This window comes from Chamaea fasciata, unplaced genomic scaffold (assembly GCF_029207755.1).
Source record: "Chamaea fasciata isolate MVZ Bird 193981 ecotype frontalis unplaced genomic scaffold, bChaFas1.0.hap1 SCAF_3, whole genome shotgun sequence".
In the NCBI taxonomy this organism is placed as follows: domain Eukaryota; kingdom Metazoa; phylum Chordata; class Aves; order Passeriformes; family Sylviidae; genus Chamaea; species Chamaea fasciata.
The window spans coordinates 30,220,625-30,276,305 of record NW_027094088.1 but is presented as its reverse complement, the minus strand read 5'-3'; the positions used below and the strand labels follow the sequence as shown (position 1 = coordinate 30,276,305).

Genomic DNA, 55,681 nt, shown 5'->3' with positions numbered 1-55,681 from the left:
CAATCAGCTCAATTTTATTTAATACACTGTGCTCACAAAATGTGTGAAATGTTTTCTAGATTAAATGGGAGTGTAATCCTGACCTTTGAAAAAGTGTAAAATTTAGATAGTTCATTCTCACTCTTGGCATATTTTACTGCTAAGACATATTTAGCACAATCTTAAAGTTGAAACTCTTATCAGAGCTAACATAGAATGGAAAGTAAAAGTCAGTAAGAATATCCCTAAATTAAACTGCATCAGTCTTTCCCACAGTTCCTGTGATATGTTCCAAACGGATGGGAGTCAGATGGTAATCATTGCTTGCAGTTTTCTAACTTGAGCATGATCCAAGATAGACAGTGAACACCTCTGAAATAGCTTATACTGTCACCTCAAAGACTTCAGGAAGATGTTAGGTTTGCTGTCGTTCTGTAGGACTTACATGGCAAAATCTGAAAAGTGTCTTCTCACATCAGGTTTTTTCAACCCTTGGCAATTTGAGAAGGTGTTGGGCAACAGCAGAGACTTCAGAATAATCTTCTGTGAACTCAGGAAGATGGTACTATACTGTGTCATTCTCAAGTCACATTTGAATTTCTTTTCAGGAATAGCACTAGAAACTTTTTTGAAAAATGGATGTTTTTGGTATTTATGGTGGGGAGCAGGGAGCATCCTACTGAGTGGATTTTAGACAATTTTTTGAATCAAATTCTATCTGTCAGTAACTCGCAGAAATTTATTAATAGTTCTCAAAGGATCATGTATTGCACTCTCGGTCTGTGAAAAATACAGACTGGATCAGTTTCCTACTTGCAGTTTCCTCTTCCACAACTCGCCGGATCTTGTGAAATGTCCCAGCAAATTCAGGCTGGAGCAATACTAGAACAGCTATTGAAAGTGTTGGATACACAAAACCAGAGGAATGGACAGCAGGGACTCTACCAAAAGGAAGTTTGAGAACACATAAATATATTTCAAACAATAGTTCTGAACCTGGTGAAATTCGTGCAGAGGCATTTTACTTTGTGACTAACTATTTAAATCAATGAGGCTCTTCACAGCATGTAAAACTTGACACATCCACAAGGCTTTGCAGGATGAGGGCCAAATTTCTTTTTTTTTTTTTTAAGAGTGTGACTTGCTTGGAGATATTCCAGAGGGAAAAATAAAAAACATGTGGAGCTCTCTATAAAATTTTTGGCACCATTCTGCTTATTAAATAGACATGAATTGACTCAAACAAAATAAGGTCTAGACATTTATATCAAGTATGTGGAAGTTTGTGCCTATTCCTAAGTTTAAAAAAAAAAAAAAAGGGATAATGCTTCTAGATTCGTATGTTGGGTTAAATTCTTGTAAATATTCATTTAGAGTTTTATAAGCTTCCCTCTCTTCTATTGTTCTCCTATCAGGCTAAGTTTGCTCTGTGAGCCAGTAAATTGCTCTAAGTTTCAAGCTGACAGCATGGAAAACAATTTCTATTATTTACTTTTTTATCTTAGATGTGGCAAAACATAAAACTTCCTATCTTACCTCAAATTAATTCCATGCTGAGACAATAATTTATTGTTCAATTTGCAGCTTGTGTATTGAAGAGCAATATATTCATTTCAGGAACAGAGTCTAATTTTAGATCCCTATTGAAGGTGTGATGAAAAGGCGGATTCTGGGAGTGTCAGTAGGACTTTTCAAGAGCAAGCTCAATATAGTTCTTGAACAATGTAATGATTGTGAGATGAAAGAACTCATAGAATAGACTTTACTGATTTAAATGGGACATGTTACATACCTTAAATTATTTACTCTCTAGTTGGTATCATGGGCATGGCCTCCAACTACTTCAGATAAATGAGTCAACATCATAGCTCTTCAAGAAAACAGAAATAGTCATTTGGCCCACTGGGTGCTGGACTGCTGGTGTGGAGCTGCTGCCAGCACTTTAAGTAAGAGGTCTGGAGAGACACGTGGAACATCTGGCAACAGCAGCTACTTTTTTTTTAATCACACAGGCCACAGGTCACATTGTACCATAGCTCACAAAATCACTGTCACATTTAGCACAGCATGTTTACTTGACCTCAAGGTGTCTTGAGGTCAGATTCCAAAACTTCTGCAGATGTAGACAGGAACCCAGCAGGAACTTCACAAGCCTCCAAATGCTTGCTTCCGATTGGTTTCTCACTAGGACTGTCTTAGTAGGAATACTTTAAAAACAGTTCAAAAAATACAGCATTAGGTGTCTTGAGGCACACTGCTTCAGGCTGCAGATGGCCAGATGCTGCCTTTTAGGTAACTGGTTTTCAACTATAGTAAGGGCAGCTGTCCCATATCCATACCAAAATCCTTTAGTCCCCCCAGTCTGGGAATGTAGGAAACCTGGATAGGTTAACAGGGAGAATTGCTGCATGAACCAGGTATGTTCATGCACAGAATGTCTTGTAAGTCTTTTTCATCTCCTAGGGTGTGACAATCCCTGTGAGTTTTTCAACAGATATAGCACCCCATATACACAGGGAAAAAATAATTTCTTCACCAACTGGGCTGGGCTTGATGCTTCAAAATCATCTTTGTAACAAGGATTCCTTCCCTTCTATAGGCATACTTTCCAGAGCAATTTCTGCATTCCTATTTTTAAAAGTTGCACATTTTGAAGATATGGGAACACATGCTCTTTGCAAGATAATCTCCATCTCCTTCCATACTGTCACACTGCTCAAAGCCAATTTTAATGCATTGCTGCAAAGTCTGTTACAGAAATGTATATAATGTATACGATGACTTGCCTGAGAAAAAGTGGGGAATGTTGCCGAGAAAGGTAATTGTATTTTCAAGGTTTCAGCGTGTTTAGAGGTAGAAGTATTGAATCCAGAGCAATATTCTTGGAAACTATATAGCAAATATAAGGATCAGAAGAGTAGCACTAGATGGCACTACAGTAATTTTCACTCAAAAAGCATAGGCCAAACCCAGGGAATAATGCACTCTGAATGGGAAGCTCAGATTTACCATCCAAATTTTCCTTGTCTGGTCTGGGGAGATTCTGAGTAATATGAGGTGTAACAGTCTTTCCAAGGATTAAAATATAGAGCCTTCAGTTGGTTGATAAATTATATAATATAGACGATGAAGAGTGGAAAGCTATCTGAATGTTTTAGTCTCACAAAGTGAGACCACAAGGTACCTGAAAACCTGTTACATTCTACTGAATCCAAGGTAAGCATACCCAGATTCAGTACATTGAAAAGCACACCAGAAGCGTTAAGTGTCAATCAGACAGTTCATTGTCTGTCTGCAGGTACAAGCTGCCTGTTTATAATTACAGTGGTTTGTGCTAAAAAGTGAAAATTTGACTTCTGGACCAAAATTACCTGGTTTTCAGCCTAACCTCATAACTTGTATTTCCTGTCACACAAAGTTAAATGCTGGCTGTTGCCTATTTCTTTTAATGTTTCCCACAGGTGGTAGCTAACATCAAAGCTTAATACATATCTTGTTCTTATAACAGTCAATATAGCTTGTTATCTCTAACACACTGATTGGAGAGCTTACTTTTAGAATTTTGCAGATACAGTCTTTACACAGGAACAACTGAGTGATTCTGTAGCTTACATTATCAAATACATATAGGAGAAAATAAAGCCTGTCAAGAAAATCATACTCATTCTTGTAGGCTGAACCACTTTAAACTAAATTCATGTGTTTGTGATATTGAAAAAAAACATGGTCTATCTCAGATTTGAGTTCTAAAACATTGTAGAACCAGACTTATAAAGCTTGAAATTCCTTTAAAAGAAACATCCAAGTGCAGAATATTCACTGCAACAGCACTACAAGTTATTTTTACAATATAATTATTTTTCTGTTATACATTTCTGTGAGTTATATTTTGCCTTCTGTTATGCTCCAGGTTCAGATCCTCAAGGGTAATTATTATCTATTTCACTAGAATCAGTGGGAGTTAGATATTTCAAAGATAGAAAACTCTGACATTTAAATTTTTAAGACAAGTTCAACATGAGTATTTGAGTTTCTTCAAGTAAATCTAGTTCTAGTCATACAGCCACATATAATTTAGAGATATTGCCAGTTAAAAGGCCATTTACTTGTCAGTCACAAACAAAGAAAACTACTAGTACATTCCTTTACAACAAGAATGGTCTTTATCAATGGAAATGGCCTGACTGGAGACAATACAATCACTTAGGTCAATAAGCACTGGAATCAGTAATATTTGACCACAAGTTGGGCTCCCACCCAGCCAGTATGTGCAGGTGGACCCCAATGAGCTTTCATCCCAAAGAGGGTGGAGAAGGATCATAAGAGCATAAAAATCTAGCATTGCTCCCTTGCTTCAAACTGCCAACACTTAAATAGCATCATTTAATAATAAATGAGATGCCCCTTGTACTGGAATTGGACTGTTTGTCCATGCAAGGCTAAACCTGTGGTGAAGATGAGAGACATATGATGTCCAAAAATACTTTAAACTCCCTCTTTTAGTCATGAGCCACTGCTCTTTGAAATGATCCCTGTGTGGTTCTGAGCACATCCTGAGAAAATGTTCTGGTTGTCCTACTTCTTCTAATGTGTTCTCTAATAAGGGCTCCTTTTAATCTGTTCTTTAAATCTTCTTTAATCTGGTTGTGGTTTCACACTTTGAGATGTTCCCTTGAGGCCTCCTCTCACCTCAGAAGAGGCTTGAAAACAACCATAACTTGCTGCTTGCTTTCTCAGACGTGTCTATGTCTACATTTCTGGAGTCCACGTTGGTCCTGATAGACATTGCAGACTCCATCCTAGATGCCAAAATGGTCTGTGCAGCTGGCAATGAAGCACGGCACTCTTAGAATTACTTGGTGAGGGTCTGATGAGACGTGCAGTTTGTTGTTGCCATTTCACGGTGACTTAGCCAAAGCCAATCCCAACAATGCATTTGATGTCCAAAATGGCACCTGGAAAAGATCCCCAACGATGTGGTATGCCTGTGGGAACAACAACAGTGCCCCCAAAGCTCACTGTTTTCTTTGTCACCCCACTAAACCGGGTGACACAGAGGCTAAAGAGCAAGGCCAGCCCCAGTGGAGGTGTATCACTGCCCAGCTGTGCAGGCTTGGGGAGAGGATGTGCTTGACAGGTGCTCGGTGCATTGCTAACAACATTGGCAAACCACTCTGGGTCTTGGGGGGGGGGGGGGAGCACCTAAACTAAACCTATGCTCTCTTTGTGTCAATGGCGAAGTAGGCAGGCTAACAAATATATTCTGTTCTAACCTAGGACACAAAGCTTAGAAAACTAATTTAGAAGGTTATTAGCTACTATTTAGTTAGCTGAACATGTGATAAAAGTTTCCCCTCATTTAAAAAATAAGTCAAACAATCATGAAATATTTTCAAAATATAGCACATTTAAACAATCCAATTCCCTTCTAGGTTAAAAATTCACATCGAAAACTTTCCTGACTTCTTCAATTTGTCTGTTGTCCTGAATTTTGTCCCTCTTCGTTTCCTAGCAAACCTAGCATGTTTCACTCCTCCTCAGACAGCCTGGGCTCCCTGGGGATCACCATAGTGCTGCTGGCCTTATTGAGGTGCTTGGGAGTGCTTGGCTGCCGTCAGAAATCACATTAGTAGCCACTAACACCAACCATTACTGATTATCATCAGATAATAGATTTTTATGAAAGTAAAGTATCTAAATCCTAAATCCTATACTGCTCATCTTCAGTGCTTTGAAAACATGGAACAAGTTCAAAACTTCTTTGCTGCAAGTGTGGAAATCTCCAGGTGGAGTGAAGCCACCAATCAGAATGTCTCCCAAACCACCTTGCGGTAGGCACTGCCACAGAAGACTGCAGCCTGCACAGATATTCTTGGGGACTGTCCAGCTGCTTTGATTTATACTCAAATTATGCTGACAATCAAGTGACCTGGAGAACAAAGAGATTTTTTTAAGCAATTCTGTAGGTTGTTCAGTAAAAAACGTTGGTAGTGCAATGCAACCCTGTTGATGCTGGTGTTAGGTGTCATATACAATTTTGCTTCACCTCTGTCTAACTAATGGTGATTTCTGCAGATTAAAAGTGCTCTTGTAAGTGCTGGAAACCAGTCTTCCATGTTGAATCATGGAAGGCACGGTCTGCCAATCCTGCAATCCAGTGGACAGTCAGAGGGACAAAGCACTGAAAATAAAAGCCTGGCATGCATCTGGGTGGCATTAACTAGGCTTCAACCCAACCTCTTCCTACTGTTGCTGTAGCCCGAAAAATTGTGCAAATGCATTGCTGCTGAAGGAAGGAAAATGAAACATGTCCGGAGAACAGAACCACCAGCTCACATTAGTATTCTGCCCTGCTGAAATAAACCAGGTCCTTCAGACTAAATAGGAACAAATGAAGGTCTCCTCGGGAATACAGCTGCTTGAATAGGAATGGCTCTAATCTCAGCAGTACCACAAACCCCCTTTGAGAAAAGGAATTTTGGGACTCTAAATTTTAAACTGTTCCTCATTTTCCATGAAACAGCACTGTGCCTCAAGCACTCTAATAACATTCCTGGCTTGCTCTGCCGTAACAATCTGTAAAAACTCATCCAGGTAGACAATTTGGAGTTTAATATCAAATTGCTTTGGAGAACATTCATGGTTGGAAGTGCATAATGATATGTTTTATAATTGGTGTAAAAAAAAAAAAAAAAAAGAAAAAAAAAGAGAAAAACTAGAAGAGAAGTGGTTTGCTTTCATCCACTGGGGAGCCCTGCTTTGTTATTACATTCTGTGCAATGATAATTAATTATTCCACAACCAGCACTAAAAAAAAGTTCCCTGGCTAAAATTTTCAAAAGTAACTAATGATTTGAGGTTTCTTTGCTTTTATGTATTCAGTTTGAAATACCTCAGAGATGAACCTGGTTTTCAGAAAATGGTAAGCAATGATTTTCTGCAAATGGTTGAGCTCCCTCTCAAAACCTTCAGACCCTGTCATTTTAAGGCCATGGTAGATACTGTTTACTGGTAACAAAAGTATGCCGATTCATGACTTAGTAACAGAGCACCAGATTAGATCACATATAAATCCATTTCAAAGAAAATATTTTAAAATTATACCTTCCTTGCACCTGCAAGAACAGACTTCTTGACTCTTGGGATGATTGGAAGTTACTTAATGAACAAACAAACAAGCAAAAGAGGGTAGGCCAGGGACCGGTTCTAGCAGTTGCTTTGTATTACTCAGTAAAAGAAAGACAAAGAATCCATACTACAGTCTTGGGTGGTGCTTGGACATGTCAGAGTACTTTTGAATGTCACTGCATGTAATGTGCCTGTCTGAAGCTGTTCTGGAGCCTGGCAGTCCTTTTACTGGCAGGAGGAGTCCCTATTAACACCTATGCAAAGTGGGGAACCTGCAACCAAATCAGAAATTTGATGTTTCAGCCTTGATGTCGATGCTTTTTCAAAGTACAGAACAATGGAGAAAGGAGCATCACAGATGTTCTTATTTCATGCACCCAAATGACTCAGCTTCCAAAAAAATCAGAAAGGCTTGTAGGTCTTTTCCCCAGCTCAGCTGCAGTGGAGCAGCCAGAGGAAAGCAAAGGACTGAAGGAGAAAACAAGTAACTAACCCCTTCTGAGCTCTTCTTCCACCACAGTGATTACACTGGGGTATCCTTATTTCATGCCCCTCTGTTTCTAGTCATGTTCAGTTAGCCCAGATTAAAAATACTTGGACCTATCTCATCCAGCTTGGTCCAGTCACTTTACCAGCCTTGCCTTTTCTTTGAAGGGCAGTCCCAGGCAAGGCCAGGTGTGCTGGATGTCCAGGTCAACATTTCAAAAATATATTATTCTTCTGAGGTTCCTGCATTTTTAAGTGCAACCTTGTGAACAACCATGTTGCAGCTGATTTTACATGCAAGCAAAGCTGCCAGGGGTCAGCAAAGGCAAAGCAAGGCAGCACTACATAGGTGAAGGCGCCCAGCAGGAGCTGGCTGGTCTGCTGATGAGGGTTCCTCCATTCTTAATTCTGAAGCCATGCCATGTTGGGATTATTTTTGTTAGATTAGACACCAGACAAGACCCTGCATTTGCTCTACTATTCCCAGGAATGTCCACTTCTGCTTTGCAGAGATCTCTGTCCCTATTGTAAGTCCCTCTTACCAAATCTTATAGTTTATCTAGTACATGCTCATCAGCCTTTTGCTTCAAGGTATCCTTTGCTGACAGGATTTATCCACAGACACCAAGATTTCCTCAGCAGGATAATTAAAGTGCTTATTGTTTCACTCCTACTCTCTTTCCTTGCTATTATATTAGATTTTCCATCACTAATTATTCTTCTCTGCCTGGCTGAAGGAGAGAGTAGTGTTCATCTCACTCTGAATGGAAAAAAGACTGGAAGTAAGGAGGCAGCATCAAGTACTCATACTTCTGATGACTGCTCTGATTCCCATGGGCAATCCTCTGGTTATGTGCCACCATGGCCTAGAAAAAGCTCCCTAGCACAAGAAATTCCTACCACTGTAGCTGCACCTCAGTTCCACAGACACGCAGATTTCTGGGCACAGATGCTGGGTCTGCAGAGAAGGCTGCTTGCCACATCAGCCAGAATTAAAAGATGTTCTTTTGCCTTGCTGAACTCCAATTCAGTTTTACAAACCCTGACACTGAAGTTTGCTAAGTGGCTGATGCTGTTAGGAGCGAGGGGAGAACATGTACATTGACAAACTTCATCAAACTTGTTAAGTTCCATCTGGAATTAAAAAGTTTTACTTAAGGTCTATGCCTGCATGTGCTTTCTCAGAATTGCTCTAGGCTGCAGAGAGGATAAACTCTGGAGAAGGGAGTGGGAGAGAGTGCTCGGGGCCAGAGCTGCAAAAGTTGCCAGGGTCAGACAATTTGCAACACAGAAGCAGGATCAGCCAGGGGCACACGGAGAAGCAATGATCCGGCAGATCTGGGCTAAGGAAACATGTGCCAGCTCGGGGCTGGTGAAGCAACCATGGTGGCCCATAGCACAGAAAGTGGGCAGTGTCACCCAGGAGTGGCAGACTGAGGGCACTGTGCACAGCATGCCCTGCAGCGCTGCATTGTTGGCAGCACACACCCCAGGCTGGCGGCATGCCTAGGAAATAAACACTGAAAGATGAAAGCAAGCCAATGTGGGAGGTAGCAGCCGGCTCAGTTTCCAGCTTCTGATCACCTTCTTCCAAGTGGTGTTTCCTCACAGCATCCTCTTGTCCTTCTACAATGCACAGATCATTACCCTCCATCAGGAAAATTATTTGCCTTATGAAAGAAGGGGTTGCCCAGAAATTTCCCTAGGGAATTGCTTTTCTTTCAAGGCTGTGTGCACACCTTGAGAAAGGAGGTGATCCGATTTCTTCCAATAGGGTCATTGCAGCCTCATAGTTTGGAGCACCCACAACAGTCCATGGCTTTCTCATATCCTTCCCAGTCTTACGACAGAGCTCTTCAAATGTCTAACACATCAGTGCAGAAAAACCACAGCAAGTTCCATCATGCTTTGAGGGCTCAGAGCTGGTCCCTTACATCAATGCTTCCTCACAAAACCAAAGTGTGTCCTGCAGCTATGTGGGTCAGATTGGTGAAGCCCGGGCATGAAAACCACCAGCTGCACAGTCTCCATCCTGCTGAGCTCTGGCCACAGCCTAGCTCTACTGGTATTAGGAATTTTTCTTCTTGTTTATATCAAGTAGCAGCCTATTTCCTTTCTTTTCCTCCATCCTATCATCAGATCTTCAAAATTAAACAGAGCAGTTGATTATTTCCCTCCACCTAGTTATAAGTTCTTTGCCCTAGTAGCAGGCCAGAATGGCAGGTGTTTTCATTAGACAAAAACTGTTGGCTGAACCTTAATCCTGATAAAAATGGTAACATCAAGAGGACCAGCTGCTCTACAAACATAAAGAGATAAAGCAAATCTGAGGGTTTATGTTACAAAAACTTTGTACTTCTGATAAATTTTAGGTATCTAGTGGAAAAATATTTACTTCACACTGGAAATGAAAATGCTACAGTTTGCTACAGAATTAATTAAAAAGTGAAACAGCCTAGAAGTTGAGGTTAAAACTGACTTACGGAACTTTTATACAAGTGGAGTCAGTGTTAGATAACTGCAGAAAAGACTGTTGTGGTTTAACTGCTGGCTTCCTCCTCTTTATTGCCTTCCCGTCAGGTATTTATACACATCAGTAAGATCCTTTTCTAAGCCTTCTCTTCTCCAGCCAAAACAGCCTCATCTCCTCCAGCCCCTCTTTGCAGGAGAGGCGCTCCAATCCCCTAATACCTTAGCGACCCTCGTTGAACTCTGCAGTAACTTTGTATCTCTCTTATACTGGGGAGCTTAGCAGGTTCAGCCTCACCAGCGCTGAGGAGAGGAGCAGAATCAACATCCTCAACCTGCTGGCAACATGGAGCCCTTGATACTGTTACCTTTCCCTGCATTAAGGGCATGTTGCTGGCTCCTGTTCAACTTGGCGCCCACCAGGACCCTCAAGTCCTTTTCACAAAGCTGCTGGGACAGCCCCCTGCATGTATAGCTACCTGGGGCTGCTGTTCCCCTGGTGCAGGACTCTGCATTTCCCCATGCTGAACTGTTAACCAGATCCTGGTGATGCTAGCTTTATATTTATTTTGCCTGTTGTTGCTATGTCTTAGCACATTCTTTCTTACACTGTTTACATAGGACTGCCAAGTGGCAATTTAGCTGCATTTGTGAGTGGTACACATGAATCCTTCATGAGTGCTACCCTGCTCCAGAAATGTAAATTCACACATTGGCCTCATCAGTATCATTTTGAATGCAACTAACATCAATTATGTATGTTTCATTATATTTTTCATCCTCTTCCAAGGTGCAGAATTGCTTATACAGTGTATTATTTCATCTTTGGGGTTTTTTGCTGGTAATGTGTATACTAGGCTGTGTTCTGTATGCTGAAGTATTTTAAGCTGTCTTTTCTTCAAGCTGATCCAAGGTGGTTACCTCAGACTCTCCTCACAGGGCAAGTGCTGCACCTTCCCCTAGACCACTTGGTGGCTTCCACTGAAGTTGTTTTAGTTTGTTGATATCCTCCTTGCATTTGGGACCCCAAACCAGACACGCTATTCCACGTGTAACTGAGCAGTAATAATCACTCTCTTTGGCTTTCTGGCTATGCTTCCAGTGGTGTGACCTGGGATGTTCTCGGCCACCTTTGCTGCCAGGACACACTGCTGGCTCATGGCCAACGAGACCCCACATCCTTTCCTGCAAAGCTGCTCCACAGCCTGTCAGTCTCCACCCTGTACTGCTGCAGAGGCCTGTTCCTTCCCAAGTGCTGGACTTGACAAATTTCCTTGTATTTGTCCTTGCTGTTTTATAGACATCCTGTCAGGTCATTCCCCCAACCTGTCTAGATCCATTTAGATATCAGCTCTGTCTTTCAGCACTCACTGTTCCTGCTTCAGCACCACCTGCAAGCTTTCTTGAGGACACAGTCCGTTCTCCTTCTCAAAAGTTTCTGAGAAAGATGTCAAAGAGAACCGGCTCCTGCCATTCTCTGCTTGCTGCTGCCTTCCAGTAGAGTAGACCCATGGACCCTTCCCTCCGAGCATGACATCTATGCATCTTTTCTCATCTAAGTGTCCACCCTCTGGCCCAGTGTGTCTGCCAGATACAGGAAGATGCGATGTGTTCTGTTACTTGGAATACCAGCTCTCTTTTTGCGCTGGTGCAGCAGCGAGAGGTTCCTTTCCCCGACGTGATCTGATGTTACTTCAGCTGCACTTAGGCCAAGCCATGGATTTGCTCCCCATTATACGGAGGGAGGGAGGGAGAGGAAACTGTTTCGAATGGGGCATTACTCCCAAAAATACCGACGTGTCTCCAAGGGTCTCCACGGGTAAGCTTTTGCTGCCCCCTTCAGCGTGCAAGGAGCCGCCTGACTCCTGAAGGCGCAGTGCTGGGGCGGTCCCTGCCTGCGCAGCATCCGGCCGCCTCGGGAGCCGGACTGGGAGAAGCCAGCTTCCCACCGCCGTTCCGGCTCTGACGCCGGCTGTCACAGGGAATTCCGGCTCCCGGCGGGCGGGGGCTCCGCTGGGCCGCCCCTTCCCCGCCGCCTGCTGCCGCCCGCCCCCGCACGTGACTCCGCCCGGACCCAAGATGGCCGCCGGCCGGCGAGCCCATTCCCGGCGCGGGCACCGCGCCCGACTCCAAGATGGTGGTCAATGGAGGCCACCGGAGACAGCCTAGCGGGTCAGCGCCAGCGCCGCGGCCCGGTTGGCTGGGCGACGCCCCGCCCCCGCCGGCCCGCCGCTCCCATTGGCGCCGCGGGGGGCCAGGCCGGCTCTCATTGGCCGGCGAGGTGTCGCTCCCGGTGTCTCCGCTCCGGGGCCCGGGGAACTATTTTACATTGGGCGGAGGGAGGGAGGGGGCTCGGTCCGGTCGCTCCGGGAGCGGCACCGGCGGCGGGCCCGGGCCGGGGATGCTGCGGGCGCTGCCCCCGCCGGGACGGCGCTGAGGCGCCGCTGCCCCCGCCGGGACGGCGCAGCGGTAGGTGCTGCCTCCGGTCGGGGCGCGGGCGCGGTGAGCGGGCGGGACCCGCCTGCGCCGTTCGCCCCCCGGCGGCCACGGGCGGCCGCGGCCCCGCTGCCGCCCGCCGAGGCCGCGGCTCCGTGCGGGAGGGAGGCGGGAGCTGCCGCCCTGTCCCGGCCCTAGGGAGCCGGGGGAGGGCACGGCGAGGACTCGGCTGTACCCGCGGCCGGGAGAAGGGCGCCTGGGGCGGGGGAGGCGGGAGCGGTGCGGGGCGGCGGTTCCGTGCGGTCCCGGCCGCCCCGCTGAGGGTTCGCAGCCGAGCCCCGGGCGCGGGGAGCGAACCCGCCCCGGCCGGCCGGGGGTGCTCGGTGTCGGCACCCGGGGTGACCGTGGGGCCGGTGCGGGAGCAGCGGGGTGGTCGGCGATCTCCTGTGACCGGGTGTGCACGCGCGGTTTGTCCGTAGGGAATCGCCCCGGCTGAATTCGCAGTAAAGAGCCCTCAGGGCGCCCAGGCTCCTGTTAACCCCTTCTGCAGAGGGGGCTGCGTTAAGCGTCAGGCCGTCGTCCCTCGCGAGCGCTCATAAAAGTTTGCAAGTGGTCTTTATAAGCGTCTGACTCGAAGTTGTGAATGGTCTCCTGGAATTGTAGGAGCAGTAAATCGTGTTATTTCTGCTGTTGTTAACTTTGTACTTCGGTTCTTGCCCTGAATTACAGTAGTTTAATCCCATGGAGTATATTTCTGTCTCTGAATATTTATTTCATCAAGGTTGTGTATCATCTGGTGATGTGGTCTTATGAGCCCAGCATGTACAACAGTCTGTTTCCATTCCCATTGAATACTTACAGAATGCTCCCCTCTTTTATTTTTTCCCTCTCCTGTAAAGCTTGTTGAAGTTTTCTGCACTGTTTCTGATTGTAAGCGATAAATGTTATGCCGTTCATCATACGGTGCTATATCCCATTCTGTGATGTGTGATCCCTGGCCATACCACACAAACCAAAGGTGTTTTTTCACTGTAGCTAATTCCAGTATGGGAATGAGTTTGGGAATGTTACATCCATAGAAATCTTGAGGTGTGATCCATGCAACTCAAGACCTCGTGTCATGCAAGTTTGTGCCATTAAAGGCTTTTCACTGAAGATTTCATGCAGCTCTCAGCCTGAGCATAACCCCCGTTACCTTGAATATCCCCAGCTGATGAGTTTGCTGCAGTGAGACATTTGAAAGGAGGCAAGTTTCCAAGTTAGCAACCTCCTACTTCATTCAGTTGTCAGTCTGTAAACCAAGATACTCAAATGGACCTTGTATTGAAGCGATAGTCTTAGCCATAGAGTTTCTGTGAGAGCAGATTCAATTCTTTACAGTTTTGTACATGACTAAGTATGGCAGGGTGAATTAGCTATACTTCTTGGGCAAATTATTTGTCAGTCCAGAGCAAACCACAGAAAGAGAGAAAACAAACCAATTTTGTGACCTGGTGGACTGAGCTGGTGAAATGTGTTCTGATTTTCTAGTTGGTCTAAATGTCCTGCCTCTTCTCTGCGTTTCAGGATTGCATTAACAGTACAAATCAGGCAGTGAATTCAGACAGTTGGGTAGCAGTAGCTTGACATGACTTCATGTGTATGAGAGCATCGGAAAAATGGCTGGGTTAGTCCTTGGAGGAATATCTAGAATTTCTCTTCTGTTGCTCTTTTAATGATGACAGGTGCATCTAAGAAAGAGGGAGCAAATGGAAGGGACTAGAAATCAACTGTGTTCTAGTAGAAGGTGGTGGTTTTTTTTTTTTAATCTTCTTTGGAACCTGTGAAACCTGTCACTCTGCGGCAAGGTTCTAGAGAGATGACTGACTGTTCTTCAAATTGGATGTTTCTGTGATGGACTTAGAACCCAAGATCGTACAACATGTATTTTTGGGGCTCATTCATTATGTTTAGAGATGGATTTTAGTCTAATCAAACAATAGTGATGGTTTTTGTTAATAGTTTTAAAGCTTAGTTAAAAGTTGTAAACCTTGTCCTGTGATAGCTTCCTGCAGAATAGCTCCGTTTTTGGTAGATACTTCAGATTACTCCGTGTAGCTTCTATACAGTAGTTTTATCTGTTCTTAAAATGTAGTTAAAGTGGTGATACTGTATTTACTGCTGCAAATAGTGAAAACAAATGTAAAATCTAAACGGGATAACTTTTTTTTTACTAAATCGTACGTTCCTGACTTCTTAGATGAAAGAACTTTTGGTGGAAAGGCTCCATGATAAACTCCTAAAATACTGATTTTTATTGCAAAGTATTGGAATAGATTGGCTAGTTAAGTAATTCTTGAATAGCTGTCTACTTTAGACTGATATCCTTGCCTTGTTTCTCCAAGAGCTGTGCTTTGTACTTTCAACCTTAGGGGGAAATTAGCACTTAGTTTTACCTTGTGCTATTTGTGCCTAGAGGCTTCAGGGAGGCACAAGGTTTGGTTGTGTTGAGCAACATGCAGTGCCTAACCTCCATCTGATCATGGCCTGCACTGTTCTGACAAGCCCTCTGTCTTCCAAAGATATCCACCTGGTTTTAAAAAACATGTTCTGATTTATGGGGTTTGAGGTCTGAAGGATGATCAGCTTTTCTGATATTGTTGACCTATGCATTACTTTGAAACAAGCATGCAATTGCTCCATTAAATAAGAAATGCCTTGGAGTGATATGTATTTGTGTGGTTTGGTTGTTGGACAGCTTATTTTAATCTCTGAGCTATATCTAGTTAAAATGTTGTATTTAAAATTTAGTAAATGTATGCTATACCTTCTGGAGCCCTTATACTTTGTCAGCTTGATAAATTAACTTTGACACACTGAATATTTTTCACCAGCTAACATAGCTGTTAGTTAAGTTAAATAAAGGAGAAGAGCCCACATGCTCTTTCCATGCATACAGCTGGACATTTCTGTTAAATTTTTCAACAAAAATGAAATTTTGATTGGTTGTTAAAGCTTCATGAATACACTAATTGGTGAATCATCTAATGTGCAGTTTAGTTTCAGGAAATATGAAATGGCTCACTAACTTCGTAGTTACAAGATTATGCAGACCTTCTGAAAATCTCAGTAAGAAAATGTGTGCAGTGGTGGTGGTTGATATTTTTGGCTGTGAGAGAGGTTGGCTAAAACTCAATGCAGTTATGCATAGTCTGCACTAGTTTATATGGTAGGAACTCACTTGAAGAATTATCTGGAAGGAAGAAAGAATAATTTTACAGGTTTGTCTGCTCTCGAGACCTTATCCAGATTTTGCTGAAGGAGTTTGCATTCAGGAACCTCTTCTGGCTCTGTAACGGGTCCTAAATGGAGCTGCTTTTCACCCTGTGTTTTTACAGTGCCGTGGTTGTTGAATTCTTCAGCCTTAATGTTGGACAGCTGCAAAACATTTAAAGCCTATCTTTGAAAGATTGGGATAAGAAGGAGGGGGAGATGGAGGCTGGCCCAGATAAGTAATACTTCTTGAGGACTCTGAAGTACTTTCTTTATGTAGCTGTATTCGGTGTGTTCAGGGCTAGCTAGAGACTACTTGATTATCAACTGAAGTATTTGAACCAGTGCTCCTTTCTTGTGAAAGTTTGAATCTTTACAGTTGTTGAAGAGTCAGAGAGGTCAGGAATTTGGTTTTCTTTTTGCTGCAGCAGAATAAGAGCAATTTCAGTCCAGTACATAATTACTCTGTGTAAACTCAACGTTTTTACAAATATTTTAACTGCTGTTGAAGGTGCATGGAGCATTCCTTAAGATACTATTGTATTGGAATACATACTGCAAAACCTGTGGTGAGCACCAGTTTGTCAGAGGCAGAAACTTTTACAGTCTTTATAAGTGCTTCAGTGATTTCTGACTGGAGCACATTTACAAAGGTGAAATTTGAAGTATTGCTTAAAAATTGGAGAAGGAGCAATCAAAAATAGTTTTTCTGCAGTATTAAATCTGATAACATTCTTGTTCCTCCTCAGCAGAATGATTTCTAATAGTAATTCAACAGTCAGCCTGGCTCCCAAATGAACTAACTTGGGCCCCATTGCTCAAGACTCAAATGTCAATCATAGGATTAAGAATTGTAATTCTGGGATAAAAAATGTCTGGCACTTACTACCTGATATTCTCATTAGGCTAGTAGAGACTCAAGGACTGCAGTTGGATGAATTAGACTTGATCAAGGCTGTGATAAAAACTGATCAAGATAATCTCTTAGACTTTTTGGCCTCTAATAACAAAAAATCAGCTTGTAGTTTGTGCTTATGCCAGTTTGACTTCATTTTCTTTGTGGAACTTGCCTAGCTGACCATGAACTTGTTTGATGGGGTAGACTGTGTTTCTTGAAAAGAACTTGAACAGGAAACTTCCATCTTCAAGATGTCTCTAACTTCTGATACTTAGAATTTCATCTGCTTAGGTACATCTGTTTTTATATCAAACTATATACTTTGTACCTTGGGTTTTTTGGTTTTGCAGGAAGACGTGCAGCACTGTTTGATTTACTGACTGATTTACTTGTGGAAAAAGTACCTATTACTAAACTTTGGTTTTGAGGAGCTTTTATGTTTGGCATCTGTGAAGGAGATATTTTAATCATTTCACTAGTACACTAACTCATCAATTTTATCAAAATAATCTTTTTTAATTTAAAATTTGCTCAAAAAAGGTAAATTTTCTATTGAGTTGTGTCTTGCCGTGTTTTTGACTTGGTAGGTATGATTTCTTATTTGTTGGTCTTACTGGTGGCTTGGAAGAGGAAGTAACAATGTATTTTTAAGTTGTGGTGGTAAAATTGTTAACAGTTAGGATTGAGAGGTCTGACTATGGGGTTATCTTTACTCAAAGAACATTTCTTTCAAGCAAAAGCTAGCAGTCTGATTTTTTCCAATTTTGCATCTCAGATAGGACAATACCAGGCCATCCCTGGAGGCTTCACCCAGAGCCATCTCCATATTGTCATGTTATTTACTGCCTGAATCCTCATTAGACTTGTGGCTGTTTAGCAACAGACTTAGGGAGTCCATCCCTCCCAGGGGAGGGTACCTGGCTTTGTTAACGTTGATATGATTGCTTTTCCTTGCCTTTTTCTGAAACCTTGTGTGGTTTAGGTCTCTGCAGTCGCTTGGCAGGGAACCAGGAAAGGTGCTCTCAGTGTTCTCTCACTGTGATCATAGTTAATAATGCTTCTGTTTGACCTGTCTTAAATTGCATTTGTGTTATTACACACTTTGAGTCCCCAGGTTCTCTGACACAGCTTCTCCATTTTTATTGAACTGGTTCATTAAATTCACACTGTTCTAATTTCTTTTTTCCTCTAGGTTAGTTGATGGTGGATTAAGGGAGACAGACTGTGGGGGTGTGTTGACAGGACATGGTGGTGCAGAGGGGTGATAGTGTTATGTTGTCCTTTCAGACTGCAGTGACTTGTTCTCTCTTAAGTCTGTCTCATCCAGCCACACTCTTAATGTAAGAAAAGTCTCTTGAATCCAGTGAGCAAAGTTTCTGCTGCCAGGATCTCACTGGGTATTTTGGCAGGTTCTTGCCAGCAGTTTAACTCATTTTGACATTTGACACAATTTAAAACTTTGGCAGCAAACCTGATCTTCTTTGATTTTTGCTTTAATTTTATTTGTTGGTAGTACATTGAGACCTTAATGCAGATTGTCACAATGATGGTAGATTGGAATATAAATCAAATTTAAAGTTTCAGTATCAAACCAGCTTTATCTTCAAAAATATGTGTGGCTTATCCACCAAAGAAATTCCTCATATTTATTGTTCTTAAGATCTGGTCAATTTATTTATGGAAGCAAGAACTTTGACAACAGGAACTCTGGTTATCACAGATGTAAAACAAATTATCTGTCATAATTTAGGTTTATATTATGAGATTGAAATTACTGATTGTATAGTATATCCTGGAGAATGCAAAAGTATGACTTCAGGGTCTAAAAACGCTGAACTGCGCAGTCCTGACTCTAGGAGAGGATATCAGGACTGTGTGAAAAAAATCCTTCACCTGTTCTTGTATTCTCTGCTGAGCAGCATGTATTGGCCAGACAGGTTTTTTTATTAGGTGTACCCTGTGATCGTCAGGGCTATTCTTATGTTACATCCCATTACTGTATTTCAGGAGTGTGTCGTCTGCCTGTTAGTATTTGCTGTCATGATTAGCATATAGCCTGGTTTGGCAATTAACAAATTCTGCCCCATCTGTATTATGACATTGTAATTGTTGGTTTCTTTCCATAACTTAGTTCTCTTTAGTTGAGAATGGTCTTTTTCAGAAAATCTGACTTTATACTTGATACCAAGAATAATGTGCACTTGCTGTAGAGATAATAGTTTTTTTGTTTAACCCCTATTCACTTAATCTATAAAAAAAAAGAAAATTCATTTCTTGTTCTTTATGAGAGAGATAACTTAGCAATTAATCTTCCAGTATGACAATTCCAAAATAAATTCTCTTAGGTCTTCTGTAGTTCTTTCATGTCTCAATTAAATTATTTCAGAGTTCAGGTAATCTACACAGTTGTCTTTATTATAGAGATATTTTTATTGAATTGTATTCTAGCAACATTTATTTTGGTAAACACACAGGCTCTTTCAGATTGACCCGATGATCTCCTGTTTCCCTTTACTGGAACTAAAAAGATTAAAATCTGGGAATCAGTCAGAAATTTTAATTTTTATAATACTGGAATAGTTGTGCTGTGAGAAGTGAGAAAGCTGTTTTGCCTCAAGAGTGTGTGTTGCCCAGTATCAGTTCTCACATGCAGATGATACGATTTTGTTTACTCAGATTCCTTCGGGTCTGAAGCATTTGTTAGAGGATTTAGCAAATTTTTTTGGTAGACTTGTTAGTCCCCACGTGCATGCAACATGGTTTTGTTCTCTCATACTCCTTTAGGAGTGAAGTGTCAAAGAAATTTCAGTGGTTTTGTCAGAATGATTGTGACTAACATTCAAAACTATCAAGTAATTGCACTCATCTGTAGCTCGGAGCTGCTTGTGCAGGTGACTGATGACCACTGCGTTGAACAGATTTTCTTTTTGATATTTTTCCAACAGTTGTGAACAGGTTTGGTGCCTGAAGGTCCAGACGCAGACCAATAGAGCAGCTGGTGTCTGAAAGAGTAGTAGGCATCTTGTATCTTAGGTCAAGGTTTGGACTTGTATCTTAGGTCAAGGTTTGGACTTAGATTCAGTATGGCACTAGTTCTGGAGAAACATTATGTTCTGTAGTTCTGTATAATTCAGGAAAAACTGACTTTTTGTTGATTGAACTTACACTTGCTTTCAGGTCAGAAGCTGGTTTCTAGGGGCTAGCTCTGAAGAAGCCTGGAAGTTTGAAATGTCCTGGCTTTGAGTGTTATTTGGTTTGTCCCTTTCCAACATTTGATGATCACTGTTGTATTTTTTGGTGACTGATGTTTAGCTTTCTTCACGACTAGTTTTGATCAGAATTTTAACAATGGAAAAAAAATAGCAATGTACCGTTGGTTGCCTCTTTGACAATATTTAAGTACCTATATTTAAGTATATATGGAAATCCTTGTTGCTTGTGTGCTCTGTAGGAACTTTACAGCCCTTTTTCAGCAATAGATTTTATATGGGTAGAAAATATTCCCCTGGAATATCATAGATGACAATAGATAGCAGTAACTGCAGATCTTCAGCTTATTTTGTAAATAGTTTTTAAGATAGGAATTATTTTGGTTTTAGCCCTGGAAGGTCTTGCTTATAGGCTCAATAACTATCACATTATGAAACCACTTCTCTTTTTTTTTTTTCAGTTGTGCAAATAATTCAGTAGAAGCAAAAAACTGCAGAATATCTACATAGTCCATGAATTCTATATTTTTTAAGCATTAGTCAAATATGAAATGTTCATCAATTTTGCACCATAATAACCAAATTGTCCCAATGCTAGTAAAGTTAATTTGGCATACTGATAGTGTATCTGTACATGGTTGAGGAATGTGTGATCCTTGTACTTGCTTTAAAACCTGTAATAAGTGAAAAGAATCTTGATTTGACAGTTTCATTGACAGTGGCATGTGCAATTTCACTCAAGTTTCCTAATGGGACACCCGCAGTGGTGTTTTCTGTTTTCCACAGCAATAGATACACTACGATTTTTGGGTTTACTTTGTCCATAATTGCGGAGAGCAGTAAGTAAAATAAACCTGGAAAGTTTAGAGAAAAGAGAATAATGTTATGTAAGGAGAGAAAGTGCTATGCAGTTACAGTTTATGATTTGTTCTTTACTATCATAAAGTCATATTTCTCCTTTTTAATAATTATGCTTTTTTTGACTGAAGTTTGATACTGCAAAGATGAGCAAAGCAGAAGTTCTGCCCTTTTTGTTTTGCAGTACAAATCTAGAAGGAGAATGTTCAGGGTCCCTTCTCGGTTTTTCCCTGTAAACTCACCACTTATATCTCATTTTCTGGGTCCTCACAAATGCTGGGCTTGGCTTCTTCTTTTACTCATAGACTTGCTTTTCTTCGTACTATTAAGTTATAGCTCGAACGCCAGAAAATCTACTTTGCAATTTAATTTTGGCTGACTTGAAGAGGGTCAGTAATTATAGTTACTGTTTCCAGCAAGCTGAGTTTTTCCAGAAGTCTTTTTGTGAAGAATGTGACTGTAGATTAATTGAACGTAAAAATGAGTCAAAAACTTTCTTCTGCCGAAGGCAAATATAGGAGTAGGTGCTAGTAAGGCTTTCAGAACTCCGTTACCTAGGTAATTTGTAGATGTAGTGAGAGCTGTTGCCCAAAGAAGTATAAAACTGATTTAATTTATTGAGAAAGTTTCTGGAGTACAGCTTACCTATAAAACAGATAGCAATTCTTTGCAAGTTTTTTAGTTTTAGCTCTTAGAAGCAAATTGATGTTGAGATATTTTTAAAACCTACTGCTGCCAGGCTTCCTGTGAACAGTAAGGTCGTCATCCCTAAAGCATGGTACGCTGTCTTTTTTCAAGTTATTCTAAATTCAGACAAGACAGTAAGTTAGTGGTTGTTGATTTAAGAATATGCTGACATCATGGCTGACATACCTAACAGAACTTCTCTTCTGCCTTGCTTGTTTATGTGCCTTCCTTCAGCGTTTGGAGGGGCTGAAGAAGCAACAGTGGTGCTCTGAGGCAGCAGGATGACGTACTTTAGTCATTCAGCAGCGTCTGAGAGTGCTCAGCTGATGCCTGTCTCCTGAAGGATGTTTAGTTTTGCGGTTTCATTAATCACTGTAAGTTTTCCTAATGCCCAGGATGCACTTTTCTTTTATAAAAACATCATAGTATCGCTATAAGGGATGATCCAAAGGGAAGCATTTTGCAAACATAGAGGAATTTGTTGTTAGCACGGAAAAATAGTCTTGGTCTTTGCTGTTGGAAACCCTTGTGATTTGTATATAGGAATTGTGGTGTTACAGATACAGCTATGTATGAAAATATTCTGGTCTCTGATTTGGGACAGTGATGAAAGCCAAATCTGGAAAAGAATGTCAATGTACAAAGGTAACTCTCTATTACAAAATCTCACTAGGTGGGCCTATGTAGCTGAATCCAGCGCTCCTAATCTTTGTTTGCTACTCATTTAGCTTTGCATGTATATTTTGTCTTTTTACTAATTTTGGACTTGAACCGTGTATTTAGCTTGAAAGGGAAGTGATGCCTCTGTGCAGGAGCTGAGGCTGGGGGCCAAATAAATGTGTAGAAAGTTGTTACTCAAAAGGCTTTGCACAAACGTACCTGTCCTATGTGTGCAGGAGTTGAGTAGATTGGAGTAAATTGTGTATTTATATATAAATATAAACATAATTGCTTGTTGTGTGGGAGTAGAAAAAAAGAAGACAGACTTGAGCCTCCTTGGTGAGGAGCAACAGCTATGGAACGTATCATGAATTGAGGGTAGTGGAGTTCTGTGTCATCCCTGCTGAGCTGAAGCTGGCAGTGTGTTAGCAGAGGCACAACCACAGGTGCCGTGGTGCCAAACTTGTGTGTGATCCCTGGGCTGTAACACAGTGCCAGCCTGGTAAAAGAATTATTTCTGCTTTTGCATCTTTCTCCCTTCTCATCGGGTAGAAAGGACATATGACCATGAAAATCTGTGTGGGAATATGCTAAGTCCTTGCATCCAGAGGTGGGCAACAGAGCTGGTGCAGGGCCTGGAGGCAGTGTCCTGTGAGGAGCAGCCAAGGGCTTTGGGCTTCTCTAGTTTGGAGAAAAGGAGGCTGAGCATGACCTCATTGCTCTCCACGCCTCCCTGAGGAAGGGAAGTGGAGAGAGAGGTGCTGAGCTTTTTCTCCCTGGGATCCAGAGATGGGATGTGTGGGAATGGTTCAAAGCTGCTCCAGGGCAAATTCAGACTGAACATTGGGAAGCATTTCTTCAAACACTGAAACAGGCACCCTAGGGAGGTGCTCAATGCCTCAAGCCTGTCAGTGTTTCAGAGGCGTTTGGACATTGCCCTTAAAACGTGCTTTAACTTGGTCAGCCTGCAATTGGTCAGGCAGCTGGACCAGGTGATTATTGTAGGTCCCTCTCAACTGAAATATTCTATTCTATGGAGCAAACAAGTTCAAAAAAAGCCCCAACAACAAAAAAAACCCCAGTAATTAGACAAGGGTAACTTTATACCAAATGCAGCTATGTTCAAAGATATTTCAATTTTAGGCTGGGTGCATGTAGTGCTCACATCGTGATACTTCAGATAGCTTACAATTGCCCGTAGTGGAAGTTGAACAACAGTAACTGGATGTAAAGAGTTAATGGCTATGGCTGTTTCTGGTTTTATTTATGTGTGATTTGAATTTAAATAGAATGTCCAGGACTGCTTGTAAGAGAATCAGAAGAGTAAAGAAAAACCCTCCTGGTTGTATTTTCTTATAGTTGAGGTGGGGTTTTCCCCTCTTCACACTCTTTGAGGGGTCTTATCTTGTCCTCATGGAGTTTAGCTCCTGCTTACTGTAGGCCTAAAAGTTCTTTATTTTCAGTGTTAACTTAAGAGAATATTGTCTTTGTATATGCCCATGTTGCTTCACTTTCTTATTTGCTCTCTTAGGATGGAGTGTGCCATTGTATGAGGTCAAGGCTGTGAATTCTTCTAGTTGAATCTGTCTCTGAGGCTTGCAAAGGTCACTCTGATTTACCTTCAGGTTTTTTCTGGAGAAAACAAGATGGCATAGACTGTTAATGTTACCTGATCTCGATGAGTAAACAAGCAATTGGAATTTTTAGGAAGGAAGATAGTGTTATGTTTTTTTGTGTGTTTGCTGGCTTCATCCTGTGCTGTCATTTCACTGAACCTGACATTGGTCATCACACAAATAACTCTGAGGATGTCCAGTTGTTCACCCAGCAGTTTGCAAAGTCAGAATGGACAATTTGAACGGTTTGATTTTTGTATCATTGACAAAGCATCCTATTTTGTTTTGCAGCTGTAAACCTCTGTAACAAAGAGCATTGCTGCTTAAGTGAAAATGGGAGTTCACACAAGTCATTGTTTCCATTGGTGTTCTTCCTTCATCTGTTTCTTCTAGTGATAATATGAAGTGTTGGAAAAATTTTAAGAGATGGTATATTCAATCACATATAACTTTCCTGATCTCTAGTCTTCTGGGTCAAAATACTTTAGGCCTTTTCTTCATCTTGAGTTTAATTTTGTTTAAAGCTTTTTGCCAAAATTCTTCATCTGTTTTCAGAACCAGAACTAGAATAATTGTGCCACTTTTTAATGTCAGTCTCTACTTTGAAATATTGTAGTACACCTCTGAACTGGAACAACTACATGAAATTTGTCAGTGGGCAGCCTCTGGCTGAGCAGTATTTTAATTTTACATTAAAAATGAGCCAATTCTCTTCTTGAAAATTTCTGATCTAGACATGGCAGTTTTTTGTTTTGGTTTGGTTTTTGTGGGGTACCCTGGAGACTGTGTGCATTCCGTATGCTCAGCAGGATTTTTCTTCCAAGTACATTTCTGGGCTGCAATAAGCTGTGCAGAGCATGGGAGTGAGGATTGTCCCAAGTTGATTAGGGGATTGAAGGGGGTCTTGTAGCACAAAGCCAGCTGGAAAATCTGAGACAGCCCTGACATGTGTCAGCTCCAGAATCATGCACTTGTTCCTCCTCCTTTCCTGTCCTATCTGCAGTATCTCCGGGCTCCTAGCAACACCAGTATTATGACTGTGACTTTGACTGTGTTAAGACTCAAGAGAAGTTGAGGTGTCCATGCTGGGCTAAAGCTTGGCTTCTTCTGTATCTGAACACCTTTGTTACTTCTGAGCAGAACAAGGATGTCTCTCATCACGCTCACATGTAACTGCTTGTAAGGGAGGATGCTCAGTCACTTCCCACAAGCAGGGTCTATGCCTTTGGTCAGGACTCATTGCTGTGACAGCCGAAAAAGCTCAATATGATTCTTCAGAGACCTTCACAGATCAAATCTCAGAAGACTACTGGGCAAATGAACCTAAAGGTATTTTTCTAGGAGTTCCAAACTGGACCAAGTTTGTCTGAACTTTTGTTAGGACAGCAGATGATACTCCACACAAAGGCTGCACTTTCCGAATTTATAAAATGAGGAGGTGGCTTTTTGAAAACGGCCAAAATGTAACATTTTTTTGACATTTTTCCTGGAACAACTTAGACTTTGAAGAACTATTTTAGGTAGCTACCCAGCCAATGAAGTTCTGACCAAATCAGAAAGCTACAGAAAGCAATTGAATGTGTCTGATGATGGGAAGCATTAGGTGATAGTAGTAAATAAATTAATTTTTAAAAATTAAAAAAAAAATGAAAAAGAAAAAAAAATGTTTTCTGAAGCATGTCCCTTAGGGACCATCAACTCGACTGACTTTCTTTGCTGTTTTTGAGGTGGCTGCTTCAAACTTTAAGAAAGATGGCCTTGCCTGTTGACACAGAACAGCTGAAAGTTTCTTTTTTAAAATGCCTTTCCCCTGTAGCAAAGTATGTGTCAATTATGCAGACACTTGCAGCTGTGTGAGAGAACTTTCCCTGAGTTTCATTGCTGTGCTTTCTCTGAAGCAGCAGCAGAGCCCAGTGTGGCAATGTGAACTCCTGGGGAAGTTGGTACCTGCTGGATCAGGTGTTTCTTTTCTGTGTTCATTCAGTTTAGGAGCAAATGGATTTTGCTGAAAGAATGTTCCAGTCTCGCTGCTTATCAGAGCTCTTACAAAGATAAATTATTTTTCTTCAAGTTATGACAGATTTTAAGTTACCTACAAGTTAATTTTGTATGTCTGGGTGCCACTGGTGCCAGTACAATCAGAATTTTGTAGCCTTGCATACAGTCAAACATTAGGCAGTGTTCCCCCTATCTAAGGGGCAGAATCCTGCCAATTTGTAGCAGAAGAGGTTGAGATCTCTGAACTTGCACGACTAGTTTTAGTTATTTGGACCCTTCAACTTTATATAATGATTCAAGGGGTACTCAAGCTGTGACTGATCATGAGTATTTTAAGAAAATTTCTTAATTTCCATCTATTTTTGAATCTAGAATTTGGAATTCTCATTCTTGTGATCACCATGCTTGTTTTTCTTCAGGAATTCCTGGCTACTGCATGACAGTAGCTAGATATGGAAACTGCCATGTCTCATAATGACAATTTTTTTTTATTTTTAACATCAAGAATCACATTATGGAGGATACTTAAAGATCACAACTTCCTGAACTCATTTATTGAACAGGTTGTTCCTGTACTCTTGAAATATTCCTGTGATTTAGAAAAAATACCAGAAAATGTCTGGTCATTCAAGTAGCAGTTGAACCATCTTTTTGAAAAAATAAAGATGAATATTTCTTGTATTTCTGTATTAATAGTTTTCCCTGTCAACAGTGTTAGAGTTCCTGATTTTCTGAAGGGTACAGTGTTTTTCTAGATGAGTGTTAGTTTTGAAGCTGAATTTTAGTTTTTGCTTTACAATTAAGACTTTGATTTAATCTTCTATTTCATAAAACATGTTTCAGGTTATAAGGAGAATCTGGATTAACATTAAGGAGTAGGTTTCACAGAAATGATTAAACCAGTATTAACAGCTCACTGCTATTGGTAGACATGGTTCTTTTCCTTTCCTCTCTGCATAAGACTGGAGATTCTCCTACCTTTATGCTATCATTTGTCTCTTCTGCCTTCTTTTTTCCTCATTGAAGTGCTGTTTGTCTGTCTGGTGCTTCCATCAATTAGCTTATGGTGAAAATACAGGTCAGATGAATGTTGGAACTGATGCAAAGGGATGGGGAAGCAAGAATATCCTTTTTAATAGGAGCAGAACAATGGTAGATTAATTATCATGGACTATCACCCTTAGGGTGCCCTCTCTATGGCTAAGTTCTGTTGATGAGAAACAACCTAGAAAGAACTGTACTCTTCAATAGCTGCCCTCTGACAAGTTTATCACTCAGTAATCATTGGGTTTTTTGCTCAATTTTTCTGTGGTGCTGCAGACTCTTCCTGCATGAAATGCAGCCTCTTAAGCTGTTACAGCATCCCTGAATAGGTAAGGTTAGAAGGAAAGCTCTGCAGTGATGATCTGGTCCAGTCTCCCTGCTGAAGCAGGGTAACCCATTCATACAAGTGAGTCTCTGCTTTCAGAGGGCAAAAGAGCATTACTGGTTTTATTAGTCTGATGCAGCTGGCAATGGTGTTGTAAAGGTTCATTTTCCTAGTCTGTTCCTTTTCTGCATCATCTTGGAGTTCCTGCAGCCTGTAACTTATATCCATCCCTATCAGGTAGGAGCCCTTGGATACTGAGCTGCTTTCCAATACTGAATGAGCTTGTGTGTAGGTATTCAAGTGAGATCACAGGTTAGTGAGTTGTCTTTTTAGATAGGCCATTTGCCTGTTGATTAATAGGGAATGCCATTAGCTAACCAGTGGATTAGTGATTCATGGCTAGGCTCTTGCTGCAACAATCCTTTAGTGGTAACTGGAGTCAGCTTTTGGATTGGATTGATGATTTCAAAAGACAAAGCATTTATATATTTTATTTTCAGAAGAATTTAGGAGCTAACCAAATACATATATTTTTCTTAGAAAATTCTCGTTCTGTGGGGGCTCACATAACATGCATAGGTGCTTCTTTGCTAGAATAAGCATTTCAATCAAACAGTTTTTATTTAACTGATTGCTTTATGTAAAACCAAGAAGAGAGATGTAGCCACATATTGAAAATCTTGCTGTCCTATTCCATCTTACTATGCAATGGAGCTCTTTGAAGGTAAGATAGTAGTGTAATAATCTAGTTAGCACCTCAGTTGTAATGGACTGAGGCAGTAGATGCTCTTAAGAGGAAAGACCTGATTTTCTTATCAGTGATTGTTCAATCTCTGTAATTCATATCCTATGCATATAGTCATAGTCTTACATTTCTGACTATGTGAAGGGTTAGATACTATTACGTGAAGCTTTTATGATATGTCATGATCCCGTGTTTTGAATCATAGGCATTGCTTGCATGGCACAAGGAAAGTGTGGTGTGGGTGGGTTTTGTTGGGTTTTTTTTTGTTGTTGTTTGTCTTGGTTTGGTTTTGGGGTGGGGTTTTTTGGTTGGGTGTTTTTGTTTGGTTTTGTGTGTTTGTTTTTAAAAAACACTGAGTCATGAAGCTCATGAGCAGAGACCAAGAGAGCCTCTAGATTTACTTGTTAGTAGTCTTTGAATACAAATGGAGAGCAGGTGCTGCAAAGGGCGGGATCCTTTGCTGTCAGGCAGAGAAACACTTTTTTGTTTTTGCTAGAGCAGTAACTCTAAACACAGTAACTTATAATCTCACTACCCTGAGGTTTTTTTCTTTTTGGATATTGCTAATGGATCCCTGTACTGGTGCTGTTTAATATTATTAGGAGTTAAAGGAATGTTGCAATTGTTCATATGGTGTGCCCAGGCAAGAGCACAGTGGGACACTCTGTGGCTCTTTGGGTGAGTTTGTTCTACTGCTAACAGTGGTTTGACTATCAACCTTTGCAATCTTTTGTTCTCCCAAGCACCATCATTTGGCATTAATGCTCATTGATTGAAGTCTCTCATACAGAGACTATGTACAAGTACACTTCCAAATTTCCAGGGTTTTAAGATATGGAAACTTTGTGCTGCTCTACATTGTTAGAATTCTTGACTAACAAGCTAAAGTGCCTAAAATGTGAAACTTGGCCAAGACATAGTCAATGTATTTGCTGAGCAATTTGCTTTGAAGAAATTTAGTTCTGACTCTTTAATGTTTATACTTATGCTATCTTGCACAAAAAAAAAAATTCTGAAGTATATTGATATTATACATATTTTATATATATCAAATTTTGTGTATGTTTGTGTAACTAGACACTTGTTGGTTCAGTTATACAAACTCAGCTAAACTAACTAGGGATTTTTTTTTTTTTTTTTTGTCCCTTACTCCTGAGAAAGATCTTACCTCAGGGGCTGAACCTGCAAGGCTAATGCTCTGAGTTTTTTTTTACTTGAGTTTTAATAATGTGAAAAAAACAAGGGCAGAATTTCAGCAAGCTTCACATTCACTGAAATCATGATTCTTAGCAGAGGTCAAAATATGTTTAAAGTCTTTTAACTTTTCTGGAAATGCCACTTAAAATTCCTCATGCATCCTACTTCTAGCTAGTTTCCAGAATGTTGGGGATTTTTTTAAACCTTTATTTTTTTTCTGTAAATATACACTGTAATTTGCTATGTTCATAAGTTGTCATCGCACATGCTTTGTGTTCAATGTACAGAATATTCAGAACAGTCTTAGTTTTGATTTTCTGGCAAATTAGTCCATCATTTTAAAGTTACAGTAAGACCTTTAAGAATTTTTGGTGGCGTTAGAAAACCAAAATTTCAGTTCCACTGCAATTTAGTGGTAGTGTTGATGTTGCAGCTGGTTGTGCTGCAGCAGGACCCTGCACACCAAGGCTTGGTGGGTGCTCAGTGGCAGAACTTGCAGGTACAGAACCACAAAGCACAGGTTTCCTTCAGCTGGGAAGCTGCAGAGACATGTTTCTGATAGCTCTAGCTGGGTATAGTCTAGGATAAAGTTGCCTGTGGATTAAAGTGAAAACATGAAACAGGCTAGACCTACTGGCAGCCTTCCAGCTGCTTCTCCTTCTTCTTTGCAGGGTTTATGTTCTTTTACCTTCCCCAGGCCCAGCCTGGGGAACCAGGTGCTTGCTGCCAATTAGTCTTGTCAAGACAGCCCAGAGCTTCTCTTGACAAGCCTGACTGCTGACAGCAGCTGTGGGGTAGTCTTAGGCAGGATTTTAACTCCTCGCTTGCCAAATGCTTTGCAGGTTAAATCCTCTGGTCTCATTCTGCCGTTATTCAAATAGGCTTCTATTTTATGAAAGTATATTCTAGACAGATACTAATCTAAGATTTCCAGTGGTGCTGTAGTGATAGATTTTACTTGCCAAACTTCTGGCATAAAGGAATGTGAGTTGTGAGTTAAGTCATTATGAAGGTCACTTCATAAGTTTATGTTATTAGAACTGTCCCTCTCAGGCCACCTCCTACTTGCTGTACAGCATAGCTGTGGCTGGGTACCAGCTTGGGCTGTTACTCTTCTCAGTTGTTATGGTTTTAAAAACTTTTGACCTTTTGGGTCCATTTCACTTAAATTTGAGAGAAGGGCTGCTTTATTTCATTTTTCTTGCAAATTGCATGAATGGCAATAATACTTTTCCCTATGTGGTCACCATTGTAGATATGTTTCTAGAGAAAGACAAGTACAACTTTGGTTTTATCCGTTAAGAAGAAGTGGCAGGTAGTTAGTTTGTGTTGGAGAATATGATCTGCTGCTTGGCCAGGTTAAAAGGACCCATGGGAAGTACCTGGGTGCATGAGAAAAGCTCTGTGTACAGGAGGTACCTGTAAGCCGATGGGGGGCATGGGTACCGTGGTGAGGGAGAGGCATCAGACAGGCTGTTGAGGTTTTGAAAAATGTCATGAGAAGAAATAGGACTGTTAAACCAGGATAAATTGATCCCAGAACAGAAAGACTGTGTTTGAAAAATAGGCCCTTTGCAATTGAATGAAATGCTCTGTTTACAAAATAAATTGGATGTTTTTACTGAACTAGTCAAAGATGTGGGATGTGATTTGACTCATCTTTTCAACTTTGCTTCCAATTTCCTTTGCTTTTAGTGAGGCACAGCTATTAAGGTATGCTTTTTCTTAACTCAGAACTCCCAAGAATTACATACAAATAACCATCAGATCACTACTTGTATCAATTTGAAACCTGTTTATTTTTTGGAACTTTGTAGAGGAGGATATGCTTCATTAGTGTTCTTAGAAGTAGAAACAAATTCTTCTCTACTAGGGGAGAGCTCCATAACTTTTCTCAGAGTACTTACGGCTTTTGCAGAGGTCATCAAGAGGGCTGCTGGACTTAACTTGAACACTGACTGGAAACATTTATTCTGTCCACATGAATTTTAAAGAAGTATAATGGCAGCTTTTGTGTGAGAAGAATTAAACATAGCAGTATGGAAACCATTAGTACGCTCAGTCACCTAGAGTTCTCTTCCATGGCACATACTTTACCTTGCTCTAACTTAACACTTGTTCTTTCGTTTTTTCAAAAGTTAAGGTGAAATTGAATTGCCTGATAATGGTATATGGAGATAGTTTAAAGGAAACTGCTTCCATTTAATGTTGCTTGTGTGGATTTACATATTACAGTGAGTGGCCACCATCATGATACTTCCTAAATGTTTTGAATGTTTCTTGACTTGGAATTAATGTGTGCCATTGTCTTGAATTTGCAGTTTCTAGCATAGAAATCTACGACTGTGTGAAGTTCTTGGTAAATCTGTATAGTGTTACTTCTGTTTTAATATCTGAAACTCATGTTTGCTCTGTGATTCTTACATAATTAGAACTACTAGCTTTGTTCGTCATGGTTGTGTTATTACCTACTGGACTTGTGTAAGTAGAGGGAAAGGAGTATTTAAAAAACAGTTGTCTCTAGTTTTGGTTCAGTGTCATAACTTTGTTTGTCTATTGATGGCTTGTCTACTTCAGGGATTTCAGATTTTCTGAACAGCAAAGAAATGGATAGCAACTGTACAGTACTTTTTAATCCAGAGTGAACACACATAGTCCCCAAATTGTCCTTTTGGAAACACAAAGCCTACTAAGGGGCTTACAAGAATGTTCCCACTGTTCAAAATCTTGGAGCAGTATTTTTGAACTGAAGTTACCAATGTGTAGCTGCTTGGGAAGAAACTGGCAGAACATCAGCTGTCCAAGCTAAGACTGCCCCGTTTGCTCATTGCAAATCTGCACCAAGGAGGGGGAGGAGTTTACTTCTTTCTCCGGGTTGGAACAATGGCAAAATATTATTTTACTTTGACTTGACAGTCTGCCAGCTCAAGTCCTTGAAACTTGCAGCTTTCCTTGTGTTTTAGCAGAATGCATCAAGCCAACTCAGCATTTTATTTTTGAAATAAAGGTTTTCAGTGGCTGAACTTTCAATGCAAGTATTCAAAGCAGCACCTTAAGTAGAGTCCTCATCTCTCTCTTTGCAGCCAGAGCCCCACAGCTGAGAATGGAGATTTCCCTTCAAAGTAGCCATCTAAGAACTTAATAACTTCAGCAGAACTAACCAGTGCTGCTGTGGAAGGAAGCAGTCTTGCCCTGGCTGCTGCTTCCTCCTTCCTCACCTGCCCCTCCCATGTGTTACCTTGAATGTTTGTACAGAAGTCATAAACCAGATGGAGTAAATGATTGAGACTTTCTGAGAGTTCATTTTATCTAGATCACTTCCTCGAGCTGGTTGACTGAGCAGCCATATGGCATACAGACCACCTCCTGCCCCAGCACAGGTGGCCAGGAAGAGGCTGACGCCATTTCTTTTGGTTGCAGTGCTGTCTTAGGCCAATTCTGTGTGTTGTTGGAATTGTAGTTCTGTACCCTTTACCTGTTTTCTGGCAGGTTTGAGTTTTGGTTTGGGGATTCAAACATTTGTATTCATCTTCCTACGCAACTACACTTCCAATTTATCAAAGCCTAATAGTAGGCTTTGATAAATTGTAACCAGTAGTACTTTTTCCTAATAAGGCTTTCATGAACACTTGAGACACTTGGCCCCTTTACCTTGTTTAGTTAAAAAAATAGCAGCCACCTTTTCCTTCCAGGCCTCTAAATCAACTCTTTGAGCTGTCTGCAGTGAGCACATTTTTGTGTGTGTAGAAAAATGCATGGTTCCTCTTGAGCCAACAAATGCCTTGTTTTTTTAAGAAACGTTATCTCTAGTATTACAGTAGTAATTCATTATTTCTGGAATGTGCATTGGAAGGGAGGAAATTGCTTTGTAATCCTTAGCATTGCCCTTCCTTCCTCAAGTGGGTTAGTTCAGATGTAGGGGCTTGCCAGCCTTATTCACTTTGACTGAATAAGGTTGAGGAGCGCTGATGAGCAGCTCCCTCAGTGCATCCCTACAGCAGGAGCCTGCAGCAGGCATTTGGCAGTGTGCAGATAGGACAGTGACCTCTTCAGCAAGCATCCCTTAATGGAAGCAAATGTCTTTAATAAGAGGCTCTTGTCACTGCTAAGCAAATCATTTTAAGGAATGACACAAATAGAAGGAGCGTTTCCCTCCAGTCTTGTGCTTGTACCTCCATGATGCGTGGGGGCATGCACCAGGGTCATGGAATGTGGTAGCTGGTTTGCCTGGATAGGCTCCAGCTAACATTGAACTAAACAGTGTGCAAGGAGCAGGGAGACTGATTTCTCTCCCTCCCCTCTTTTCCTTCTCCTCTCAGGTTACTGGGGTTTTGACTTGTAAGTGTCTGGTTTTGCATTCCTTCAACGTTTTGACCTTGTTTCAGTGTTTTGAAGCTGTCATCTTACGAAAATACTAAAACAAATAATCTTGTAGTTTTTTTTTTGGTTTTTTTTTTTTGGTTTTTTTTTTTTTTTTTAACCTGGTTTGTAAGGTATCATACTTTATGCAGTGTATCATCTTTTGTGCATTGGGAGGAGTTGGTACTTTGAAGTACCAACAAGAAGGTGCATTGGGAGGAGTTGGTACTTTGAATATAATAAACCATACTGAGTAATGTTTAAATTGGGTGGACTGTGAGAGTGGAACAAGTGTATTATCTTTCAGACAGAGCACAGCCTTGACTTTGAATAATGTTCCTACAAAGTCACAGGCAGAGAGACCTAGCTAGATCTTGTGAAATTTCTGGAAAGAGTGGTCTGAGTTTTCACAGTAATCTGTTAATATGTGGTATTTTAGGATTACAAGCAAGTTGTAACTGTAGCTTTATCATATTGCTTAAAAATCTCTTTGTTGTCTCAGCATTTGTGCACTTAGAATACTTGAAGACTTACACTCATGCAAACTTCATGCCTTTGAATGTCTCTAAATGTACTGCAAATGGGAATATAGCACTAAGGTAATACTGCTCATTGCTTCTGTAATCCCTGTAGAGTGCTTATTACCTGTTATTTTTAAGATCATTTATGCCAGTTCAAAGTAGGTAGAAATGATTTTTAGTTGAAAAGAGATTGTTTAAAGAACATCAGTAGAACATTTATTTTTCTTAGAAAAATAATTGGGTATTTTTCTTAGAAAATCTACAAATGGTTGAATTCACTTTGTGGATTTTGATGGAATGAAATTGATTTCCTGTTTAGGCTAGAATAACCACTGGCGGTGCTCCTTTGTAAAACTGGGATGGCTTTAGAACCAGTTCAGAGACAATTTTTATTTTGTCAAGCTTAGTGCTGCCACAAGAAATCTGTGAAACCACACGTCTGTTGCACATTGATTTTAACTAATTTAACATCGCTAGGTTGAATTTTAAATACTTTACCAGTGACTCAAGTTTTATTCTAACACAAGCCTGAGATGTTTAACTGAGAAAATTTGCCCAAAGTCAAGGAACTGTTTTCCATTAGGGAAGGCTGGTTCCCTAAGAAACCACTCCCTCCTGGAGCCACCTGGCAGTTTGTCCAGCAGGCTGTGTCAGCTGGCTGGCAGTGGTGATGTGATAGGTGGTGCATTGACTGCTCATGTTTCTGAGCTGAACTGAGAAGAATAGGGATATATAAAGCTAGTACCATTAAGCATGGCACTTCAGGATAAACATCCATGTGGGTTTTTTGTATTTTTCATGTGTTAAAATGGTTAGATTGCAGCCCCTTTGGCACCTGTGCCCAGTAACACAGCATAGCTGGTTTTATTTGGAATGAAGATGAACTTCTGAGGGCTGAATGAGGCAATGTTTCAAGTAAGATTTTATTTAAAGTTGGATAGCCCTTATTCTAGCAACTTTACCATTTGCTCTGTTAAGGCCTTGCACTGAACCAATTATAATAGGTTTGACTGCCTTGTGTTTGTAGCCTTGCTAGGAACATAATGCAGAACAAAAGGAACAAGAGTAAATGTTACAGTTGCAAAAGAACTGTACTTGTGCTTTGATCTTTGGCTGGTATAAATACTTTGTCACTCTGTTGCTCTCTGAAAAGGTTACTTTTATGGAATCTCAATAGCAACAGTGCTTTAAAAATATTTCAGCAATTTTAGTGCTTCCAGAGGTGAATGGAAACTAGTAATACTTGGACTTTTCTGCCATTGCTCTGGAGTTTCTACCTAGGAATATTAACTTTCAATATCCACCTAGTGATTGCTCAACCCTGTAGCTTTTCATTGACCTACATGTGCATCACATTTCAATATTTTTCTTCCTGTTCTGTATATGAAGCTTTAGTATAAGTTCCCAATGTTTTCTGTTAACTCTGACTGCTTTCCTGGGCTTGGATCTAGCATGGAGAAACAAATTATTCTCCTCTGTTCCGTTACTGTTAGATTTCTGACAGTGCTGTGAGCATATTAAATCCCTCAACTCCTCTTGGATTTCTGAAAAACAATGATGATTATTTTAGGGAAGTGCTGACTTACTCTTTTAATAAAGAACTTGTCTTGTATTCCACTTTCCCATTTTTAGAATCATGTTTCATGTTGCTCTGCTTCACAATCATGTAACATCCTTGTGGAGAGTACAGCAGTTGCTTACCTGGAAAAGTAATATTAGAAAAGTGTGTATTTTTAGCTGCCTTTTGATGTGATGTAGCAGCTGGAAACAAGGAGGAGAGACAGTATGTGGTGATCTGACAGCACTGCCTACCACAACTTGGGAACCACTGTTTTGGACTTGAGACCAAAATGTCAGGAAACCATTTCATAGGCTTGATTATGCCCATTGGGCCTGGCACTGCAATGATCCAGATACTGTGGCTTTGCTCTTGGTTATCAAAAGTATTATTTCAGAGTCCTCCCTGTGACTGTACTTGACCAATGTTGTTAATGTATTGAAAAAACAAGTTCTGTGAAGCTTTTTGTTTGTTAATATGCATTAAAAATATATAAAGAGCAGGCAGTTCCATGGACACATTTCAGAAATAAATAGTAAAACATCCCTTTGATGTCAGTGATTAACAGTAAATGTGTAAATGAAAAGATATTCTAACTATTAATAAAATTTCTGCTTTTCCCTTTATAGTAATCATGTCCACAAGTCAAAGAAGGATTCTAGCAAGTTCATGTTGAGGTGTATTCTCAAGACAAGACACAGTGGCTCATTTGCTTTTCTGGGTAAGAAAGGTGTTTTTATTCTCTTGAGTGTGACAAAAAGTAGTTAACCTTTTAAATTTAACTTTTGAAAAGTACAGTCTGTCAAGCCAATATGCTGGGAAGGTTGTGGGTGGAGTGTTTTGTTGGTTTTTATTTTTATTTGTTCTTGAAGCTTTCTGGGCACGTGTAGAGAACTTTCCACTTGTCTAACAGTCTTAAGATGTTTTAGACTAGTAGTGTAAAGAATGAGCAATAAAGAGCAATTTCAGAATAAAAGACACCATTGAATAGCTGATGATTTGTTTGGTTAGAAAAGTAATTCCAGTTCATTGTCACAAAAATCTGTACATTTTCTAGCCTGACTAGCCAAGGAAATGAAGTTTATATAGTATCTCATTCTTTTCTCTTCCCAAAAATTTTAAATATCTCTCTGACTAGGAAGATAATAAAAAACTTAAAACTTGAGGCAAAAGTGTAGAAGTCAACCTTATATATATTGTGTTGACAGGCTGGCAGCCAGCAAACATGTGCTCCCTCGTGGTCAGCATGGATATTCTGAGGCACCACAAACAGCTATGATCATTGCAATGACATGATACGTGTTGGATGGTTCCTGCAAATCTCTATGTGGTCTGACTTCAGTAGCTCTACCGCTCCTAGAATTTCCCCAACTTGATCCAGGCAACTCCAGAAAGAAAAATAATTTTAGGATTTTTTTTTTTTATTTGAATCAGGAAAACATTCTTTGCTCATTTGCTTACAGTGTTTATGTACACATGGAACTGTGTAGCATCTTCTATGTGTAACATTGCTCTGCAAGTGTCTCCCTCCTTTAAAACCACTTGAGTGCTGTGCAGATTGTCCTTAGCACTGTGTTGTAGGTAACTTGTACCACTAACCTTCAGACACTGAAGGCCTGATTTCCCTCTTCTCCCCAGCTCCCTCATCCACACTCAGTTCTCAAGGTCTTATTTAGTGCAGAGGGATACCTGGCTCGCTGGGTTTGCTGGATCATCTGATGATAGTGAGAAAGAAAGCTTTTGTTTATTGTTCCTATCACAGTCAGGTGTTACACATTCATTCTCTTTCATGTTTCTCACCTAATCCATGCCTCTGACTCTTCCTCAGTCTCAGAGGACTCTGCTATAAAGTCGTAGGCTTACAGCTGTGCTCCTATTATAAGGACTTGTAGGCTGGATCACCAGAGCACTGCCTACTTGTTTATTATCATCCACCTTATGTGCACTCATTCACTGCTTCAGATTTCTCTCCAGTTATGAACAGAAAAGAAGTGCAGCAACAGAGGAGTGTTGCTGCAAAATAATCTGTTTCCAAGGAACAGACCAGTTTCCATAAAGAGTTAAATTAGATAAAATGACGTATTTTAGTCTTTTAAGTTTAGCACTTCTCTCAGAACTTAATTAGATCTAATTTAGCTTGGCATTGCCTACTTTTTTTAGTACAGAATTAGCCTGTTTCTCTCTGTCCTAGGGCAGTCCTGTAATTTTGGCAGTCTTGTTCCAATTATCAAACTCAGTTTCCAAAGATGTAGTTTCAGAATACACACTGCTAATGTTTTTATCTTTTTACTGTATATTCATGATTCACTGTCATCGTGTTTCTGCTGTGGAGCTGCTTTCTTTTCAAGTGTTCTTACTAAAGATAGAAAAGCTCCTTGGGCTCTTTCATTCTTTTATATCTAAAGTAATAAAGCCAGACCATTGGTTGGTGGGAGTTTTTTTCAGCTGTTTCATATGGCTTATATTAATGTATTAGAGACTTTATAATTCTAAAATTGTCTTTTGGTGATTGTCTCATCTAATAATGATGAATGCCTTTTTCCCCCCCTAAATTTCTATTTTTGTGCTAATTCTTTTAATCTTGCAAAGCTATATCTTGAAATTTATGTGGTCTGCAGCTGGAGCTTTTGCTTTTACATGGTGTATCTGGACATTTGCAGTGCACTTACTGGATTTTTCTAACTGCTCTCCTAATTTGGAGTGACTCGAGCAGTTCTTATACAGGATTTGTTTTACTGCTGCTTATTGGAAGCTTAACAGGGAGTCATACCTAACATATGACTTAAAAATTCTTTCTAAAATGAAGAATTTTAGACTGTGTATTTCCTATTCATCAAATACAACTATGCAGACCTACCTACCTGCCTACAGAAAAATAGGAGGGCCTACTTGTAAATGAAGTGTTTGTAATTTCCTAAACCCTTTCTTTGTGGTGATTTTTATAAATATTCAAAAATAGGGATATTTTTCTAAATATCAAAGTGGTGTGATGCATCTTGCTTCACACCTATGAAGACTATATATAACCCTTTGAAGACTAGAGAACTTCTTAAAGTGCATTGCATTCAGTTAATAATAGTCGTCTTGGGTCTGAAATATAATTGATAACTGAAGATATATCCTCATGTTTTAAAACTGTATTTTTCTTTTAATATTTCTTCTCCTCTTGAATTTAGATAACATAATCCATGGATAAAGTGGGAAAGATGTGGAACAATTTCAAATACAGGTGCCAGAATCTCTTTAGTCATGAGGGTGGAAGCCAAAATGAGAGTATAGTTGTGAACTCCAATAATTGCCCATCTGGTAAAGACAAAGCCATCCAGATAACTGACTTGACTCAACAACAACCCAGCAGCCCTTTGAGAGAAAACATTACTTTGCAATTAGGCTTAAGTCCTTCAAAGAATTCAGCAAGACGGAACCAAAACTGTGTCACAGAAATTCCTCAGATCGTTGAAATAAGCATTGAGAAAGAGAATGACTCGTGTGTCACCACGGGAGCCAGGCTTGCTCGAAGGGACTCTTACTCTCGTCATGCACCTTGGGGTGGGAAGAAGAAGCACTCCTGCTCTACCAAAACACAGAGCTCCTTGGATACTGAAAAAAGATTTGGTAGAACACGAAGTGGTTTGCAGAGGAGGGAGAGAAGGTATGGTGTGAGCTCAGTCCATGACATGGATGCAGTATCCAGCAGGACAGTAGGTAGCCGTTCTCTGCGACAGCGTCTCCAAGATACTGTTGGGCTGTGTTTTCCCATGAGAACTTACAGCAAACAGTCCAAACCTCTGTTTTCTAACAAAAGAAAGATCCATCTCTCTGAACTAATGCTTGAGAAATGCCCTTTTCCTGCAGGCTCAGATCTGGCCCAGAAGTGGCATCTGATTAAACAACACACAGCGCCTGTGAGCCCTCATTCAACTTTCTTTGACACATTTGATCCTTCATTGGTTTCCACGGAAGATGAAGAAGACAGGCTCAGAGAGAGACGTAGACTTAGTATTGAAGAAGGGGTTGATCCCCCTCCCAATGCCCAAATACACACTTTTGAAGCTACAGCACAGGTAAATCCATTGTATAAACTGGGACCAAAGTTAGCCCCTGGTATGACTGAGCTGACCGGGGACAAAACCATAACACCTCCAGGGAACTGTGACTCCGAAGAGGACACTACAACGCTCTGCCTGCAGTCGCGCCGGCAGAAGCAGCGTCAGATGTCAGGAGAGAGCCACGGCCATATCAGCAGGCAGGGGGCTTGGAAAGTGCATACTCAGATCGATTACATCCACTGCCTCGTGCCAGACTTGCTCCAGATCACAGGTAACCCGTGTTACTGGGGCGTCATGGACCGCTACGAAGCAGAAGCGCTTCTGGAGGGTAAACCCGAAGGCACTTTTTTGCTCAGGGATTCTGCGCAGGAGGACTACCTCTTCTCGGTGAGCTTCCGCCGCTACAACCGCTCGCTGCACGCACGCATTGAGCAGTGGAACCACAACTTCAGCTTCGATGCCCATGACCCCTGTGTGTTCCACTCCTCCACTGTCACGGGGCTTCTGGAACACTACAAAGACCCCAGCTCTTGCATGTTCTTTGAACCCTTGCTTACTGTGTCTCTGAACAGGACCTTCCCCTTTAGTCTGCAGTATATCTGCCGGGCAGTAATCTGCAGGTGCACTACGTACGATGGAATTGATGACCTTCCTCTACCCTCAATGTTGCAAGACTTTCTAAAGGAGTATCACTATAAACAAAAAGTCAGGGTGCGATGGCTGGAGCGGGAACCTATAAAAACAAAGTAAATGGAAATCAAAATAAGCTTCTGGAACATGCTTTTTTTTTTTTTTTTTCTTTATGTATTACAGTTTAACTGCAGCAAGCACACCGACGACGTCTGGCTTTTCTGCAATATCCTATTTAAGCTGAGTGTTAGTATCCTGTCAGATGCTGCCTGCTGTTAATCAAACTAAGTTGTGATGCCTCTTGGAAACAATAAGCAGACACAATTCTGCACGTTTTTCATTAAGTCCTAATGAAAATATTTTTGCTAATTTCTAAATATTTTGTTTCCCTTTTATAGCTGTAGTAATTGGATGAAGAAACTATGAGGCATTTCCCATACATGGGGCATTCATGTAATGCTACTAAAGAAAGGCTTTATCGGAAGGGCATTTTTGCTAATATTTGAAGTATTTTTTTAAAATTCTCTTCTTGAAAACTTTCCTCTACTCAAAGTAATAACTTAGCTCACAAACAAGTTTCCAAATACTAGTGAATATTTTCTTGTAATGAAGAGCGGTTCATTAGAAGCACACCATTAAGAGTTGATGGTGCTTTGATGCTAACAGATGAATCATGCTTTTCACAGTATATAAGGTTTCCTAATCATTAAGACTTGAATATGCCTGCTCAGTACTGTAATTCTGTTACAAACACTTGGAGATTTAAGTGGCATTGTTAACAAAAGTAATACTGTCTCAGACAGTTAAAAATACCTTCCAGTGTGAATTGCTGCTTCTGTGGCAGGACACAGATTATTGCTGTGAAACATAAGGTTGTGGGTTATTTCCAAAACAGATTTTGGTGGCCTGACTGCTAGTAATTTACAATGGAAGGTAATAGTGACAAGAAAAAAAAAATGTTTAATTATTTAAAGTAATCTGATATTTTTATGGAGAACATGACAAGGGGTTGAATTATTATAATCAGAGTACAAAATCTGACATCTGAAACAAATGTCATGTTTCAAAGGTACTGGTACACTTTATTTGTAAATATCTTTCCATCTGCGCTTTTAAAAATGTTTTAAAGTAATATGCACTGATGATAGTTTCAACAGATTACTTAGAAACAAGATTCTAACTTCTGTTTGCTTATTTAATTGAAGATGGAACTTAAAGTAGTTCTGTCTTAGATATTTTGCACTAAAATTTTGTTGGAATGCCCTGACCCCTGTTTAATGTTTTGTACCAATTCTGAGTGCTCCCTAGTTTCTTTACCAGCTGCTACAGTATTTTATTTCTTACTTCTCTACAGCAGTGACCTGTGTGAGGTAGGAAACATTTTGGCTGCAAGTACAATAAACGTTATTCTTGTATGCTACACTAACCCTTCTATTGATGTATTTTTCTGCTTGCTGTGCCTTGTTCTGGCTTTTTGTGCTAATAAAGTACAGTATGTTCAGTGTTATACTTGTATATCTGCTCTGTTTTTATATATTCCTGTAACTTGTAGCAGTTAAATGAATTTTTAATAGGCTTTTCTTAGTACTTAGGATAGGTAATGCACAAGTACTGTGCAGTTGAGTATTAATTGGTCAGCACACCATATTCCTGGTTTTTGTTACAGCAACTTGACAGTGTACACCATTGAATAACATTTCTGTTGTCGCTGCAAGGTAATGGACTTGTCTGCAGGCATAGAGCATTTTACAGGTTTTTGTAATGCAAAAAGTAAATGTTAAGCAAAAAGTGTTCTAAAACGTTATTGATCCCCTGTAATGGTTGCTGAAGGTGTTTCAGCTTATTGTATAGGTAACTGCTAAGGTTAATATTTTGATACTCCCCACTCAGGAATGCTTATTCCTGTAAATTGACAGTACAGCAGTGGCATTTGTTCACTTTTAGGCTATTTTAATAAATAGATGTACACACAAGCTGGCCAAATGTCCTGTTTTTACCAAAGAATACTGTCAATTTATGTTGGGGTATTTTTTTAGTTAAAAAAAAAAAACAAACTCAAGAGTGGAAAGGTGCAATTTTTGTTCTATCAAATATTTATCCCAAGCTATGATAAACCAAAGTATTTGACAACTTCATCTGAACCTAAGTAATGTATACATTTATGTTGGTAAAGCCTAAAGCTTTTACATCAATGGTGTCGTCATTATTCCTGAACTCACAATGCACCTGAAGAGGAATGATTTAAATAATTTTGTAATGACTGGAACAGCACTACATAAAAGCTCATACTGCAAGGGGTTAATCTGAAGCACCCAGAAAGCACTTTAAAACATGTGTTTATATGCTTGTGGAAAGTTTGTGATCCCGTTACACATTCTTTGTAGTAGATTATCTTCTTTCATGTGTTAAAAGACTTCAACTGTTAAAATGGAACTTTGTTTAGAATATGTAAATACTAAGTTTATGTAATTATGTGTACAACTGTGCTAATGGTCTCTTAAGTTTTGAATTGTGTGTGTGTCATTGGATATGCAACTCTTGGTTTAAAATCTGCTCTAAGCATAAAAAGAGGAAAAAGTCACCAGCATGAAATTGCACCTAAGTGTACCTTCACTGTGTCGTTCTCACTGTTCCCTCAGTTGGATCTGAATGCCAGATGAGTTTACTTAAATTTTTGCTTTCAATATTAGTGTCATACAGTCAGCCTGCAACCAAGCTTTGTCCCAGTGTAGGGACCTGTTTTTCATTTACACCTGTTGCAGTTGCTTGTCATGAACTAGCTGTGACATTGTCAATGTGGTCAGGAATACACATTCATCTAATTTTTAATCATGTGGTGGAATCTTTGGGAAAAAAAAATAAAAACCCCAAACCCTTCTCTCAGAAAGTTTGCTCTTGCATTTGTATAAATAATCTTTATGGAGACATTTGCTCCCCTAAAACACACAAAAAAAGGAATGGTCTATTTCTCTACAACTTCTTTTAAAGCTCTGCTTCACTGAAATATACAGAATAATTTGCTAGTGTGGTTATGCTAAAATGAATCACTTTTTAAATTTTGGTGGACTTGAGTGTTGACTATTCCAGTTGCAGTGTATTCCTTAATGAATACATTTTCAGTTCTAAAGGCATTAAAATGCTAGTAGGTGGAGAATGCAAATAGTTGACTTCTCATTCGTATTTCTCATTCTGATTTCTTTTAGAAAATCTAAAAAATGTGTCTTAAAGACATGCACAGCTTTATTTTTTGTTTAATTTAGCAGTAGGATTCAATGGTAAAAGGTACACTTGTATTATTCCAATCTAATTTGGTTACATTACAGATGAGATTTGGAGCCTCACTCTTGTCAAGTGTTCTTTTGAGGTGATTCTCATTTCTGCAGAAAGAGCTATAGAAAGGGCTTACTCCATAGGAGAGTTTTTGTGAGGAATTTTACAAATGTATTTTATATCCCTGTGGAATTGGAGAAAGGAAGATATACTATATTTTGAGTATACAGGAGGGTCTATGAGTTTAGGATCTTTTACCAGTTTTATTAGGTCTGTGGTGTTAATCAGTTTTGAATGCATAGTTCATGAAAATACTTGTAAGGCAAGTAGACACTTGTCCAGATAATTTACTTGTCAGAATGGAACTTCTGAAGAAAAATAAGTTACAAATTAATGTTTTGCATTTATGTACTTTTAAATTTTATGCGCATTTGGACACTTGCTGCTTACAAAATGATAGTCCTTAAATCAGAAGCATAGAGTTGTGAAAAGATGTCTGTCTGTCTGTAGTGTTTGACAATATGAAGTCAAGCCTTACAGATGTCACTCAAATCCTTAAGTCCATATTTAATTTTGAGGTTCTGCACTACTTAGAAACAAGCAAAGATCCTGAATTTCTGTGATAAAAAACCTGTTTGCTCCAGTCTCCATGTGCAAGCCAAAATATTTGCCGAATGTTTAAAAGCTTTTCTCCGCTGCAGAATTGCATGTAAGACAGAAGTTGTCATTGTCAGAAGTTTCTGAGTACCAGAGAGATGAATCTGCAGGCATCGTGGTTATTTTTGTTCTAAGTCATCTTGGAAGACAGTATTTAATGGAAAAATATGAACTGAATCTTAGTTGATCCTTTCTAAAGAAGCGTTTCTCCATTTAAGACACTTAACACTCACATTTAAAATTATGAAAGCGCCTTTTGAGCCTCATTTTCTGAAAGTTGTGAAGTGAGCACATATGTGCCAACCCTTAGTCTGCAAGTATCTGGCACATGTATATTTATATGTTAATAAGATGCCTCCAAGCATGTTTACGTTCATGGTCTTTTTTGAAGCTACTGAAGTACACCAATATGGTGAGCATTAATACATTGGAATTCTAAAAATTCTTTCTCTTTTCTGTGTATGGCATGCTTTGCAATTAAAAGGATTATCTTATTTATATCTTCACCTGCACTTATATATTATGACCGGTTGATTGGTGTGGTTTTTCCTGCTGTCGTCACACTTACCTAAACAGTTGTCTCTGGACTTGTGACCAAAGGAGATTTTTCATACCTGTTTATTTAAAAAATAGAAATCAAATCAGTTGGCTTTTAAAGTATTAATTCCTGTGGAGCATCGGGTAACACTGCTAATTGCTCTGCCTTTTTGCAGTATTGATATACAAAGAATCATTTAGCTTGACCATGAGTTGTATCTGCTGAATGTAGCTGACTTTAAATGTCTGAATTTTAAGCATTATTTTTATAATTGAAATTGCTCCTGATGAGGGCTTTGAAAAGAAAGAGTTTGATGTTTTTATGTCAAGATACATAAAGTGAATGTTTTGCAATGCAATAAGGATCTCTTGAAGATGCTTCTTAGAAGTTTTCCCCATCGCTGTCTTAAATCAAGACTCTTCAAAAAAGGAAAAAACCCCAAACAATCTCTTGATGACTTAAACCTTAGAATAATTTAAAAACTGAAAAGAAATCTGGTGCTTTTACTTAATTTGCTTGCATGTTGCCAGACTGATTTAAGAATAGTTGTTTCATGAAGCAAATTAAATCTGTTATTTCAATGAAGCATTGCCATTTATGATTTTATGAAATACTCCATTTACAAAAATTGTCTACCAACAGGATGTTAACCTGATACTGTATTTGTTGCTATCAGGGTAACTGTTGTGTGTATGCTTTTTGAGCTGAGTAAGTGTTCACTTTGTAAATTTGCATTAAGGCTACAGCTGTTACCAGCGAGGTTCCCTAGGGCCAACACAATGAATTTATGAGCTGAAGCTACTGGTGCTTGACCCCTTTTTGTCTTCAGTAGGAAAAGAAGTCTGTAACTGCGCGATACAGCTCGCGTTACAGATTTCCATGTTAAGCACACGGCTACGCTGACAAGCAGAAACGTATCTGAACTTGCTTGTCTGGAGTAAAGCAACCTCTCTGCCTTCTCAGCAGGAGCTGTAACTTGGTGGCACGTTGGCAAAGAGGAAGCAGAAATAGGTTTTGCTCTTCCCTGAGCAGCTGTTAAACAGAACACGGGGTGTGCTTCCTGAACTCCTTTGAGCCCTGAGAATTTTAATAGCCTTCAGAAGATACAGAAGCACTTGGCTGCTTTGCTTGCTTTCGTACTTGTAGTTTTGCAAAAGCCTGAAGAGGTGTATTTATTAAAATTGAATCTATGTAGTCACCAACTGTATAAGCACTTCTTTGTAATATCTTTACAGAGATATCAAATTCCTACACAATTATATTTAAACTGTTTTGGGAAAATGAATAATGACACTGTGGGCACAAATTAATTCAGATTGCACTATAAACTTTCTTACCAGAAGCCTTCATTCTTACAGAGAACTATGCGATCCCTACACAGAAACTGTAGCTTTGGTGGTGCGCTCTTTGGTAGATGTCCAAAAAAGCGGCATCCAGACGGTCCCTGGACCTTTTCTGACATTCCAGTTGAAGGGGCTTGGCAAACCCGCTGGGCACTCGAGGAGTTGGCTGGCAAGCACGCCATGCCGAGCGTCACCCCATGCCAGCACCTTGTATAACTGTGCTGGTTTAGGTCTCCCCACCTTAGATGTTTTTTAACTCGCTGCAGCTTAAATGTTTTTCCACCCTGCCTAATTTGTCTTTGTTATTTGGTTGCCAAACTGTCTTGCATCTTAATAGAGTAAGAAAATAATGTGATTTATGGCTACCCAACCAGTGTATTAAGTGATAGATGGCTCTGTCTTAATAAACGGGGTATAAACTGCCATATTGTTTTCTTTTTATATTTGTTTGGGAGCAAAAAGTTGTGGGTTTAATGAGTTTATTTTAAGGCCATGTTGTAAATGCATAGTTTTACAAATATTTAGTTGTACATGTCAAGAACAATAAGTAGTTAAAGTATTCAGTAAGTCATGTTTGTTGGAGCCCTTTTCTGTTTAATCTAAAATACTTGAGCAAAGAGATCCACAGATAGTTTTTGTCTTCAGAAGTTTTATCACTCTCTGAAATTCATCAATTAGTTTAGCGAGAGTTTTCACTTAAATCACTTAAAGTGTTTTTCTCTCCAGCTATGGGCTAAGGACATTTTTGTGACATAAACATGTCTTCTAGAGCACAGCCCCCATGAGCACAAACTAAGGATCAGAAGTAGATATCATCCTGTAAACTGAGAGTGTTTCTCCTCTGTGCCTGATGGGAGCTGCTCCGAAAGCAAATTCGTGCAAACCCTATAGCTAATTTTGAAAACTGAGCAAAATGCTGCTGGTGAGCAGTTATAGCTGGGCACTGCAACAACCATGTGACAAGCTGAAGAAGTGTCGTGGGCTGCTCTGTGGAGCTATTTTGGGCTTCTTAATTCGTTAATTATATATTTTCTAGACCACTGCTCCTAAAAATACATTTAGTCTAGGCTCCATTGGAGTATTTATAGCTCATCACTGGTGAACTAATAGAAAACTGAAACCCTGAAAACAAACCATGTGTTTTTGGCTGTTTATGTAGAGATTGCCCTTGTGGTTTTAGCTTCGTTGGTACATGGAGGAGCCTGCATGTCTTAAACTCACCTGCAATAAATTTGTAATTGATTAAGAAATGAAAGTTATGGAACTTGATTCACCTGTTGTAGTGGTGGGTTTGAAATATTAAGCTCTAATTCTGTAAAACTTACAGGAGATATCCTAATATTATATTAAGCATTTTATGTATTTAGCTAAGGAAAATACAGGCACAATAATATTTCAAAAGGGTTTCAAAACACCAGGTGTTCTGAAGCTAAAGTTCCTAAAATCACTATCTTCTGCATCACTTTCCTAGGAAAGGGAATTTTAGGAGTCTCTTAGAAAGCTGTTGTGTTGTAACTTGGCAGGTATCTAGAAGAGAACATGTCAGTATATAGAATAAATGTAGGAGGGACCCTGCAAAGAATGTGTCTGTTACAGTAGCACAAGTTGTGCAGAGGAGAATATATTCCTCTAGGGTTTTTCTTGGGCTTCTAAGTGTCCAGTAAGTATTTATTTGGTTACCTAGATTGAATGCAGGATCTCTGAGCACAGTAGAGATTACTGAAGTGGCGCTGCTGCCATCCAACACAGAGGACCTGGATAAACAAATCCATGAGAAAGGTTTGTGTTGTCACTTCACCCCTGTAGCGGCTGGTGGTGTGAGGAGCATTAGTGTGGTTTCACATCTCGGCTTCCCAACATGTGATAGCTTGGGTGTGGATGAAATTATGTTGGCATGACCTGCTTGTGAGACTGTTTTCACTTCACTCTCCCATCAGGTGTCATGGGGTATCTGGGAAGTCAAGGCTGTAAACCTTCAGTAGAGGTTTCACAGCTTCTAAAAAGTTACCAAATGAATAAAAATTGCTATTTATGGGGTTTCTAATCTTCAGAATAGCATTAGTTGTCGCTCTCATCTGTTACTTTAGTAGAAATATGTAAATTCATCTTGATTCCAAGAGTGGGACAAAGACTTCACAAGGCCACAGAGAACTGCTTGGAATCAGACTGGCTGGACATTGGGTGAGTGGGATGTGTTGCTGCTCAGGTTTTCCTTTTGTGGAAGAAGAACAATGATATTTGATTCATCTGTGAAACACTTTGTGCTCTAATGAGGAGCATCGTGTGTGTGACACTCTCCCTTCAGTGAGTGGTAGACCTGAGGTAGGTGTGTGTATTTGCAGTTAAGTGTTTTTGCTCAGGGATGACTGACATGATGTACATGACACGCAGGTATGCAGTGGCGTGACACTGAGTGCCATATGCCCTTTATGGCCTAACCCAGCCTCTGTTAAGCCATAGTTTGGGTTTTTCCACATAAAAAAAAAAAAAAAAAAAAAAAAAAAAAAAAAAAAAAAAAAAAAAAAAAAAGTGGTATTTGCTCCTTAGAAGCTCTATTGTGGAGATACTGGCTTTTGCCTCCTCGCTTTTGTCATTTTATTTTTTGTGTCCAATCTGATAAGGCTGATAAACCTGCAAGCAGTGCGTGAGGAGAGTTTCCTGGCATGAGCCAAGGAATTGCTGAGATTGTTATCATTTTGTACTACAGAAGTGCCCTGTTTTATTTATACACTGTTTGCGTTCAGTTTCATTATGTGCCAAGAGGAAAAAAGACACTTTCCCTCCAAATGGTTGCTTGTACAGCCATTCATACTATGTGTGTGCGGATGCCTTGATACTTCAGCCAAATACTTTTTTGCCCCAGCAGTGCTTGTGACGATGTTCTCCTTCCCTCCACCCCCAGCATGGCACACACATTGTGTACTCGTGGTTGGAGGACGCTTTCATCCTTGTTCTTCTGAATGTCCATTTGAGCCTGAGCTATCCAGCTTTTCTTTTAAACTGCAGGTTTGCTTTCCTGACTTTGTGGGCATGACTGCATGAAGGCTGTGGTTTAAACTGTTCCAGATGTGGTGGAGTCAATGCTGACCATGAGATGAGTGCTGCCAGTGTTTATGCTGTTCAGGAAAAAGCCAGCAGGAGACATTCTGTGAGGAGGGTTTTAACTCAAGTGTTTGCAAGAAACAGCACAACAGCTTCAGCTTTTTTTTTTTTTTTTAATGATTTTAGCTTCATCTTGACTCCTTACTTCAAGGACCCCATCTATATGCTGGGTCACCGCAACTAGATTTTTGTTTGCTTGTTTGTTTTGTTACATCGGAGGGTAAAGGAAAAGAAGGGGGAAAGTGCTTGTAAATAGTTCCAGCACAAACTTCAAAAGAGCTATTTCCAAGACTGGTATCTGTGTCACTTTAAGACCTTCTTAAATTCTCAGGTGTCTGGTATCTCTGGCTGGAATTTAAGACTGGCACCAGCTCCAGAGATACAGTTGCCCAGAGAGGTTGAGCACTGCCCTGAAGCACTACTTGGCTGCAGCCCTTGGTGGATGCCTCGGAAGTCACTTTCCAGCAGGTCATCACTTGCTGCACTATGTGCTTCACAGGCACTGGTGCCCTCCAGAGCTTGTGCTGCTTTCTGGCAGTTTTACATTTCACAAACGTTCCATTTCTAATCCTTATGCTCCTCCCAGGAGCAGTGCTACCTCATGAAGCAGCTCGAGATGGTCTGAGGCTCTGAATGTGCCTCAGTCTTCCTTGGGGATACCTATTGTAGGTGGAAAGAGAGGGGTTTAGGCAAAAGAGTTGATCCCCATTTCAGACTGGGCAGAGAATGGATCTAGTGGCCAACCTGCCCTGTGGTTACACAGCTCCTACCAGCCTTCTTTAGCCAGAAGTCTTGGGTTGACAGGAGAGAATCTGACTTGGTTCCTGCCTGAGTAATCCTACAGACCAAATCCCTCGATCGTAATAGGGCCAGTTCTGGCATCCTCCTCGTCATGTACAAGGTAAGAGATTGTGCCCATGTGCCTTGCTTAATGGAACAGGGCTCTTCTCAGGCTGCCTTTTCCTGGAGTATGGAGATAATGTCTGCACCTGCGTCATGAGAAATTTGCACTCTGAGCAGTGAGCTGCCTTTAGTTTTGTGTAAGGAGAAATTCTGCAGTATAGTTGCTCCCCTCAGGTTGTTTCAAAGGGCTCCTCTGGGTTTTCTCAAAACACTGTCTAGTCTTACCATGTCCATTTTAACTTGACTCAGTAATAGCTTATAATTTGTTGTGGTACAGCAAGTTTTGCCAAAAATAACTAAGCAATTAACTAATCAGTAACGATCAAGTAGACACTGATCAACACTATGCTTCAGATCAGCTCACAGTCTTTTAAATCAGCATCTCCACTCAAATCTCACTCCATTCATTGCCCTTAGTCATATGGTCCTTGGTGTTAAATCATGACTTTGCTTTCCTGTTGGGAGATACCCTAATTAACAGCAGCAATGAATACTTAAGCCAAGTAATTAGATTCTCTCCTTCAAGTTTAGTCATCACTTCTCTGCAGGGACATGTTCTTCGCTTTCCTTCTGGCAGACTGTTTGACGTTTGAGCTTCTTAGTGAAAAGTTTATTTGTAGCCATCTTTGCTGCTCAAACACTGTTTTTCTCCTCCATCCTGCAATGGTTAGAATCCAAACCTTATGGATTTAGAAACATTTCCTTTCATTCTCTTTTAATTTTCATCTCTGTTATTTTAAAACCTCTTTCCTTAGCGAATATTTAAACTGGATTAGACATCTATGAAGATCAGATGGCTGAGCCCACAGCAACCATTCTGCTGGCTGTCAAATTGATGACAAGGGTGAGCAATGCATGACCTTCTAGCTGTCCCTTCCTGCACTGCCTCTCTCTTGATAAAATTGCTTTTTGCACTTGCTTTGATGTTTTATCTGAGTTCTGTTTGTGCTAATTGCAGTTTCCCCCAAAACTGCAGATACACTTATCTGAATCATCTCATTTTATCTTGGAGATTGAAGAACCTTTTGGTTTTCTATTTGAACAGCATGAAATTTTTTGGGACCACCTTCCACACTGTAAATCCAGGTCTCAGCTCTTTCATCTAAAGGTTATGGAATCAAAGAGCTGGTTGTGACACCACCTATACTGAAAGTGAGAGGATGAAAATATTAAATGTGGTTAAAATGCCACTCAGCAAAGCATGGAGTACTCTGGTGAACTGGGTGATGAAAGCAGCTACCTGGAAGTGTGGTTGCATCTTTACCAAGGAGTGTGCTGATGTGAGGGCTTCCAGGAATGGTGAGCTTTCAGCAGAACAGTGCCCTGCTCCCCTCTCTCCTATGGACTGCAAAATACTGCACCTCATCATTTATTCAGATTCCAGGGATAATGGGGTTGTCTACCAAGTGGAGAGTCTGTGGAAATGGATGTTGCTCCTGTAAAAATGATGTTGTGACCTCATGTGTAGTGAATATGTGCTTTAACAGATACGTACTTTTTATGGCTAATTATCTGAAAAATTTTAAGCTTATTGAATTTGTACTTTGGGAGGATGTTTCTCTGTGCCAAGCCAATCTCTTTGCATGGATAAGGAAAAAACTGAAAGACTTTAGGCAAATGCCTTCACATAAAGGTTTTTGAGCTAATCAGTAAATATGCAAAAGAAGTTTAAAACTTTCTTACAACGTGTTTATGTACAGAGTGACCTTCCAAAGCTGTATTTTCATTCTACAGCTTACTTAACTTGTGCACGTGTATCTCTTTCATGTCTCCCCCAGGAACTTACTGTGCAGTTGTTGATCAACATAGGCATTAGGTGAAAGTTAGAAGGTGTGCTTGGCATGTGTGTGATGTGTTATAGAATCATAGAATATGGTTGAGTTGGAAGTGACCCATCAGGATCATTTATCCCAGCTCCTGTTTAGGTCAACAGGTATTGGAACCCAGGTTAAAAATGACAGGGGTGGGATTCCTCCTTTATGATGAGATCCAGACCTGGATTAGCACATCACCTACAATTTTCTGTAGGTGAGCTTGTAGATCTAGAAATACAGAATTTGAAGCCGCAGGTTTTATTCATTTATGTGTTTTGTCTTGATTCAATTGGTTTATTCTACAGTGATTAAATGCTGTTGTGTGAGATGAGAAATCAGTATGAGTTTACAATGGGGACTTCAGGGAAAGCTGTGAGGGGTTGTTTTCATTTATTGTGAGAACTTGAGTAGGTAGACTCAGAAACAGTGGACTGGGTTAGGCAGCACTGCCTGTGTGGTGGGGGCTAGGAAGCATTCATGGAATACCTTGTGGAATGCACCCCCCAGCCCTAGCTCTCCACTCAGCCAGCCTGTTTGAGCTGTGTTTGAATGTTGTTTGCACGGAAGCTGCGACATGGGGAAGGTGGCCACAGGTAGTGCAGGCTCGCCTCTTTCCTCAAAATGTCCCTCAGCATGGCTGTGAGGCCACAGCTGCTGCAGTGGACCCTCTCTGTAAGGCCACGGTCTTCCAGGAACACAGCTGTGCTTTGTTCCATGTTGGCATTAAGTCACTGCTCCAAATAAGAGATTTCTTGTTGTGCATTTGTGGAAAGAAAGTTTGAGTCTCCTTTATTCCTTGCATACTGCATCTGGCTTGGGATCCAGTGCTGTTTGGTGGCCTGTTATGCTGCCTGTGTGCTCACCCTCTGTCAAATATCACACTGTGTGTGGGCTGACTCAGCTCTTGGTCCTCAGCAACCAGCCTGGGAGAGCGTGCCAGCGTTCCCTGTTGCTCCCAGGTCTTCCATATGTATTTACAGTCAAACTTTTTTAGGATGAGACATGTGGTCACCGTGGAGCGTGTTTGCCAAGAGCAGTCCTACATGGCCATTCGAAGGCCTCAGGCTCAACTCATGCTGTGGCAGTATTGAGGTGGCCAAAGGTCCAGCCTGCCGACTGCCACTGAGGGAAATCAGCTGCAGGGACATCACAGGTAACTGTCCACTGTATAATATCCCAATAGTTGGTGTATCGGGACACACCCCAGAGAGTTTTGATCACAATCCCAGCAATTGCTTGTGCAACAGAAAGGCTCTTCAACTTCTCAGAGATGATTATGATGGGCTGTGTGAACACAGTAATTCACTTACATGTGTTGTCACTTGAACAAGGTCCTGTGTGTCTCTCTGCCTCGTGTGTATAATTGTGACTAAAAACGTAGACATATTTCAAAACTAACCTGGATATTTTTGTTTGTTTGTTTGAAGCTGGCAGGGAGACAAAGTGTAAGTAATTCACTGCCTTTCTTTCCTATCATGATTGTTGAAATTTAAATAGACCAGACCTGCTGTTCTGATGATGATGCTCGGTCATTGGGATTTCTGGGTGGTTTTGGGTTTGGTTTGGTAGGTTTTTTGTTCTGGTTTGGTTTGGGGGTTTTTGTTTGTTTTTGTTTTATTTTGTGGGTTTTTTTGTTTTGTGTTTGTTTTTAAATCTCTTTAGTTAAGATTTATGTAGAATTTACTTTGCCTGAATCTGTTAAATGGATACTTAGGAGAAAATCTGTAGAAATGGTTCTTCTACTATTACAAATTAGTATACATTATGACATTAGCATTTTACACTGCAAACTGGGACATACTCATGTTCCCATTCATAATGGGACTACCCATTTTGGGATGGAATCTCCTATTTATACCAGTTTATTATGTGAAACAGTAATGTCCCTGAATGGCAACACCTGAAAGGTCTGTCGTGTGTGAAGAGACACATTAAAACTAGTGAGAGTACTGTAGTGTTTGAGCTATAGAACACGAAGAAAAGTCTATTAACCAAGGAATTCTGTTATCAGAGCTAGAGATAATGGTCAGAATATGCATCATATTTACATTAATTTTTTTGTGATAATGAAGGAAGTCAGATTGATCTGTCATTTGTTACTTCTGAGTACAAAAATCCCCAACAGTGTGTTTTTCAAATTTGAGAGGTTTTTTTAGAAAATAAAAATCTAAAGCAATCTGCATTACTGGCAGACTTTTAAAGTCTCTCCCGAAGCCAGAGAGGCCTGAAAATACTGAATTCATCACATAAAAATTATATTCGTCTGCAGGCTTGATACCCTAAAGAGCAGAATGTGGCTGATGAAACGAAAAGATACTCTTAGAGATTGGCCGAATGCTTTGAAGTAGAGGAGAAAATATTCTGCTAAGTGTGGAGATAAGCAGAGATGTAGCGCTGATGTAGGATTGTCATTGGCTCTCTTATAGTGGCTACATGAGCCAAATGCTGTCAACAGCTTCTGTTTTTCTGAATTCAGAGATAACTCAAATCCACAAACACCAAAGCTTCTTTACAAAACTTTAACAGGTGGTGGGGAGTGCTGGATGGGTGCAGACTATTGCTCCAGCAAAGTCAGTCTGATAGCATGATGCTCTGGGGAACTTGCCTCCCCTTGGTGCTTTGGAACAAAAAGCTCCAAGTTTACCTTGCTTGTTGACTGTGTGATTCTAGCAGGGTAAAATCTGGACAAATATGATAGGGGGAAAAGGCCCAGCTTGTACCTAGCCAGCTTCTTGGGCCAGTAGGAGAAGTAGTAAGCCCTCCAAAGAGATAATTTCGCTATCAGAAGATACTGGAAAGCATCATCTACACACAACTGTTATTTCAGGCTATTCCTCCTTGCCACACCTCAGTTTAACTGACTATTTAAAACTGCTAAACCCCAAAATGTTGGGGCAGTTACCCACTAGACAAGGAGCACTGCAGCTTAGCTGGCCCAAGGACATCAGATACAATTGTTCCTCACTCTCAATCCTCTTCCTTGATAGCTCCTCTGAAATGATAGTTCCATCTGATCCACAGAGTAGGTACGGGACAGTTTTCTTCTCTATGGTGTGTCTGCTGTAAGCCCCTGAGAGATCATCCTGCCATGAAGGTTTCATGCCAGCCCCATCCAAGGAGTTCCCAGATGCATGTTGGGAAACAAGTCAAGCATAGCACTTTGCTTCACTGCTCTCAATGTCATGGGAGCCTTGAGGCACGGTTGCTGTCAAAGGTTCTTTCTGCTTGATTTAGGAATTTATTTCAACAGTTGTTTTTTTGCTGCTTCCCAATTTTTGTGCATTCATTTTATTCTTTAGAAAATTGTAATTCTGTCAGTAAGTTTTGTTCCTCCTTTAAATTAGAAAGGAGGAGATGACATCAGGGCTTGCTAAATGGACATTTAGCATGGGTATGAACACATCACAGGTCCAAAGCCTGCCCTGACAGTGAAGGTCTTAGAGTTGCATCTATATGATTCATGGCTGATGAATTTCATAGTGTAGACTTGGAACCTACATTTGTCAAACCTCACCATTTCCCCTTCAGTTGAACGTGTACAGTTGTTGCAAACACTGCTGCATGCTGGTACCAAAAGATACCACGTTTTTCTTCTACAGTTTGAACGGGAAATAACTGTGGTTTCTCAGATCCCACTTTGAAGCAGCGGGTTTGTATAGCTGGCTGAGTTTAATAACGGTAATTGTACATGCAGTCCTGCTCCAGCTGTGCACTGGGCACCATGAGTCACTGTCCAAACCCATCCCTTAGATTCAAAGCGCTCTTACAGAGATGATTCTAAAATACTCCTGAGTATCTATCTTCTGTTCCGTTATTGGGAAGTCCCCTTCTGGTCAGGCCGCTATGTTGTGGCCATTTTAGATGGTTTTCCTGGAGTGTGCATAGGCATATCCTACATTGCAGGCTCCCAAGTCAGAGGTGGGAGCAGAGGAGCAGGCTGTCCCCAAGGA

At 40.4% G+C, this 55,681-nt stretch overlaps 1 protein-coding gene across 1 annotated transcript; it reads left to right on the top strand.

The window, feature by feature from the left end:
• Window positions 1-12,412: 12,412 nt before the first annotated feature.
• SOCS5 (suppressor of cytokine signaling 5) lies at window positions 12,413-46,335 on the top strand. Its single transcript, XM_066178476.1, has 3 exons — window positions 12,413-12,531; window positions 36,055-36,146; window positions 38,602-46,335. Exon 3 carries the CDS (start codon window positions 38,614-38,616, stop codon window positions 40,222-40,224), a length of 1,611 nt encoding a protein of 536 aa, XP_066034573.1. The 5' UTR covers window positions 12,413-12,531; window positions 36,055-36,146; window positions 38,602-38,613; the 3' UTR covers window positions 40,225-46,335.
• The last annotated feature ends 9,346 nt before the right edge of the window (window positions 46,336-55,681 follow it).

Excerpts from the sequence above, each read along its gene's own strand:
- SOCS5 (XM_066178476.1), top strand. The coding sequence starts at position 38,614 with ATGGATAAAGTGGGAAAGATGTGGAACAATTTCAAATACAGGTGCCAG.